The following is a 72,089-nucleotide window of genomic DNA, read 5'->3' on the forward strand; positions in this document are numbered from 1 at the left end:
GGAGAATGCCCGGAAGTGCAGAGCTCGGGCGGCGGCGTGGGCCGCTTCATTCCCCGGAAGGCCGGAGTGTCCGGGAGTCCAGACGATCGTAATGGTGGTCTCGTCAGGTAGACGCTGGAGGAGTGGAATGGCCTGGGGTGGGGCTAGACCTGCCTGGTAGAGGCGGCATGCCTGCTGTGAGTCGGAGACTACAGTGATGTGCGGATGCTTGGCGTGGGTGGTGGCTGCGAAGGCGATTGCCAGAGCTTCTGCCGTCTGTATTTTGTTGGTGTGCGTGGTGACAGCCGTGGAGATTCGGCCAGCGTGATTTAGGGTGACCAAAGTTGTGCGTCGAGCGCAGGAGTCATAGGCGACGTCAGTGTAACGGACCTGGGGGTCATCTGCTAGCTTCTTCATGAGATAGCGGACCCGCGTTTCCCGACGGCCTCTGTTGAAGGTGGGATGCATATGTCGTGGTATGGGGGAAACGTGGATACGGTGCTTGATGGTAGTTGGGAGGCGTTGTGGTCGGTCTTGATTTAGCGGTGCAGGGTAGCCGAGCGTGCGGAGAACGGAATGGCCAGTTGGCGTTAAGCTGAGGCGTTGAAGTTGGGAGTTTCGCTGAGCCTCCACAAGCTCGCCAAGCACGTTGTGTATGCCCAGCTTGAGCAGTTTGTCCGTAGAAGTGTAAATGGGGAGGCCAAGAGCCGTTTTGTATGCTTTACGAATGAGGGCTTCAATTTTAGCGGTTTCTTGTGGTCGAAGATTGAGGTACGGTGTGGCATAGGTGATTTTGCTGATCAGGAGAGCTTGGACCAGACGACAAATTTCCCATTCAGTGAGGCCGTGATGTCGGCTGCGGATTCTGCGGATAAGATGGGTTAGGCGAGTAATGGATGTCTGGAGTTGCGGAATGAGCGCTGTACCCGTGCCGTCCCGATGGAAGGGGACCCCGAGAACGCGGAGGGTGGTCACGGAGGGAATAAGGTCGCCTTGAATCGACACTTCAGGATCAGGTGTGGGAGGAGGAGGGCGGCCACGTGATCGGGCCCGCAGGATGAGAAGGGCTGATTTGGCAGGTTCACAGGTCAGGCCCCTGGGACGTAGGTAGTTGACGGTGGTGTCTACTGCTTTTTGGAGGGCGTCTTGCTGTTCTCCACTGGAACCAGAGGTAGTCCAGAAAGTAATGTCGTCGGCGTATATGGCATGTTGAAGGTTGGGTATTTTGTTCAGAAGAGTAGGTAGTTCAAGTAATGCGATATTGAAAAGTAGGGGGGATATTACAGATCCTTGCAGTGTCCCTTTAGGGGGTGTTCTGATGATGGCCGAGGTTAGACTTCCGAGCTTGATAGTAGCCGTGCGCTCTCGGAGAAACGCTGCATCGTAGTTGAAGGTGCGAGACCAGCAGTGGGTGGCGTTGAGGTTGTCTAGAATCGCTTGGTGAGTAACGTTGTCAAATGCGCCTTTTGCATCCAGCGCAAGGATTGTGCGAGGCGTGGTGCGACTGAGAAATGTACCAGAAAAGCCTCGCCAATAAAATGGCTGACGACAAATATGCTGCCTAACGCGAAATTTGAGCACAGGTTCACCGGATGCCTAGCTCACTGTTCAGACACAGACGGTTTATTTAGGTGACCGGTAAAAAGCGCAAAGGCTCATGGGTGCATTGTCTGCTCCCGGGTATAGTCCCGCCACTTCCGCTTCGAAAGCTCTCCTGGCCTCCCGTATGCCGGCGGCTTTCACTCGAGCGTGTGCTTGATGTTTATCTTTTTCCGTCGAAAACAAAAACACTCATGCATCGCGCATTCAATGAATAACAACGATGAATCCTATTAGGGGCTCCTCTGAAAGGTAAACACTCTGTGACGAATAAACAACACGCACACGCGCGCGTAAAAACCGTCGGAGTACGGGAGACCAGGCCAGATCTCGAACCCGAAGTGGCAAGAGCAGACGACGCACCCATGAGCCTTTGCGCTTTTTACCGGTCACCTATTAGACGGATGCGCTACGAATAGCGTGGCGGGAGCGGCGGAACATTGTACGTACAGCCGGTAAAAGGCTTGTCTATAACACAGATTTCGTACTTTCAGCCCTATCCTGCCCCACCGGAGCGGGATTTGAATACAACTACAGCGGAATTCTGAAGACTTGGCCCTTCGCTTTTGCCTCCGACATGTTTGGAATGAGTATGTTTCGGCAGTCTTCGGATGTAGCTGGTTGAAGTTGAAATCGCTGTTATAGACAAGCGTTTTACCGACTGTACATCATCCGCCGCAAACGGAGGGGAGCCCGCTGCGACTGCCACGCTTATCTCGGGATATCATGGGCGCCAGCGAGTGGGCGCGGCCCACCGCAGTGCTGCAGACATTCATCCTCTCATGCGGCGCCTGTTTCCATGTATGGAATTATGGCGGCGCTCGCTGCACTCCGACAATTTCGCAGTACTGGCGCACGGCCATGCGGTCGGCGATTACACGTTTGGCTCGGCTACCTTAGCGGTAATTTTAACCATCTGTACACTCCAGGTTGGCCGGCGAAGCAAAGCTTGTAGCTACCGCGCCCTCCGGCTGGCACAGGCACATAAGATTTTGCGATTAGGCGCACTATTATAGACTGCACAAATTCCCCAGAAAGTGGGCAATTTGCCGAAAGTCTTTTCTAATTTGCTTTCAATTTTGGTCACATGATTCCGGTTGGCAAAGCGGTTGTGTGTGCTGTCGTCATTTTGACGTTTTATAGACGTTTACGGGAACTAGTTCTGAAGTGGGAGTTCTTTCTCGTTACTGAAAGTGCATATTTCTTGGCAATCAATGACAAACTAGATTAAATGCAGCAGAGATGACAACGTAGGCCTGATTTGCTATTCAACAAAAATAATGCCTGTAATACACGCCCTCTCTGTGATTAGCTGAGAAGGCATGATGTAATTTAAATGGTTGGCGGGCATGATAACGTCAGGCATTTACAACTTCAGCCTGCGTAAAAGGACGTAATGTTACTTAACTGCTAGAAAATGGCGGCTGCTTTTGTCGCAAAATAGGGCAAAAAAAATTGCGCCTGCTTTCGGCGTCGCGGAATGTCCGCGAATTTGCAGCAGGCGCAGTTTCGCATGACGCGCGGTTTAAAGCATGTTTTTTACCGAAGCAAATAGTAGTGCCGACTCTTTCCAAGTCAGCTATCAGGGAGCATACAAATAACGTGCTGTAGTTTGCTTTCATGTTTGGCAATGACATGAAAATTAAAACAAAATTATTTGTTCGGTTTAACCGCAACATAAGAGGGCAGTACAAGTCTCTTCATGACAAAGAGAACCCAATGCATGGTATTTGTTCACGCTCCTCCCAGCCAGCTGCGGGGTCACATGATTGAACTCAATAGAAAAGTGACTCTTTTGTTCAATACAGCGCAGATTGAAGTCGAGCTTGTAGCGGTCGTGCAGTAAGCGTCCTCCAAATTTTCACAATATCTCACGTCTAGCAATTGCATTTCTTAGACGGAAAAACGTTTGCAGACACGTAGTCGTACTGCTGACCGCTGTGCTTGTTCATCCAGCCCAAAAAGTGTTTCCTGCGCCCTAGTTTTGCGCTGTATAGTAAAAGTTTCAGGTGATTTTATTTTCTTAGTACATCTATTGACTTCGCCCAGTCTTCACCCGCCTTCAAGTAGCTTTACATTTTCCTACTAGTGTACCAGTCAGCGTAGCGTCGCATGTGCGCTGGTGCAGCGTTTGTGTGGAGGGACCTGGACTTGGAGCTTGATACATTGTACAAACAAACTAAAGAAAGGCACATTCTTCTATTCACACATATGTCGTGGGTTAGTTTCAATTGAGCGAACGAATTGCGACGACCCGTCGGTGGCCGGCGGAATAAACGCTGGGCCGATTGACTCTGTGGGAAGGTTGGCGAGCCGTGCAATAGCGCAGTTAAGCCAAGTCATTTCCTCCTGACGACACACGAAAACGCCGCAGAAAATGGGCGAGGATGCAGAGAGGAGGACAGTATTGTCGAATAGATTTGTCTACTGAATACATGACTTCTAAACACACCCAGAGTGGTCGAGACATGGCCTTAGGACTCGGGACTACAATGTGCGCTAGTAATCCCGCAGTGTTTACAAATCACTTCAGTGTCCCTTTAAACCACAGAAGCGGCCGCTTCAGGTCTCTGCTCAAAATGAAGACAGCATTATCGAATTGATTTTTCTACTGAATAAATTCGCGTAAACACACTAAGAGTGGTCGAAACATGGCCTATATATGGACTCCGGACTACAATTTGCGTTAGTAATCCCGCAATTTTTACAAATCACTTCAGTGTCCTTTTAAACCACAGAAAGCGGCCGCTTCAGATCTGTGCTCAAAACGTGCACAGCAGCATTATATGTGGACTGGTGACTGCGCACAGACCGCTCCATTGCGAAATTGTAAGAAGGTATCGGCAAGAAAAACAGATCGCCCCTTGAAGGGTTGTTTGTTGGTTATCCTTTTCGCCCGGTCATCATTCGTGCAATTTCGGTGCAGCACTGTTGTTGCTGCGGTGTAGTCTTATGAAAACAGTGAAGAAGTGCGTGCTCCAACAATGGTAATATCTGGGATTCTCAGAATATTTACTATCTTACATTTTTGTGCTCGTATTAGCTCGAGCAGGGTGCGAAGTAAGGCAAACTTCGGAGAAAGGTTCTGGGAAAGAACTTCAGGATTCTTTTTTTAACGCAGTTCACTACAGTGTGCTGAGCAGAGAATCTCCTATACAAAGCTCTACGCTCTTGTAGGGTCCCTCAATTTTCAATGCACTGGAATATATCAACGGATTCACCAGCATACAAGTGAACGTTCTCGAGCTTGATAAGTTTGAATATGCGTAAAATTTTTGAAGTTCGAATTTGCCGCTACTGAAGGGGGCGTCAACCTTTTCACAGAAACTGCAAAAAACTCGCCGTTTCGCTTCAGAAGGATGCCAAGAATTATGTGCATAAGCGAAATGGCCAGAGAAGTGGTCGATAATCTTCCTCGCAAAGTGACCTTTGGTGCGGAGCAGTTGGTCGTCTAGGCTGCGGTGTCTTCTTTGATCTCTGAGCCCAAGATTAGGTAATTTGCAAGCCGGGGTTTTTCTATAGGAGAGTACTTAGTGCTCTTCGATGCGTGCATGTAATTCTGCGTTTACTGCAACACCATTTTCCGAAGCGTGCTATAGAGAAATACGGGAACCTGGAGCACGTTGCCTTATTTGAGCGTCCATCCCTACAGTTTTTTCCTTGGATACGGCTGAACAAGTCCACCACTGAATGAAATGTCACTTAAATGCCCGAAGTAAACTGTCTACCTTGCACCTTCGTTCCTCAGACGGGATCAATGTAACCTATAACCTAACAAGTTGTGACCGCTCGACAAATACTACAAGGCGTGAACATGTGTATTTTTTCTTGAGTAAAATAGATGATGTACACAATTGTCAGAACAGCTTTCTGATACCGTAAAATTTGCCCCCCTGATCAATCACAGAAACTCGTAAAATATTGATTGTTCACATCCCGTCTCAATCTTGTCAAACAGTGATGAAAGGCAGCACAAAATTCCGAGGACAAGTGTAATACGAAGCGCAGAATTTTAATATCAAAAATTGCGTGAGCTTACTTTTTATACTAATGTTCTAATTGTACGTAAGTTCCTGTGTTGCAAGGAGGCATGGTTCAAATGTAGTTCAAACCAAAAAAATATTTTATTCGGGCATAAAGGTACTGTGAATTTTAAAATAATACAAACAATATTAAAGAAACAAAATTTGCCTTACCTGATTACTTATTTACGCGGCAACACTCGAACTAAGTGAAATAAAACAACTAGGTCTGGTGTTAAACTAACAAACACACATTGGTTATTATTTTTTACCAAGGCGATATCCAGATGAACTCACCCTAGAACTATTTCATGTGTTAGACCTCCACCAATAACCAAAAGAATGCTTCAGTTCGCCAGCTGTGGATGTAAAGGAACAGCGTATTCGGTATTTTATTTTATATTCGCGTCCTCTTGCGTTCTTTGTATCTGTGGGACCAAGTGCACACAAAACAGCAGTGCGTGCTCTCTCCTTTTCCTTGGTGTTATTTGTGGCGCTGTTTTTTGCGTAAGCTAGATCCACCGACTAGTCCGGTAAAATTTCTCTTACAGTTCACAACTAATAGGTTTTGGTACATCAGTCATGTGAATAAATCAAGTGTTAAACAAAGTTAGTCCAGAATGCATGAATCCGCAATTCCGCCGTTGATTGAAAGTATACGACTTTAAATTGGCCACTACATTGACTGTCCTATACGTTAACTTCCAGTGCTGTGACTCTGGAATCATGTAGCCGCAATATAACGCTGAATGCTCCGTGTCTAAAATGTGCAGTTTTAGGGTGCGCGTCGAGCCTGAACCGAGATTTTTACTTCTTGTAAAAATGAGTTTCTTTATTACTTCGCTCCAATTTAAACTAAATCTGTTGCCGCAGCATAAACATTTAAAAGGTGAGGACATATATACGTTTACGAGTTAAGCAGTGGTCGCCTATTTTATTCACCGTCCCTTCGGCTGTGTAAATCCAAGGCATAGGCGATATTCAGATTTTCCTGACAATTTGTTGAAAATCGTTATGTCGCCAATTTTATAAAACTCCGCCATTTCTTAGCGAGTTATTTTAGTTTTATTTTTAATAATTTCCATAGGTTTACCTATAATTTTCTGTGTAACACGAGAACATGCGGGAGTGGCATGTGATCCCCTATTGTCACCAATTGAACCATCCGCATCCGCACCTTGCGAGGCTGATATGTCCGCATACCAACTGCACAACTGCACAACTGTGCAGTTGTGCAGTTCTGCACAACTGCACAATGCATACCAACTGCATAAGTTGAAACTTAGAAATATGTACTCAATGCCTCTTATGCATTTTAAAAGAGTACTGGCCAGCAATTTTAAATAAGCCCGTTACTTGAAGTGGAAATGCAGAGAAGACGGTTAGCGTCCATTTGGCCTAAATCTGACATGAGGTCAAAGACGCGCCGCGGGAGGCATCTCGGAGCTAACGGAAGCGCCACCGACCATGCTCGGTCGCTGGCCGAAGCAAAACTGAAGGATGTGCTCCGATCTAGGGTCTCAAGAGCGAGCCGGCCATGTATGCGACGCTCTTGGACACGAGCAGCGTGATTAGCACTACCACTAGAAGCGATAGTTGAAAAAAGGACAGCGGAAATGCGGGAGCAGGGCGTGTCATTCGTCGGCGCAGAGGAATTATTTTAAAAGCACTTTGTGCGCGGGGAATTCAGAACGTCATGAAATTGAAGCTTCTCTTCACATCGATTCCAACCTATGCATGGGATTCATCGATTTGTAGAGCTAAACGCACCATGCTTCAAGCCTAATCCGTCAAAATGGTTGATTACCATTGTTCATTCCTTCCAACGAGAGTTCACTTCACCACGGCAGGGCGCACGGGTCCGGTTCGGCACCTAAATTTCCAAGCGTCCCACGGAGACGTGGGTACAAGTCACTATTGTAATAACGAGTGCACCCGAAAAGTCACATCCGCCGCACATGTAGGGCTCGTGCACCAAGCACTCTTCTCTATACAAAACATAGATTCTGGAATTGTGGTTGATAGAACGTCAACGTCATATCAAATTGGCAGCGTCTCTTCGCCCAAAGGCCTTGTTCTTTCGCTGCCTCGACCCAACAGAAAACTGGAAAGAAAACCCTGCCTCGGAACACCCTTCCGCGCATCCCACCCACATCGGTTGCAATCGAAGTGTGCTTTATTCCATTCGAATTTTCCTGCCTACGCACTCCTTCCCGCCATCCCATGGGACATTTTCTTTCCGTTATTCTTTTACCCGCCGAAGAGGCACCTTTATTGCATGTTTATGCTTTCCGAGTGCTCTCTTCGCTGGTGTAATGCGCGTTTATGGAAGTAATACTGACTTCAGCGCCACAAGAACATACTAATTCATTTGCTTTGAACCGCGGAGCGCTCTTCTACGAGCGTAACGTAATGGCTGCATCGCTCTCTGAGTACATTGAGGAATACGCGTTCATGTGATTGGGCACTAGACGATGACCAATCGTGGTGGGGAAGTGAACCAGGAAAAGCTAGCGGGTGCGTGTTACCGCTTGGGAAAAAAAGGCGGTACATAAAAACCAAGGAGATGAGAGAGAGGATAGTCTTTAATGATACTGGTGAGGTTAGCCTGGCCAAGGTGCCTAGCTTGCTACACCAGATGTATGAAAAAATGAAAACAATGAACAGATGATCATAATGACTGTGATGATGATGACGCGCTCGTTAAGAGGTCCTGTTTAAAGAGTCTGATCAAGTCCTGTGCTTCGCAGGAAAGACAGTAGATGTTTTGTCGCTCGAGATGCACGTTTAGCGTTCGACGAAGGGCATAGCACGTGACTTAGAGTTAGTCCTCTAGAAAGCGGACGACCCAAGGACACTAAAAGGGGCGTAGAGCATTGAACACACTGAGGAGTACGGTCAACTAACGTTTAATTGGACGAACATTGTATATATAGTTATAAGGGAAGTAAAAGTTTGTTTCGGACACGAAAACATCGGACGTGCAGGAAAAAAATTTAATTTAAAGTATATGACCTCTCCCCAGACCTGAGTCACGAAGGTGGTGCTCCCGCACCACGCTCCTATTTCGTGACGTACAGAGACCTCAAGAGGTTTAATTGCACATTGCTTGCGGTAACGTGCGCTCCACCTAGAATAAAGTCGCAATAAGTTAAGTCAACGTGATTCTTACGTGGCGATCACCTGCGTGGTACCCCTGATATAAGAGTCTCAGACAACTCCACGCGGTGCTCAGAGTCGTTAATTAAACAAAGTGCTTAAAGGCTGGAACTGCGGCGGCGTTGTGCACGAAAACTGCATCTATTGTGTGGCAACGCCTACGGAATAATTTCGACCGCCTGCGGACGTAGGCCGACAGGCTCACTTCCGAGTGCACTCACTCCTCTGGCGCCCCCCCCCCCTTCACACACACACACCACTCATGAGGGTGGATTTGAGTGAGCCTCGCCAGCGTTTTGGACTGGCGTGTCTGAGAGCGAGTAAGTGCGAGCCCCACGCGTAGCGAGTCCCCCTCACCATTCGCGTGTACGAGCGCCGCTCGCAGTGAGCCGTGCTCACCCCTCGCGAGTGCGAGAGCAACTCATGGTGGAGCCCCGCTCATCACTCGCGAGTGCACTCGTGGTACTCGCGCCTTTTTGAGGCTTACCCCAGTGAGCGCCACTATTGCGCTTATACTCCCTGCTGGCTGTTGGTCGCAGGGGCCGCTCGCTGGGATGCTTGTTAATGGCGGGATTGCTTCTGTCATCGGAAATATGTCGTCACTGAGCTCCTGCTATAGGGAACCCTAGAATTAATTCCCTGGTGGCGTGTGTATTTAGGATTATGATATAAATGGCCTTCTGACACCGTAATGCACTAATAATGTTAGGTTTCATAACTCATGGAAGGTCTGCTTCACGCATTCCCGTGTGAGGGGAGACGATGAGTGGTGAGCGCGAGGATGTGTGAGTGCGGGGGGTGGCGGCAAATGGTGAACGTGAGTGAGCGCGAGTGCTCACGGCGAGTAGTGGGTGTGAGCGCGAGCGGGCGCGAGTGGTGGCGGGCGTGTAGTGAGCGTGAGTGCGAGTGAGTGCGTGTGGTGAGGTCGACTGGTGCGCGCGAGTGTGAGTGCGTGAGGAAAAATATATTTTTCTGTGTGAGTGTGACTGAGTGGTGCCCCGTTTTGCCGAGGTATGCCTACGGATCTCGAACACGCGCTGAAATTTCAACGCGGGCGCTCGGTTTTCGACTCCATCTGAAAAATTACGGCCGCAACTGGGACAGCACACAAGCCTTAGGGGTCAGCTGCGCAACGCTTTAGCCACAGACGTTCCCCGGCGGGTGAAACGAAATATTTCAAACCAGCCGGTAATTGCACACTTTTAGTAGTAATTTATGTGTGGTCCCACAATAATAACAAATAAAAGTTCAATAAGGAACGTATTATTCATTCGAAAATAAAAGTACGACGGTAGCTGATTCGCTTTTGCTACCAAATAAAAAAAGACGCTTAGTAATGCCTTCGGTTCTTAGCAAGATTCGGCAGCTAAAAAGTCGGAACTTGCTAGAGAAAGGCAAATTATTTTGCAGCAAAGAAACGCAGGTTCAACTTAATCAAGGAGTGTTTTAGCTAAAAGAACAGCATGCGCTACCTGGCCGACCTTTTCATTAAATAACATTTTACCCGGCCCGCTAAACAACTGCCTCGGTGCACCTAACATCTGGTAAAGTTCTGTGAAGGCAAAACCCTGAAGAAACCTATTATAAGTAGTTTTCTGTAAGAAACCATTAGCATTACTCTTTTGGAATCGATTTCTTTGAAGGCGTCAACTAATCCAACTGCCTTCATTTCTCCTGCACCGTGTATACGTCTCCTTCATCACTTTCGTTTGTTTGTCGTGCGTCGTGACTTAAGTGGCAAGCAGACGGGCACACACCCCAGCTTTCCTAAAATCGGTTTCCTGCGCTGCTTGTGCGAACCTGTTCTACTCGCGTGGCGTAACGTTGAGGTGTCACGCGGCACACAATATTCCCCAAGTTTTACGCTTCAACTTCGTAGTTTTGTGAATTTTGTAAAGCGGCCACTTCACCCCTCGAGGCTCCCGATTTATCTCCTATGTATACCAAGTGCATATGTGCAACGAATGAAGGGGAACAACAAAGACCACTTTTGTTCTAGATTGCAAGCACGAGTAAATGGTGTGTGAGTTTTGATAAATGTTTCCTTCAGCAAATGAAAAAGAGGTTGCCCAGCTGGGAAAGCACTGGGCTGGTACTAAGAAGACGTGCGTTCAAGCCAAATTCACATGTGTTTCTTATTACATTTGACTGTGACGGCCATTTTTCTTAGCTGACAACACAACAACAGCAGTGCTTTTAAGGGGAATCAACTTAGGGCATTCCCATCCATTCAAAACATGCAAAAGAACCCTGTCAGCCTACAGGAACACTTCCAATCGCGAACACTGTGTGTTCTTCGTCCTTAAAGGAGCCATGAACACAAAGCACAAGTTTAATTCATTCAAAAGATTGCCTCGTTAGAATCATACTGACACCACTTATAACGTAAACTTCGGTAAATATGCTATATAATCTAAAAAAAGGGAATGGCCCTACGACCCACTCACTAATTTCCTGCAACATAACCTTTGATGTCATACCAGCCAGCTCTGCGATTGGCGGAGGCCGGCAAAAGCAAACGCAAATTAGGCAGAGCTTGTAAGCTTGTCGAACGAGCTTTTTGCAGTTAAATTTAGGGCACATTCTTTTTAAAGCCGTAAGAATGGTGGGACAAACAGTCGAAGTTACGAAAGCACAAGTAAAAATTTTAAGTACCCATGCGTACTACTGTTGGAACTGCGCGCACTACGCTTGGTCGATTGACGCAAGCAACGGTGTCTTACGTTACACTGGCTGATTGACGTAAGCAACGGTGTCTTCCTTCACCAGTCGAACGAGCACTATGTTTCGTGAAACAGCTATTTTCTCCCTTTAAAAAATAGGCCAGGATCAAATACTTCATAAATAAACCAGAGGCAGAAAACAGCTTGCCACGGTATGGTGACGTCTTCTAGGTTCACTAACGGTGAACCAGGCTCCCCAATCGGCTGCAGAGCGGTAGGCTGCATTGCGCACCACGAAAATACACGATTTAGTGTGAAAATTAAAAGTTTAACTTAAAATCAATAATTTCTCAGTGAATACAACATCGTTTGCATTCGGACAAGCACTGCGGACACTAAGAAACAAGAAATCGTTAGAATAAAACAAAGTTGTATTTCGTCTTCATGCCTCCTTTAAGTCGGGCAAAACAGTCAGTTTGGGGCCACACTACCTGGCAATGAGTAAAGACCAAAGCTAGATCCTCTATGGAACCTGGGCCCCACACGGGGACTCTAACTTCACCCCCGTGGCGTCCAGCCATGCTCGGAACGAACAGATTTGAAGGACATTTCCGGTGAAAACTGGGGACGTGTGGGCCAAGGGCGGAAATATTGCAGACGGGGGCACCACCCTGGTTGTTTAAAGGGAGAGGATCTGCGCCAGGTCGTTTTGGGTTAGGTTGAAACGCGCCCCACACGTGGTTATGATATTTCTCATTGGCCATTGATTGCGCGGTTACCTCGAAACGTTACCCAGAGCCGGGGACGATAAATGGCTGAAAATCAGTTCTTAATGCAAAAGCCTTGAATTGCTCATTGTCCACAGCGCCGAACGATGCACGTCGCATTATGAAAGGCATCAAGATTCTTCTGGCGCATTAAAGGAAAGCTGGTACATTGGAGCTTGTATGGGTATTAAACCATGGTGCAAAAGCCGAGTGCATTGCCCCAAGCTACGTACTAACAAGCTTCAGGTGAATAGTCCTTATATGCGGTTCTAATTTAATCAATGTGAATTTTATTGTAAATAAATAAATAAATAAATAAATAAATACATAAAAAATAAAAAAATAAAAAATAATAATAAAAATGAATACATAAATAAACATATTAAACATTTGCTATGACAGGACAGAAAAAATGCTGACAGGATGGTTGGACTGAACGCCAGAGTTAGTTTCCGGTCTAATACGACACTGCTCGTTCAAGTGAACTACATGTATCCACCGAGGGCCAAAAATAAAGAAACACAAAAAGTAAAAAGACAAAGAAAACACAAAAAGAAACAAAAAATGAAAACTTTCAGAGCAACTTGCAGTGAAATATAGGCATTCGTGAGACTTAGAATGTAAAGTACCATATTTACTCGCGTAATGATTGCACTTTTTTTCCAGAAATATGATGCAAAGTTCGGGGTGCGATCATTGCGCGAGGTAAATTTGTCGGAAAAAGCTTCAGCGCAGAAAATGCAAGTTGCAGGTCACAATGTTTACGATAAGTCTCATGAACATAATAAACATAACAAATAAAACATAATAAAAGCTCCACTGACCACCGAATGACCACCGAGTGATGCAAAATGCCGTGTTTTCATTACGGAACGCGCCGGAAATACGTAATTACGGAACACGCCGTAATGAGTTTGGCGTGTGGTGACAAAAGGTCGACCAATAAGTGGCTGCTGCTGTCACAGTGTGATCAAGACACGGCTGCCGGCGCAGCAAGCCGAGCGCGTTTTTTATGTTTTGTGAGTACTGAAGTGCATTTAGTGAGAGTTTCTTCCGCACCAATAATGAACTCATGCTTGCCGATATCACTAATATCATCAAGTACGCGGCGTTCCCGCAGCCATGTCCGCTTTGAAAGATGAGGGAACTAACGTAAGCACGACCATCGCCGTCTAGACTTGGCACACAACGGCTTATGGCTGCGGCAAGTTCAGGGTGCGATCATTGCGCCGGAAATAAAAAAAAATCAATTTGACGACGAATTTCACGGGTGCCATCATTTCGCGAGTGCGATCATTATGCAAGTAAGTACGGTAATTAAGAAGAGCTACAGCGAATTAGGAAGAATCAAAATGACTAATGTGAATAAGCGAACTAACGTGGATGAGTACGCGAAAAAATGGATGGTTCCGTGATTTAAGAAGGATGAGTTAGAAAATATCCAGTATGAGTAAAATCAAGCCAGCTGTTTAAAGGGACACTGAAGTGATTTGTAAACATTGCGGGATTAGGAGCGCAAAATGTAGCCCGCAGTCCCTAGGCCCTGTTTCGACCACTCTGAGCGCGTTTACGCGAATTTATTTAGTAGAAAAATCAATTCGAAATTGCTGTACTTCTCTTTGCACCCTTGCCCATTTTCTGTGGCGTTTTCGTGTGACGTCAGGAGGAGATGACTTGGCTTGAATGCGCTACTGCACAGCTCGCCGACTTTCCAACAGAGTCAGTCAGCCCAGCGTTTCGTCCGCCGGATGTCGACGGGTCGGCGCAATTCGTTCGCTCAGTTGAAACGAAGCCAGGACACGTTTGTGAATGAAAGAATGTGCCTTTCTTTACTTTGTTAGTTTGTACACTGTATCAAGCTCCAAGTCAAGGTCGCTTCACGCAAGCGCACATGCGATGCTTCGCTGACTGGTACGCCAGTAGGAAAATCTAAGGCCACTTGAAGGTGGGCGAAGAGTCAGCGAGGTCAATATAGGTACTATGGAAACAAAATAAACTGATACTTTTACCGTACACCGTAAAACTAGGGTGCAGGAAGCACTTTTTTTGCGCTAGGCGAACAAGCACAGCGGTCAGGAGCACGACTACGCATCTGCGAACGCTTTTCCGTCTAAGAAATGCAGTTGCTAGACGTGAGATATTCTGGAAACTTGGGCGACGATTACTGCACGAGCGCAGCACAACCAATAGTCACCTAGGCTGCTGGAAATGATTAAACCAAATAAAAGTGTAAATTGGTTTACATTATATATTTTACATTTGCAAGGCCACCAGAGCTCGCCCTGTGGCCGAGTGGCCTGGAGCGCTAGGAATGTTTGCTGCAAGTGTTTTGCAAATCACGAGTTCGAATCCCTGAGGGTACTTTTTTTTAAGTTGACTTTTTCGTTTTCGGCCGCTGTATTCATTTCTGAGTTCACCTTTTTTGGGGGGGGGGCCGTAACGTTCACTGCTCCACGAACTAGTTCACAGAACACGCGCATTCTGACACTCACGAGCTAGCTAGTTGTCGTTGGCGTGCTGTTGTCATAAGCACCGACGGCGTGCGGGCAGTGGGCACAGGCCAGAATCAACACACCCTTGGCCTGGTGCGAACACTCTTTTTACGATGCGGGCATGAGTGAGGCAAGCTCCAAATATGGGGGAAAAGCGATTGACATTTGAGCGTCTGCGGGGACGCGGAGGGCGTTCATCCACTGCGTAGGCCCCGGCTAGTGATTTCTACAATTCGAAGCCGTCCTGGGAGGCTTATCTAATGCATTTTACAGCCGACATCATGGCAGAAGCGCGGTACGATAACTGAGATATCGAGAATGCCCTTCCAACGATGCCGTCGGATGTCAAGCTTCTTGTTTTATAGAACAGAAACCGAAACTTGTTTGAATGCTAACCTTGGACATCGTCCAATCACGCTGCCCCCTCCTCCCGACGTCAGAGCCTTTAGTTGGTGCAGCCGCCGCAAACCGTGCATTTTAGGGTTTCTTCTTTCGCGCTTTGTAAAATAATTACCGACTTGACAAACGGATAAACGGTGAAAAGGGTGCTAATTTGAGCCAGTCTACGCAGTGCAAGCAAAAACGGGAGCTTGACAAAATCACTTCAGTGTCCTTTTAAGGCGAAAAATTATAACATAATTACGGCGCCAACTTAGAATAATATTTATAGTTGAAAGGGAGGATGACAAAGCGAAGTTTTGTGGATGCCAATGTAAGGGTTGCTGGCAAAACAAACACTCCCGAAGAATGAGGTATGCCGACAATGGGTGTGAAAAGGGAAAAAGATAATATGAAGCAGTGAAATCACGTGTCGATCACTTGTGCATCACTAATTAGGCTTTCGAGCTCGAGTCATCTCATGAAAACAAACCCTGTGAGTTGTATCCCTCCAGCGGAGAAGAATGACATTTTCAGCTTGTATGTATGAAGCTATGCTGAACGATTGTCTTTTCTTTCGAACGTAGGGCGTCCCGTTCACTATTTTGCACAAAGAATGGACAAAACCTTGATAATACATGACATACACTTGGATACCCTTACTATAATACGCAAAACTCTTCTGTTATGTCCGATAATAAAGCGGAAGTTAGGGTACCTGCACTACGCCTATTTGAGAGTTAATCAAAATCATGTCGTGAATGTTGCTTTCAATCAAAAGTTTCTGATTATCTTGTGCTGCGATTTGCGAGACTGACCTTTCATCATTTTTTGTTCTTTTTATCTTCTGTAAGAAATCCGCAATATTGTGTCTTTGTGAAAATGGTAAATTTTTATTTCGCTTAATTTACAGGCGAATGTGCCTCGGTTATTTGTACGGAGGCTGATCAAAACAGAAAAAAAGTAAAGTAAATAAATTGCCAGCCAAACTAATCCTACTTAAAATCAATACCGCCATCTTGTAATTGATGTCTGGAAGAGCGGGGTAGGTTGTAGCATGAAATGATTTCGTTGTACGTAATTTGCTGTTTCATGCGAAATGGTTTCACGTTTTCAGGGGAAAGTTGTAGTAGATGTAGTGATAGTTGTCAGTCATTTTATCTCACAAAATAAGGCAGAATAAGGCATTATCATGATAGCCAAAATCATTTACACTGCAGACAAAGGACCCATTTCATTTTTTCTCCCTAGCACAAAATCTGAATGCCATCTACTCGAGCTCAGCGGAAGAATAATGACCGAAGGACAAGCAAAGCAGATGCATCTGTAGGGAAGGCCGATTGGAGACCATTGGCCTCATTTGCTTGGCCTGCTCTGTTGTTGGTTGGCACGCGTTGCTTCATTGCGGGACGAAGGAAGAAGAGTCTTCATCATTCCTTTGATTACACGCTCCATGGACTCACGCCAGCCACGGGTGCGAATGACCGGACAGAGAAAAGGCGGCACTCTAAAGCGACCCTCCCCGATGATTGAAGCCCTGTTACTTCCGCTTGGACTGGCTTCCTCCGAAGCCCTGCGTTTTCCTCTTTATACGCTGCATGCATTCCGCAAATCTCGTTTCGAGGCTCTCTTTCTACAGCGAGTTGGGGCTGCACTCAAAGAAGCCTTTTTTTGCACATAGCTTCGAAAGGCTTCCTGGTTTCTTTTTATGAAAGGTGCCATAAAGGTCCCCGAACAAGGGTATTACATAACACGGAAAACAAATTAAAAACATGAGTACAACAGTCGAAAAGGTAGTACGAAATGACAGATATAGTCAGAGCTCTCAGCAAGGCGCTCTAAAGTTGGTAGTATAAGTGAACATCTCAAGAACTTTATATATGAACGACCACCAAAAGAAAAGAACAAGATTATACAAATTGGAACAATCTAAACTGAGCGCGAAGTAAAACGAAATTTCGTAACAACTGTCACCCGCTATGCAAACTTTGTCGTAGGGAATAAAGCGGTGTAATAAGGCACGTGACTGAAGATTTTTATTTGGAATAAATGGTGATAATTTCATGCGTGCTACTCATGAAATTGATGAAATGAAATTCATGGAAAATACTACAGCGAGAGTTGTGGCTTTCCAGTGGTTCCAATGCCAAAAACTTAACACATCAAGAGCCGCAGCTGCCATCATATGAGATTTTACCAAACTTGTGTTTTTCGAGTACATTTGTTTTTCAGTGCTATTCAATGGCGTCGTCACTCTGGCCAGCTACAGCTGGAGCAGGCAGAAGTGTTCTTGTTCATTCGAAACCTAGTGACATTGTGTTGTCTTTTGTATTTGTTCTTATTTTTTGCTCCCCAAGCGTTCGCTTTTACTTCTGGATGTACTTTATACGCCAACCGAAATCCGCACTTGTTACTTGCAATTTGTCACAACAGTATGTGTTATGACCGGAAAAGGCCCGAACAACTTCACTCGTACAATCGAAATCGTTTTGTCTGTTTCTTACGCAGCAAAGGCAAAGCCTCGGGTAGGAGTTTGTGATGAGGCCTTTCGAAGATACTTTCGAAGATACTTTCGAATACACCTAAACCATCGCTTTGAGACCTAATCTAAAGACGTTGCATGCAATAATTCACAATGACAATGGAATACTTCGGAATTGTGAACGAAAAAAAGATATTTTTCTCGCAGTAGAAGCAGTCGTCTTGCAGTGAAAGCGGTAAAATTGACCAAGGCTGTTTTTTCACTTCATGGCTCTGTGTTTGCAAAAATAAAAAAAATTGTGCAGGAATTCAGGCAATTTATTAATGCGCAACCTTCTTATGATGATTGTCTAGAGTGTGAGTTCTTTACAGCCAAGTATGGCTATGAGTAGTGAAGCAAGGTAAACTATTTCATTTGTTCAAAGTTGCAAATGATGTAAATTTATACCAGTATAGCCATGAAGGGCTATATTATTCGATCATTATGTTTTTATTTCCTAAAATGCAAGGCGAACTGCAGAGTTTGTCCGTTGGCGCTATTTTTTAACCATATTTTGAACTTTGATGTCGGCGCAGGTTAAAGATCACCAGGTGGTTCAAATTATTCTTGAGTTTTCCACTACGGCGCGCCTCATCACCGGTGTAGTGTGGGGCGTTAAACCCGACAGTCCTTTTTTGGCGGACTATTTTCGTGTAGCTTCGGGAAGGTGTACATAATGGATATTTGTTATCTTGTCAGATATTTTTGTCTAAATTTTGTTGTTCCTATTTTTTTATTTTTTGGTTTTTCAGAATTCTGTCCTAGCAGTTATCTCCATTTACGCAATATAACGATCACAGGCGTTTCTTCCGCCAAATCTGCATTTTTATGAAAATGCAGGCGTTACATCTTTCGGCATTTTCGCTATTTTATCCGCCGTAAGGTGAACGTTGTCTGTGCGGACATTTTCGTTTATTCTTCGATTTTTAATCGATATATATATATATATATATATATATATATATATATATATATATATATATATATATATATATATATATATATATATATATATATATATATATATATATACAATAGTTTTCGTGAAAGGTTCAATGCTTCTGTTGTTTCCGCCTGATAAATTAACTTCATTTAGGATATTATAAAAGGTATTACTTCCGCCAAATACAGTAGACTCGCGATAATCCCAAATGGAATTATTGTTACTGAGGGCTTCATTGTTTCTTCAGTTCTTAGGACAGATTGTTCTATTCTTTTCTTGAATGTTCTTGAATTCTTGGAAGTTTTCATTATCTGAAGTTCTCATAAATTTAGCTCGGGGCAACATGTCGACTTATGTTGCAATGAAACATTCACACATATTTATTAATATATCACGAGACAATACTGAAGTTATATCTAAACTTGGAAAAAGAAACCACGAATGAATGACTGTTTTGTCGTTCCTTGGGAGCTTAAAGCAAATTTATCCATGCCAGTAAAAATAACCAGCTCATTTCGAGAGTTCTCGGCACAGGTCTAGAACTTCTGGATACCAAAATTGTGCTGAAAGGCCTGTGCAGCTGTCTTGGGGGCTCTTCCTGTATTGGCTCAGTCTCTTCTTCAGTGTCACGCCTGCACTGTGCTGGCCACACCTCCTTCCTAATATGCCCCACCTGCCGTCTGTTTTTTTTTTGTCTTCCTGAAGCCACACGCGGTTTCACTTTGACACCTGTATGCAAGCCACCGGCTTTGTTTGTGAGTGTTAGTGTTACAAGGATGAGAATGTTGTTCTGGATGCGGCCAAAGCATCGGATATTTTCCGGCCAGGACAAGCAAAAAGTACGAGTGAACCGAATTTACTCAATGGGGCAGTTGGAATTAAATGGTTTAAAATACATTGAAAACATAGCGGGCCAATCACAATTTTGAAATCTGTTTGAATTAACCGAACGTTTGGGTTATTCCGAGTCCACAGTATGCATTTTTGTGGAAATGCAATACGTTATGCGGTTCTGGCTGTGGGTGTACACGGCAAAGAATGCTACGCAATAAAAAGGTTAACCTTTGTGTTGCTAGAGCGGAACAGGCTGCAGCAGTATGCAAATGGGATCCGCAAAAGTCTACAGAAAAGTTGTGGAAGATGCCAGCAATCTTCCGGGATGGAAGAAATTTGAAATTTTCTGATATATAGGTGCACTGCAGGACGACGGCATAGCCCACTGACCTCCACCGTTCCTGTCCTGCGCTGCCCGAGTCCGCAGTGTACCCCCTAATTTCTTTATTTCATCCCTAATGGGCTTCTACTTCTTCTCGACCCATCTTTTGGTATCCACTCTGTTGCCCTAATTGTCCACTGCTTGTCGGTTCGTTTCAACCCGTGGCCAGCCCAAGTGTATTTGTTCTTCTTTATTTGAACTGTAGTATCTTTTACTGTAGTTTTTTTTCTCTGATCCAGGTAGCTCCTTTCCTGCACGTGAGTGTTATTCACAACGTTATTCGTTCCATCATCCGTTGAGCCGACCTAAGTTTGCTTTCTAGTTGTTTAGTGAGGTGCCAAGTTCCAGCTTCGTATGTCATCACTGGCAGTATGCACTGGTTGTAGTGTATTGTTTTCATCGACAGACGTAGCTTACTTTTCATTATTTCGAAGTGCTTGCCGAGTGTGTCCCAACCCATTACTATTCTGCCCCGGATTTCTTTCTATCCGGATTTCTTTCCAGTGGTTGGGGTCAGCACTGACCATTTTTCTGAGGTAGTTATAGTCTTTTACTTATTCTAGCGTTTCGCGTCCTAACCTGAAGAGGATGCTTTTGGTGTACTATTCGTCATTAGTTTATATTTTTTCATAGACGATTTTAGCCCCACGTCAGTGCTTTCTGCTGCTGCTGCCGCTGATGATAATATATAGGTTGACGAAGATGGATGAACGAAGAAAAAAAGAAAGAAAAAAACGTTTATCGATGCCAGTATCAAAATAAAAGAAGGGTGGGTCAGAAGGCCATGGGCTACAGCTGCTGCTTGAGCCCCACTTCCCAAGTACGGAACGTGGATTGTGGGCGCATTCGCATACGAGATCCCGGCACGTCGGAGGCAGGACAATTGTAGGGGAATGCTAATGGGTATGTAGTGAAGAAGAAGGGTATTGCAAAAAGGTACTGGTGCACACTCGTCGCCACATTCCTGCATCTAAAAGACAGGGATGCCGCTGGGGATCGCGTGCTGCATTCTAGACTGGCGCCGAGATGAAATGAAAATTTTTGATTTGGTGCAATATAAGGAGACGGTGAGAAAGGTTAAGTGCCCCTGCAAAGGGGGCCGGCACAAAAAGGGAACCGTAATATTTGGGCCAAGTGCACATTTCCTTGCGCTCGCTGCCGCTGCGAAAGTGTCGGTCTTGCCTTTACACTTCTAAAAAACGAAAAAAAAGCTTCACTTGTTTTCTTTCTGAATGATGCCGCGGACCATGCTGGGAGGACGTATTTACCGTGAATGCCCAAATAAACCACTTGCTCACCATGGTGCAAGACTTTCTTCGGTCCGCCGCGTCCTTAATAGAGTGACACACTTTCGAGGGGGTGTGGCATCAATTATTCTCTTATGGGGGACTAACCAGGGCCTACCCTGCTGATCCACTCATTAAAATTTTGTACGATAAAAATTCTTGACGAGCTTATCTTGTTATATAAAATGCACTCTAATTATTTTTCTAAGTGCAATGACGAGGGCAATTGGTGAAAAACCACCACCGTTGGACGCAGTCGCACGTTTCCTTATCCGAAACCTTATGCCAGAGGCAAAGCTTTGTGTGTCAAAGTCCGCTGTAGTTAGACAGCTATAACTGTTTTACCGTACGCACATTGTAAGTTTGTATAGTCAAAAGCAGCACAAAAACGACCAATGGCATGAACCTCTGGGAAATGGTTTGCTGAAGTCGAGCGTGATCTTCAGGAAGCACGTTACGACGCCGTACAGACCCGATTATTCTTTCGTAACGCCTCCTGGAGGTCCTATACGCCTCGAGCGCTGCCTGTAGGGGCTAAGGTCCCTGAAATTACTAAGGTAGCGCCATCTTTAGATCTCGCCGCCTTTCGCCCTCACCCGCGCTCCTTTCCTCCTTCGTTTTTTGCCATTTTCTTTTTCGCCGGCGAACGCCGCGCGCCATTGGCCAACGGCCAGTGACGTAGTACCTCGTCCCCGCGTTGTTTGTTTTTTCTTCTCTTCGCCGCCACTGTCCATTTAAATTCGCCATTTTAGGCTCAGCTGCCTCGGAGCAGGCCTTAGCTCCATTCGATTTAGAAGGCGTGCCCGGCAACGTTGCAGAGGAAGTTCTGTGGTGCCGGTGCAGTGCAGCAGCGTAGTTCCGCGGTGCCGTGCATCACGGTTGCACCGTCAGTAGCGCCCCTGCGTGTTTACAATCGAGCGAGGTGCAGGCGTAGTCGTCTGCTAATCATCCTCGCCTGTCGTCCTCTACAACTGTATGTTTACGGCCATCTGGGTTGCGTCATACGCATCAGCGGCGACGCAAAGTTTGTCCCACGCAGCTTCGAGCTCGACGGACATTTTCACGCTGTCGCCGCTACTGCCGGTAGCCGCCTGCCAACCCGCAACGCCCGAACGCTCACGGCACCGAATCGCTGCACCTCCTCCGTAGCAGGTGCAGCGGTTCTCTGCACCGCGGCGGCACCGCTGCAGCACCATAAGCAATCTAGCGACGCGGTGCGCGGCACCATTCCTACAGCGGCGAATCGAGCGCTTTGGTGCAGCGCACCGTGCAATGGTGCAGGCGTTGCAGGGAATCGCGTCTGAATCGAATGGAGCTCTTATCGAAGCCGCCAGCGTATAACGACCGATAACAACCGAAGAGTCAGCTGCTCATTTCAAACAAGTGTTGCATCGGCGTCACTTTATGTAGCTTAGCGATGCCGAGTTGTGCCTTCGGCTGCTCGAATAAGGTCAGTGCAGTCACGGCCAGCTCGGCTGTAGCAAGCTGTACTTTATCAAAGCCCACACATGAATCAATGTTAGTTGTACAGCATGAAAAGGATTCACAATTGCGCTTGTTAGCGCGCTTCTGGTCTTGGAATGCGGTAGTTATTATAGAATTGGGCGCTACAGCTAATTGTAAGGTGAGCGCATTCTTTAACTGCGCGTTCTTTGTGCCAGCCTTTTCCAGATATGCCCGACAGGGCCTTACTCGAAGTAATTTTGAACGCCAATCACACGAACATTGCTATGCCACGGACGCACTGCCAAAAGTACAGCCGTCATGGGTGAGGCCAACGAGGAGACGCGAGAACGTTGACCCTGACAGCAGCCTATAACGACGTGAAGGTGACATATATTTTGCAACAGCGTCAAAGCACCGTAAAGTGCACGGAATAAAGGTGGCATGAATGTCAGTAGCTAATGCGGGGCGCATACTGAACGCTGCCTAATGATCTACAACTAACGCGAAAAACGCGAACGCAAAAAAGCAAGCGCAGCGCTCGAACTGCCGCGAACCAAGGTCACCGCGAACCATGCGCAGGCCCTTTGTGCAGCGCTTGCACGACCACAACTAAATCACGCAAATGCAAGTACGGAATTGCTGTAACACAGCAATTTGAAACGTCCACGTTCGATCCTTTCGCGTTCACGAACTATCCTGAGCATGCCGCACACGTAAACAAACACCGCGCTGTCCATATGCGCCCGCGGCATGCACCCCGAATATCCCCTTCTACACGAAAATATACAACAAAACATCCTCACTTAATGCGTGTTGGTAAAACGGAAACGGGGCTCTAGAAATACTATTAATGCTACCAAAGAGCGATTGCGGCGCGAAAACAAGAGCAAACTGCACGAAAAACTGCAGCGAGCGGCCCGAAGCGTTGCGAGGGCGTCTGCTCTGAGGAGGCCAATAATAATGGCGGCCCCGCCGCGGAGTTAAAGGGAGCCCAGCGCCGCGGGTGAGGGGAGAGAAAAAAGAGGAGGGCGGCGGAGAAGGAGGGAGCAGTTGGCGCTACCTTAGTTATTTTAGGGACCTTAGTAGGGGCAACGCTGAAATCCCCCTAGCGGCCCATTTTGAAAGCAGCCGCCAAACTCTCCAGCATGGTCGCCACTGTCGACGCTTACTTTGCGGCACGTTCACGACTGAGTTTATTCGTTCGCATGCGTCGTAAATATATATTTATGCGAATCAGTCACTGTGTTCCTAAATGGAGGTATTTACGGGAGTGTGTTTTTCACAAGTTCTTAGTGTGGTACATTGGGCCTGTATAAGCGCCAGGTGTGTGTCAGAAACCAGCGTTGCGAAGCCGGCTTATGAATGGAGCGGATTATAATTACACCGCCCTGAAATTTTTAACAATGTCTGCGTAAGCAGCTTTTCCTCCGACGGACATGCTACGGCTTCAAACTATGATATAAACCGGTTCTGTATGCTTACATAACCTAGCGTAGCCCTCAAACTAACAGTGCGTTAGCTACGCTACGTCTGATATTGATTACTTCCTTAGACAAGCTGATGTGGCATAAATTTCATGAACAATCTAGGAAAGAATACGGTTGGATAATACAAAATTACACACGGGGATCAGCACACGACCAAAAATTTAATCCTCGGTCATCTTCTCATTAAATGAGCGCCCGCAAACCCTTTACGACCGCGCTTATAGGGTGGGCCGCGTCCGCGAAAGAACGCTTCTTTAACACGTCACTATATTGCACTGGGAGCCTGCAGAAACTAGCACCTTATCAGATACCAAATGCTTCCAACAACACATTTTATTGCTTGTGAGCTGCCTACCCTGAATTCCTAAAAAAATGCGTCCCTCGAGGAATCAGCCGTTCGTTGAAGGCCAAAAACAAAAGCAAAATTTACTCGCAGCCTGTGTGCCTCATTAATAAAACATCCACTACTTGATTTCGCTCCGAATTTGCACACGACGATAGTTAAGCGTCCCTCTTGCCTCCCACCCCTCCCCCCCCCCTTCCCCATGTCTTGCGAAATAGCAGGGCATTCCGCATTTTGTTCGGTCAGGTCTGTCAAACCTGGCTAAAGTTTAGACAAGCGTCTTTAGCATTTCCTAGGCTGCATTGGGCTTTTTTTTTTTCATTCCCGTATGAGCTGTTTCTTCCCGATTTGCAGGCCATTTATTATTCCATGGTTTTATTTGCTTTCTTGGTTTGCTACAAGGCTTGAATGGGCACATTTAATGACGAAGAGCATTGGAATATGCTTTACGTTTCGGCTTGACTTACATTACCACGCAAAAGGCACAAGTGTTCCTATGGTATTTTGCAATCGCATCCACGAAACGCATTTTCCTACGACCTATATATTCGAAACAAAGCCGCATTCCTTGTCGGCGCTGCAAAACAGAACTAGCCTTTCTCTGTGCCAGTATAAAGTCCAAACGAGACGAAATAGAATTCACTTGCGCCTGAAGTATTCAGATGTGACAGTAAGCTGCTGCCGTCGCCGACGCTGGCGCCGTAAGAGAAGTCAAGAAGTGAATAAAACAGTGTCTCGGGATACGATACCGTTTGTTGGCGTTCTAGAACTCTACCTAGCCGCAGCTATTATTTTTTGAAAGGCCCTAAGCGTATTATTTGCACTCAGCCGTGACCATAAGAAGTGATTTAGGGAGCGGAAAGGCAAAAAAAGGTGAAAGAGAATCAAAACTCTGCATTAGTTCGAAGGAAAACATGGCCATGATGAGAGTAACATACACGTTTTCAGAGGGACACCAATCGTTCGAAATAACGGCATAGTGAGGAGTCCTCTGGTGTGCTTCAAATATTTAATCAATTCATAAATAACCATGTAAGTTAAATCACTGATCCGGATCAACCAACCCTGCCAGCCTAAGAACGAGTCGCAAAAGAATTCTGAAAAGTACGTAACGCCGTTAACGTAATGTTTCAACCGGCGATTTATAAAGCAATCTAAAAAAACGCATTTTATATGTTTAATACACCAATCCGAGATTTCGCTCCCCTCTGGGTACAAGCATGGCACTTCCTGCGCATTTCCAGCGCCATCTATGAGTGGATCAGAACACTGCTTCACAATTTTTAAAATAAAAGGCCTGAAGAATGTCGGTGTTCGGTCTCAGTAGCTTAACGGTAAAGTCGTGATTTTTGGAGCGAACCCTCTGGGTTCGACCCATCCTTCATGAATTTTTTCCCAAAACTTTTGATTTCTCTACTGCAATTAGTTCTCTTAGCTCTATTCTGTGTAGCGTTCTTGTATATAAGGGCGGTTTGGTATTTCCATGTCTGCTTATGTGTGGGAGGCGGCATATCAATACTTTTTAGAAGCGCTCTGCATCACACCGGAACTTCTATGGGTTCTTCCCTATCTTCGAACCAATTATTTTTAAACTAATATCTCATGGCATCTCAATACAATGGCGCTTTTTTAAGGACGGATCAGCGCAAGGTTTGTTTTAAAGGAACCATAAAGAGAAAATACAACTTCGTGTAATTTGAAAGAACTAGGATTCAGTATCTCACTCAGCTCCATTACAGCTCCTAAAGATGTTTTTAAACGAAAAAAAGCAAGAAGTATTCAAAAACTTTCGAATTTTTTGCTATTGAAGGGTAGTGACTGCTTCACACGTTTTCTTTATTATCTCCGTTATTTGTTCGAAGATTGCGATGTTATTGGTATCATTGTTATCGGGACTAAGCAGCCTTTTTAATCAACCAAACTTGTATTTTGTCTCCATGGCTCCTTTAAGGATGATCATTTTCATAGGATGAACATTACTGTCCCTCATATTACCGACATTCTTTTTTTAAAAAAGTCCATGACTACGTAGCATACCCGTAACCTTTCTTAAGGCACACTTGAAAAAGGTGACACACACCAACATGAGCTGATGGAATCATTACCAATACAGAAATAAAAAACGTTAAAATAGATTAAAAGTTAACAGAAGAAAATAAACAGGTTATACAGAAAATAATTTAGCACTCAATTATCAAACTACTACAATAAGATAAGTGCATAGAAGGTAGGAGTTGAGATGTAAAAACGTGCGCTGACTTGTGAAAAACTACATAAACACGCGCAAAAAAAACAAAAGGCATGTAGTGAAAGTATCTTCGCAAAGGGGGAGCAACAAAATCAGATAGAAAACGTATGGTTACGTGGAGGCAGGAAACAGGGGAGAGAAACCATGGCAGGTGATGGATGATCTGTTTTTATTATGTACAAGCGGAGACGAGGCAGTCCGCGTAGGCTGTACACCACCAGTCCGTCGTCGTCATCGGCGTCGTATTTGTCGTGGATGGTGGGCCATTACCTCATGGACATTATCCGCCGTGTCCCGTGACATAGACCCCCGGTCGAGGACGACCGTCCCGGTTGACGCCGCCGTCAATGGGTGGGTGGTGGGATAAGGGGAATGAGAAAGCGGAGAATACGGGCCGAAAATTTCTTAACACCCCGGATGGCGATGGAGAGTTCGGTGAGCAGCATCCCCAAAACAGCGAGGCCAGCCGATGCAACGAGGAAGCGCCCCAAAGTCCTTGGAGTGATGCCGATGAACTGGGTAGGGGATTGGCGTCGGCTTGTTGGGTCACGGCGTGTCACATCGGCAGGTCTCGGCGGATCATTGGCTGGGGAAACGGGGCTGGGGATTATCACGTCCTTGGCTCACCGGGCTGGGGCGGGTCGACGTAAACCAAGAGGCTTCGGGTGTTCGCTGCAGGAGCCGAGGCCAGGCGAGTCTGGGGCCACGATGGGGATCGATAACCCGCACCTTTACCAAAATGTTACGTGGCGTCAGGACACAGGGGAGAGGAACCATGGCATATGATCTGTATGCATTAGGTACAAGCGGCGATGGCACAGCGCGCGTAGGCTGCACACCATCCACTCCTTCCTCATTATCGGCGTCATCGTTGTCGTCAGTGGTGGGCCTTGACCTCGTGGGCATTGTCAGCCGTGTCCCATGACAACATTTAAAAATGCCCTCCTGATAGAATCATGTGGGTATAAAAAAGGAGAAATATTACAGGAGCGGAGATTTTACGTTTAATGGAGGCGGCACAGAAGGCAACGTCGAACACACAACTTGCAAACAAGTACGGCTTATAAGCGACTTCTGGGTACGTTTACACAACTCTTAAAAGTTTACATTTGTAAGCAGGTCGTAACCACAAATAATACTTCGAAGTTTCTAAAAAATGAGGCAAACTACATTCCGTCGTCTTTTAAGCAATGGAGAAGATTATAAATAAAATACAACCGAAGATATCATTTCTTCGGAGAAACCGTGTTTATGGATATAAAGAAAACTATTTTGCATTGTGTCAGTCAAGATAATGTTTGACTGACGCGTGTAATTCACAGCACCAGCGGCGTATTCAAAACCGAGGTTGCAAATAGACCTAAACCTTTACCTTTCCGACAGGATAGCTGTAATATATAAACTCTACGGAAGACTTCCAAGCGTTGAAGGCTGAATTCAAAATGCATTTTACATCGCCAGAACGTCCAAAGAACCATCACAAACAACTCGAAGGGCATACATTCCTGAAAAACACGGTTGTTGTGCCCAATGCACAACATACGAATAACTAAATGGTTGCTCTTGACGAGTCTAGGACTGGACTTTCGTTTTAGTGTCCCTGAAAGGATGTGTTTGAGCCACAGTCCTTAAAAGCGTCGAAACCGTGCACCGTTGAACCCCGTTGCTTCCGTGAAGATTTTGATGTCATCAGCAGATAACAGAAAATAAGACTAATGTATATTTGCAAATACATTAAAAACAAACAAAAACAAAACAAAACGGGCATCTCTACATATACTTGAGGAACGCCACTTGTTTCACCGTACACGGGAGACATTTATCAGAAACAGTGACAAAAAATTAAGGTCACCGTTTAGTAACTCCAAAATAAAAAAAACGAGCAGGTTTGTCGTACGCAAGTGGGGGTTGTATGCAGACGGGACGAATGATCGACTACACCAAAATATTTTATAAATAAAGTTTCAAATACCTAGCTGAACCAATTCAAACATTGTTTCAAAGTCGGAGAACCTAAAGTACACATGATGCAGGTTTTTACACATTTCGAAAACGTTTTAATGGATATCGATTGGAGTAGATGAGCTACAAACGAGTTCACCTGTATTGTCATTCACTTGCTTCCGCATCACATTAGTATGCGGTAACGGTCCGCACGACATTCAAAAGACGGGGAAATGTTGCTGATTCGATACACTTTCCCATATATATCCGAGAATAGGAGCAAGTCGCACCCGGAAGCTTACAGCAGCAACGATTCTATCTCGACCTACGCAAAAAACGGCTTCAGCTGCTTAACTGCTTAAAGAACTTCGCGCTCCATTATAATGCTGATCAGAAATCTTAAAAAAAGGACTGCTGCTGCCACCATTTGAGGGTGCCGAGCCTAAAAAATGAACAAAATGTCTAAATAAAGCCATAGGCAACCGGTGCAAAATGTTTTTTGCTTTAACCAGAAGGCTGGTGTCTTTGCGGGCTTCGCTCGAGAGCAGGAACGAAAAAGTGCCAGAAACATTCGAAATTCCGCGTGTCAGGAAGTGGAACCTCAGAAGAGCGTCGTGACTGTTTGCATGAACATCTCTAATATACGCATTGCCGTTCCGTTGTCGTCACACTGCCTCCACGGCGTTGATATGAGCACCCTCCTTATGTTTTAAACACCGGGGTAACTCGAGAACAAAGCGGGAAGTTTCAAATTTCTTCGTTGCTGATGAGCTCAAAATCGTGTTTCCCTCATAAAATTTGTTACCAACATTGAATTCAATGTTTGTTGATAAAAGTTAACAAAAGCTACCAACATGGAGTAGATTGTCTACCGTAATTACCCGATTCTAACGCGCACTTTTTTCCGGAAAAACAGGCCGAAAAATCGCATGCGCGTTAGAATCGGATACGAAACCGAAACTGCCGAAACAGCTGAAGTTTCGTTTCACCCATCGCCATAGCCATCTCAAGATGGCGCGAAAGCTTTCAGCAACAATTTTTGGGATCTAGGCGCCTAGCACGCATAGGGTTTTCTATCAGCGTTCACACAAATCGTCAAATTATTCTACTTGCGCGCTTGATAGCAGCAATGGGAGCAGCGGCAACGAAGGTGCGCCGCTTCCACGGCTTACGAGCGGGTCCCACGCGTTCACAACTGGCGGTTCGCTGAAGCGTGCGCCTTTGGAGAAGCTGGCGGGATGGGCGTGCGAGGCGGGGGCCACGATCCCATCGACCATGGTTGAACATTCGTTCAGAAGTGGGGCATCGCGAACGCGCTTGATGGCGCCGAGTTCGAGATGTCGTGGTCAGCGAAAGGCGACAAGGAGCTCTCGGGGAGCGACGAGGAGTGAGATGCGCTAGATTACTTGGGGAAATAAATCGCCCGTTTCTTTCACTTTCGTTTTTCTTGCTCACAAAGTTCCATGCGCCTTACAATCGGAGGTGCAAATTTTTCATTTTATTTGCCTGGAAATTCGGGTGCGCGTTAGAATCGGGGGTGCGTTAGAATCGGGTAATTACGTACTTACTGTCTATAGACTTCCTAGCAACAGCCTACAAACTTTTTGTCAACCATTGGCCACCGTGTTTGAACTGAAACATTCCTCTCTAAATGATCGTGTAGTGGCAGCAAAAATGAAACAAAGGAAACAAACAGGTTAGGTTAGTTGGGTTCTTCAAGGGACAAGCGTTCACTTTTTGGAGGCACACATTCACACGTTCACTTCATGAAATGTAACATAACACATCCCCGCTTCAGAAACGTACTACCGCAGAACAAACACAAGCGCAAACAAGCACGACATCTGTTTTTTTTTCTTTTGTTTTCTTTATTACCAGTCTTCAACACACACTTAAACACAAAAATAACCACACTGCCTTTGGTACAACACACACCGACATTAACATACCAGCCGTACCTCCGGCTAGGCTTTGTTATTTATTCATCACTTTAGAGAAATTAACGGCTCTAGAAAATCCAACCAATCTGGTACTGGCTGCTGGAATCTCAGCCCCTCAACGAACTGCGTGACACTCTCCTGCCGAAACTGCCGGGCCGGTCGGGCATCCACGTCGCCATGGAGCCACGCCATGCACGCCCTCCATATGCTGTGAAGGCCCAGAAGCATTATTAAATCGTAAGGCAATCCTTCGTTATTCTCTCTGGGTAAATACCATATACCATGCGGGGTAAGTGGGAAGTCTTTGTGTAAAGTTCGCTGCATAATATCCCAAAAGTGAACCGCCATCCAACAGTATATAAAAACGTGGTCTATGTTATCTGGTTGTTCACAAATTGTACAGTCAGTATCCCACGGTGTATCTAACCCCTTTTCTTTTAACCATGTTTGCACAGCAAGTGTCCCCGAATGAAGTTTGAAAAAAAAAGGACTTCACCCCCCGTTTACAGCCATACGCTTAACTCTTTTCAGTACATCCTGCCCTGGGCCTTCTTTGTACAGTACAGTTCTCTATATCGCGGTATCGGCAACAGACTGTCGCAAACATCTTTATATAATTTTCTACGTGACACTACTCAAATATTCCATATAAAAAAAGAGTTGACAGAAACCTAGCTGAGTGACATGACAACTTCTTTAAAATATCCTGAAATCCTTCCCTGTATGTGCAAACTGGATACGACAGATTCCGGCAGTGCTTGAGACACCCGCACCTGGCAAACTGTTCGTAAAAAATAATTGCTTGTATCGCGAAGAAAAAGGAACCTATTCACCAACTGGCGGACAAACAGGTGCGACAACCCAAGACCGCCCTCCTCGACGCGTCGAAAAAGGTTATCTCTACTGCACCTTTCTCATGTAGACGACCAGATAAACACAGAAAATGCACGATGCGTTTTCTGTACATTCAAACGCGAGCAGTGCAACACTTGCATAACGTACCACACTTTGGCAATAAAAAATAAATTACAAACAGTCGCTCTACCAAACATTTAAAGAAAAACCCCTTTCCATTTTTCTGCCCTGGCGCGTATGTCCTGAGTTCGGGTACGCCAATACGATTCGCTGTCCTGGTAGCACTCCAGTGGCGTCCCTAGATACCTAACGGGACTGGTTTCCCAGCTCACGCTGGCAAAAAATCTCGGGGTCAAAGACCAGTCCCCATGCCAGAATCCCAAACATTTCCCCCACTTCACCCCACTACCTGTGATTGACCCAAAACGTTAAAGAGGACTGTGATTTGGGCGAGTTGGTGAATGGTGTGGGAGACTGATCTGTATATATGACCAATGTTTTTTTCAAAATAAATCAGTTGTTAGTGCAGCGCTGTCCTGTCTAACTCTCGTTCCTTTTTGTGCCGTGTTTTCGCGCGCTGGATTTTCAATCAAAACGTTAAACAATGTCCACCGCTTTTGTAACACTATCCTTGGTCGTACAGAAAAGACCAATGTCGTCTGCGTAGGCCAGAAGTTTTACCTCTGCTTCTCATAGCTTAAACCCGCGAATGTGTTCACTTCCAATTATATTTAAGCAGAGAATTTCGATATACAGGCAGAAAAGAAGTGGGCTCAGAGGGCAGCCCTGGCGCACCAACCGTTCCACGTTAATGGGGACATCGCCATCGCACATTTACTTGCAGTGCACTGAATGTATATATATAGCCGCCACCGGCGGGCCGCCGATGCCGCGGTGAGGCGTGCCTCTCATTGCATGTTTACAAAACTGCGCGTTATGATTTCCCAAATACAACACCGGTAAACACTGGGACTTAAACGATTGCACATATCTTCTTGTTTATTTTATAGTTGCGAGCTGTAACCAAACAAAACGGAAAACTGGAATGGGTTGGAAGAAGGCGTGAGCGCCGGCACGCGCGCCGCGTTTAGGCTGCCTCGGGTGATTGACGCGTATCTCCCGAAGGTACGCAAAGAGGGAGGGGCGCCGGTGGCGGTTGGTCGACAGCCGCCAAAGCATCTGCGCCGGCCGCATGTGGTAAGCACAGCGGGCGATTTTCGATTATCGCCGTTGTTATAAGCGCGTGCAGCAGTCTTTCGCAAAATATTTAAGCACATAATTTGTTCCTTTCAACCATGTAGCACTTAGCTCGCGTAAATCAAAACGTAGTAACGAGCGGTTGCGAGTGGTTGATGCCGCTGGCTGGCGCTTGTCCGGAACCGCTGATTAGCCATGTTTATCATCGTGAAGTGTGAAAGTGCATGAGCGGTTTGTGAAGGAGCAATCCGTGCGGCTGAGGGACGAAGTGGTTATTCCGAGGCTCGAGGTACAAAAAGTGAAAGTTGCTCCTTTTGCTACTCTTTTTTCCTGGAGTGCACAAGTGTGCAGATACGTTCAGAAACAGACGGAGAGAGAAAGGTACGTGTGTGTGTGTGTGTGTGTGTCTGCGTGTGTGCGTGTGTGTGTGCGCAAGTGCCTGCGGGCGGGCGGGTGGGCGTGCGTGCGTGTGTGTGCGTGTTTGTGCGTGCGTGCGTGCGTGCGGGCGTGCGTGCGCGCTTGCGTGTGTGTTTGTTTAAAACCTGATTTAAACAAAGTAACGTAATTTGGTTAAAGTCAAGTAAATAGATTGCCCCGAAATATTGTGAACCTGTCCAGGTATTTAGAAAAAAAAAACAATATGAATTAATTCAAATCGGACTCCAGGACGAAGGAATCAGATGTTTTCGTTCAAGTTGCGAGCGTCTGAAAACACTTTCAGTCGTCATGATACAGACGCTCGACAATAGACAACTGTCAATATAAATTGTATAGACTTTGTATATACAACCGTCAACAGACAAATGTCAACGTAATTTAAGTAGACTTTCTATATACAACAGTCAATAGACGAGTGTCAACAAACATTCAATAGACTTTTTACAGACAACTGTCAATAGAATGTAAGAGTGTGTAGGATAGCAATAAAGTTCGTAGGATGTGAACAGAACGTCTACAGAATGTAAAAAAAACATTTTTGTAAGGGTTACATCGTGTTCTGCCGACGTTATACAGGATAGTTCAAGAAAGACTGTAAGTAATTAAAAAAATAGGCTGTCGAAGGTAAATTTTTTTCTTGCACGAGGTGATCAGGGGTGGTGACGAGCGCTATCAAACGCATCGCAAGTGCTGTTCAGCAGAATAATTGATTGATGTGTTAACTATTTAAGGTTTGCAGTTAGGCATCTGATTGCAATGCGGAAATTGTAGGGGATCATCATTTAAACCGATGAACATCAAGATTTGCTAAATTGTAATTGTGTGCAGAGCTTCAGCGCTCAGAACCTACGCTCTGCAGATGCCGGGAACGGGCGCCGCAAAGCCACATTTACGCGCTGGTGTCACTCGGAGCTGTACACTTCGCACAGTCGCTCCGTTTTGTTTTCGCTTTATCGTCTCACGCAAACAGCAAAAACGACGAAACGCTTTGGCTCAAGCTAAAGTTAAGCGTAACATGCGTGTGACGTGTACAGCTCAGAGAGACACCAGCCTGTCGGTGTGTCTTTGCGGCGCTCAGCCCTGTAGCTGAGTTGCTGCAGAGAGTTCATTGCCATTATCTGAAGAGCTCAGGTTCTGAGGGCTGCTGCTCATCACGCAATTACAATTTCGCAAATATAACAACGGTGATCGGTTTGAATGATGATCATCTACAAGTTCCGCATTGCAATCACGTGTCTAAATGCAGTAATTACAAATGTACTCAACAAATTCTAGCTAATTTTGCCGCTATATACTACTTGCAACCGTTTTGTAGTGCCCGCCACGGCCATGATCACTTCACGCAATCAAAACAATTGTAACTATTGAAGCCTATTTCTTTTAAACTACTTAAGGTCTTCCCTGACACACCCTGTATATTGTGCTCTTGCTCTTATTCAGAACAGGCACATTTTGGCGCCTTGGTACAAAAACCTTCGCACTCATTTTATAGCACGTAAACAATATCGCTTCGCTGGGAGTGTAATTTAACCCTTTAGAGTAAATCTCATTCTTCAGAAATAGACAACCTAAATTGAAATAAATAAAAAAGACTCGGAAATAAACATGAAGAGAAATCGGAAAAGTCGCGCAGGGTGAACATTATGGTTAATAGTTTAATGACACAAGGCCAGATAAGGGGCAATATAGCCAAGAAAATGAATAGCAGTGTGAAGGTAGCTGCTAAGGTCAGTAAAAAAAAAAGAGGGAATAATTTACAACAAAATGAAGATGGCTGACTTATAGGGCCAGGTTGTGAGCATGCATGGCACAAAATGAGCTGTATATCCTTAACATGTGATAAATAGTTCCAAATACACCCAATGCCAAACCTGAAATTGTTGCTGAAACGGATGAGGGGTGCGATGAAGTATGTTGTCTCTTTAGTTTCTGGGGGTGTTTATGTCGTGTTATGTTGGGTGCCTTACATTTATTGGGGTGTGAAAAACAAATTGGTGTTTTGTCCAGCCACACAGGGGTATTTGAGATCCTGTGAGCAGATATCAGTGTTTTGCACATTTTGTTGTCAATCCGTAGGTTGATATGTGCCATCTGTTGCCGGTCTGTTCAATCCACTGTGCTTTTTATTTATTTCGGATACATCTCAATGACATAATGGGAAATGGCGAGCTTCTTTTTACGGGTGCGTTATACGGCTGCGAGATAGCGGAGGTTATTTATTTTTTCATTCTGAGGTATACTACGTGTAAGCCCCAACTGCGCAGAGCGAAAAAAGTGGCTCTAAGTACACCAGCAAAACGGAACTCTTGCATGAAAAACTCTTGCATTCAAAAGGGAAGCATTGTAAATAAATTTGCAAAGAGGGCACATAGTGCATAGATTTAGTACTGTATCCCATTTTTGCTTCTCTCAAGAAAGTAGCAATTGATATGGTACTGCCACAGACTATATCGTCATTTCTCCCAGTTTGTAATAAATGATGGGCTTGACCAATTTTTAAACTGATTATTCGTTAATTATAGGGGTAAGATAAGGCTCCAATTTCTATAATAATGTTCACCACCCTGTGAATGCCTTTTGTAGCGTAAGCTCCACTGGAAGAGGTTGAACAGTTTCGCGTGGACCTTGAAGGGCCGTGCAGCGCACGCGACAGGAGCATTGGATTATATTTTTGTTTGGGTTGGAATGGATTAAATTGGAATAAATTGGATTGTATTGTTGGGTACGGGTGTGTAGAGAATTGGTTCTGCACATTCGCCGGTCTGCGCATTGCAGAGGAGTGATGTCATAGCCGCTGACGACACACTGGCGCTGGCGCGTGCCCAGCTGTTCGCCTCCGTTGCGCAGTCGCCAAGTCGGACGGTGCGCCGGAGCCTCTTGATAGCCATTTCGCGTGCTTCCTGGAGAGCCGTGCTGAGCATGCGCGAGGTGCAGTGACTGGGCTGGACTGGACTGGACTGGACTGGACTGGACTGGACTGGACTGGACTGGACTGGACTGGAATGGATTGGGTTGGACTGGACTGGAATGGACTGGAGTGAACTGGACCGGATTGGATTGAATTTGATTGGGAATCGTCTTAGCTGAAGTAAGCATGATAATCAGCTAATCCTAGACAACCAGGAAAGCCGAGAACAACCAGCTGAACCTTAGCTCACCCTACGTATATCCTGGTGTAGCCAAGCTAAGCCACTGCTAATTATTTAAACGCGTTTACTGCTTTTTGTACAATAATGGTATACTATATAAAATATTTTTGTAAATCGTAGATGTAGATTTAAAATTTGTTTCTCGTGCACTAGATCCAGTCTATGCCGTCCATAATTTGGTAATTTTGCCGCGTGTGCATGATTGTAACTTTTGATGAAAATGAAAGTTTTATAAAAACCATTTCAAATCAAATACTTTTGAGTTCCTTTTACTCATGTCGCGATGAGTACCCAATGTCATAGACACTACTATTACCAGTAAAGTAGAATTCACTTCGATACAACAATTGACGATGGAAATTTTCAGTATTTTCATCATTAACAACAACAGCCTGCTCAAACTCACAGCTGGACGAAGGCCTCTCCCATGGACCTTCAACTGCTTCGGCCCAGCGCTGTTCCAGTCCACGCTTCGGCATTTTCCTATTTCGTCGCTCCAATGAGTTATGGGCCTTTTATTTCTTCCAGACCACATAACTAGGTATTCACTATGTTACCCTGGTTGTCGAACGGTTGTCATTTCTTTTCACTACATGGCCACAGCAAGCCCACTTTTTTCTTCCTTTGAACTATGATATCGTCTAGTCGAGCTAACGGGAAAGTAAACTTAGCTCGGCTTAACGGGCCGCGGAAAGAATAATGCCTGATTTAACACCTAGAGAAAGGTAACAAGTTTCCTGTAATAAGATTCTTGTGCTCTCAGTAACCTTTTATCCTACAGTCACTATTTGCGAACGGTTAAGAAAGTAATTTCTTAAAAGAGCATGACGTGGTCCTTTAAAACCCCGGTAGTATAATTTTTTACCCAGAAGGGTGTAAAATGCTTTGGATAATATACGCCTCGAGCGCTTCCTGTAGGGGCGCCACTGATATCCCCCTCGCGGTCCGTTTCGAAAGCAGTCGCGGGAGTTTCCGGCCCGATCACCACCGTCGCCGTTGCCTTTGCGGCACAATAGCGACTGATATTTTCCGTTTGTATTCGTTGGAAATACATATGCATGTGGAGAAGTCACTTTTTCCGCAAAAGTTGTGTATTTACGAGAGTGTAAATGCTTCTGACGCGATGTTAGTGTGGTGCATTCGGTCCGCATTAGCGCCAGGTGTGTCACAGGCCGGCCTCGCGAAACCCGCGTATGCATGGAGCTGACTGTAATTCCACGGCCCTGAAATCTACTAACATTACCTCCGTAAGCAGCATTCGTTCAGATGCTCATTCTACGTAAATGGGTTTCGTGTGCTTACATAATCCAGCGGAGCAGCGCTCGCCAGTTATAGGCTTCATATCTCAGATACTGATTACTACCCTCAACAAGCCAATGTGGCATTAATTTCATGGCCATTCTACAAAATGAGTACGACGGATAACGCAAAATTACATGCGGGAGTCAGCACACGACAAAAAATTTGCTGCTGGGGCGTCTTGTCGCGAGGTGATCACTCGCAAACATTTATCATCTGCTACATATATCCTCCGCTTATATATATCCGCGTCCGTGACTAAACGCTTCCTCGAAACATCTTCGTATGACATAGGCAGCCTGCACAATCTAGCAAAAAAGTGAAATCAGAGGGCCTTATGAGATACCACACTCTTCCAACGACACTTTTTATCGCTTGTGACTACGTATATGCTTACTGTATACTTCGAAAAATGCGTCCGCCGAGTGATCAGCTGTTCGTTAAAATCGAAAAACTAAATAAAAGTGATCGTTCAGCTTGTGTGTGTGTGATTACTAAAACGTCCACACCTTGATTTCACTCCGCGTTTGAACACTACGATCCTTATGCGTCACCCTCCGATGTCCCCCCCCCCCCCCCCATGTCTTGCGAAGTAGCAGTGCACTTCGCATCAAGCGGTCTGGTAAGTTCTACCTGGCTGAAGTTTAGACGAACTTCTTTAGCATTTTAGAAGCGACACTATTTTTAAAAAATTCCGAAGGAGCTACTTCGTTTCCCCTGGAGTTGCAGACCATTTACTTTTCCGTGGTTTCATTAAGCCACGTTGGTTCTTACTGTATGGCATTAATGGGCACATATTTCATGACGCAGAGCCTTCTAATATACGTAACATTTTCGCCTGGCCTCAATTCCCATAAAAGGCACAAGTTATTGTCCGGTAATAGGTAATCACATCCCCGAATCATATTTTTGTATGACGTATATATTCGAAACAAAGCCGCATTTGTTGTCCGCGCTGCTAAACGAAACCAACCTCTCACTGTGCCAGTGCCAGGTCTGAAGGAGGCGACAAAAGAATTCACTTCCGCCTGCCGTATTCGGAGGTGACAGTGGTGATATTCTGCTGCCGTCGCCGACCCGTAACAGCGGCGAAGAAGCGCGCACTCCGCGTCCCCGGATACCTCTAGTTGGCGTTGAAGGGCTCTATCAAGACGCATTTTTTTTTGACGTGCCCTAAGCGTACTATTTGTTTCAAGACGTCACCATAACAAGTTGTTCAGGCCGCCGAAAAGCAAAAGGAAGCGAAAGAGAACCAAAATACTGCATGAGCCGCTACCAGCTGCGTAGCGGCCATCCTGTAAGCGCCGCGGAGAAGCGCGGCAGGCGGAGCAGCGATCGCGAAGCTCGAGGTGTATACTACTACTACTACTACTACTACTACTACTACTACTACTAATCAATCAATCATTTATTTGCGTGCCCAGGAACAGCCGGGGTCGGCCTTTGTGCTGGCGCACGGAAACAGAAACACACAAAACACAATGTACACATCTTTCAAATACAAAATAAAATACAAAATACAAAAAAACGAAAGGATAGCTTATGTTGAAGTTACGGAATGAAAGTAATTTAAGTGCATGAACTCAAGGATAAAAGACAAATGCAGAATAAGAAAAGGTGGCAGTTACGCCAATGCAAACTCACAGAGATGTTTGCGAAACAGAGTAGGGCAATCATTAAATATATCTAGGTAATCCGAGTACCGATTGTACGTGCATTGCAGTCGGAACACAGGGCACAAGACACGCAGACAATTGGGGTTGCAAAAGGTATCATTATTCCTGGTCCACTTTTGCGGCACATAAAGACGAACATGCTGTAGCAGCTCACCACAAGACACTATGCCGTGCATAATTTTAAAGAGGAAGAGAATATCAGCCTTGTTCCGCCTGGAAGTTAAGCATGATAGCGTCAATGAAGATGGCGATCCAGGGTTATAATTACTACTATCGCCAAAGCGATGGTGGAAGATAGATATGAAGTTATTTTGGACCCTTTCTACAAGCTTACGGTTTGTTTTGCTCGTGGTATTCCAGACAACAGATGCATATTCAAGCTGAGGACGACATATAGTTGTGTAGAGCTTGAGAAGAGAAATCGGCTCCTTGAACTCCTTGGACACGCGACAGACAACGCCAAGCGATCGAAGAGCTCTATGAGTAATTACCTGAATATGTGGAGAGAAGCTCAGTTTACTGTCGAAAGTGACGCCTAGGTCATTAACCTCTACCACACGTGGGAGTAATTCACCGTTGATGTTATAGGGAAACAAGATGTTGTCAGTCTTTCTTGTGTATGTCATTACCTTAGTTTTAGATGTATTAATGAGGAGTTTGTTGCATGAGCACCAATGCGAGAAGGACGAGATTGCTCTCTGGAGAGCGGAACAGCTGGCAGAGTTGGAAACAGTTTTAAATATTTTTACATCATCGGCATATAAAAGAAAATTACAATCATTAAATATTGTCGCGACATCATTTATAAAGATTGATTAGAGAAGTGGCCCGAGAACTGAGCCCTGAGGGACACCACTGGTGACCTCATAGGAAAGAGAAGACTGTCCATTTACATGCACGAAACATGACCTATCACATAGATAATTGCACATAAGAGATATCAGGGATGGTTGTATATAAAGCTGAGATAGTTTTTTGGCTAAGAGCTTGTGGCAGACGACATCAAAAGCCTTGCTTAAATCAAAGTAGACTACATCAAGTTGACCTCTCCCTTGCACAGCTTCCGAAGCATGCAGCATGAAGTTGACGAGATTAGTGGTGGTCGATCTCCCAGCGAGAAAGCCGTGTTGCTGAGGTAATAATATAGTTTTTACGCTGAAAGGGAGTAGTGTATTTAGTACTGTCTCAAAGAGTTTTGAAGCGGCGCAGAGAATAGAAATCGGGCGGTAGTTTGTGGGGTCTAACTTTGACCCTGACTTAAATATAGGAACAACCCGCGAAGTCTTCCAACGAGTAGGGAACTTACCGGCATTGAGTGACGTTCGAAATATTCGCGCCAAGACCGGAACAAGAACATCCCCAAACGCCTTCAGTACTGCCGAAGGAATGCCATCAGGGCCGCAGGAAAATGAGGGCTTAACTCGCTTTAGAGCTCTTGATACAAGACTTTCCGAAATAAAACATTCTGAGCTCTTATCATACCCCGGAAACACTTGAGGGGGGCAGGCTGCACTTTTCTTGCCGAATACTGAACTGAATTATTGAGCAAAAGCATTAGCAACGTCAGGAATGCTGTCACCCCTCTTGTCAGTGAGGTTAATATCTCCAGGATTGTTTTTGGAAGTTTGTGCACGGACATGACCCCAGAAAGCTTTAGCATTGCGCGGCGCATCCGCTTCAACCGCGTCAATATAACTGGACCTATCGCGCTGAAGCAGATTTTTACAATGCGACCTGAGTTGACGAAACTTGCTCTGCCACCTCTCTTGGCCAGTTTTTTTTTTTTGCTTGTTTGTGAGCTCGATTCTTTCTACCAAGGGCCTTTCTTAGTTCAGATGAAAACCAGTACGGATAATTGCTACTTTTTTTAGTTTTTTTGGGTACAAATCTGCTTAAGCCATCGTGAAGTACTTCGGTGAAAAAATCAGTCATTTCGTCTGCGTCATTGAGAGTGTCCAATGGTGACCAATCCGTCTCAGCAAGGAAGTGAAACAAGCCAATATAGTCCCCACGAGCGAAGTTGTAACCACGGACGCCTGGTGGGTTGACGGGAGGACTGTGGTGGGCAAGGGATACGTTATAAATTGAAATGAGTAAGGGGGGGTGAAACCTGTCTGGTTTTACGAGGTCCATATAACTACGCGACACCTCAACGTGTTCCATGTTAGTAAAAGACAAGTCCAAAACGTTTCCACACCGATTCCTAATGAAGTTGCATTGCTGTAACGAAGTGAAAGAAATAAAATCTAGCAAAATTTCACACTTATGTGATATCGGATGGGACGCCCGATCAACCAACTGAGTTTCCCATGCAATGCCTGGTGCGTTAAAGTCACCAGTTATTAGAAAATCGTGATCACTGTGAGAGGATACAACATTTTCTATTGAATTTAGGGTATGTTTGAAGTCAGTGGCATTTGTCTCGGGTGGTAAGTAGTAAGTACATAGTAAGAGGCGTTTGCCCCGAGAGCAAAGCACCTCTAACCAGATAGACTCAGTTTCCAATTCAAGGTCCAGGCGCCGTTTACATTTAATCGAATCGTGTAGGGCAACCAAAACGCCACCTCCCCGTTGTTTGCCGCACTAAGGGTCACGGTCATGCCGAAAGACTTGGTAGTTTGGGGGAAAGAAGGAATTAGAGCTAATTTCCGGGCACAGCCAGGTTTCTGTAAGAATTATTACTGGAAAGCAAGAAGAAACCACATTAGAAAAAAATTCGGTAGATTTAGTACGTAGCCCACGGACATTTTGGTAGAAAAAATCAAAACTGCAGTTACTCGCCATCGAAACGGTGTTCCCCGACATAGATCATTTGTTCACACAACTCACCGCGGAAGGGTTTAAACAGGCAGTGCCGCGGCCAAAGCGCATGGTCTCTCAGTTTCTCGAAACACACGTCGTCCACGGCGACGTAGAAGGAAGCGTACGAGTCATGCCTCGTTTTCAGTCGCTTGCACATGATCGGCACAGCACCCACAGAGCACAAGTGCTTGGCTACTTGCGCCGATGTTGTAGAAGGACGCAGCTTCGTGAGAAACATATCTTTAGGGGGCCTGGGACGGCCGACCGCTGCAAGTACAGTCCCGTCAGAAACGCCAACTGCCCGCGGACGCGGGTTATGCCTTGCGCGGCGTTGCTGCTGCTGCGTCGGTGGTGACACGTTCTGGAGAGGCCGAGAAGCCGAATTCCCCGGCGTCGGGCTTGGAGGGGCAGAGGCAGGCAGCACGGGATTCTGCGAAGAGCCGGGCGTCCGCGGGGTAGGGGGTTTTGTTTCCGCGACCGTCCTGGTTGGCAGCGGCGGGAAATCGGCCAGCCGGGGCGCACCCCTCAGCCGGGCCAAATCGCTGCGCAGGGAATGCACTTCTTGGCGCAGCAATCTCACGGCATTGGCGTGAGCCTCAGCCTTTGTTGCGCCCTCACGGCGGAGCTGCTCGTTGTCCTCCCCCAGCTTTACAACCTGGTCGGAGAGAAAAGAGATTCCCTCCAGGGCGTCCTCGAGAAGGGCACGGAGGGAAACCAGCTCGGCGGCGAGCTCAACGGGGTGCGTGGTGGCGGCTGCGAGGGAAGGGCTGGACGAAAGAGCCGGCAACGCTGCCGCTTGCGAAGAAATGCCGTGGTCGATGTTAAGCCCGTTTTCTTTTGAGTCCGACAAGTCGGATCCAACATGTCGGGTCCGACTTGTCGGTCCGACACGCGAGTCTGTGTCGGGCGGCCGTTTTCTTTTGCATTCGGGAGCCGGACGCCGCCAGCAGTGTCGGGCCAAACACGTCACTTGAATAGAATATTGTGATTGGTTCGTCCGACCTTATAGTACTTTTTGTTTACGCTCAAACAGCTATTGTGGTAATTTGAGAAAATTTGAGTTTATTTCCCTCAGCATGGCGCATATGTTGATCTCGCTAGACTTAATCAGCCAGCAGCCGTAACGTTTATGTAGACGCAAGCGCAATGGAGAGCTTCCTATAAACCGTGCATGCCCGGCGATGCTGCAGCTTGGCTCGGGTTATGAAGCGGCGACGGCGCAAAATATATTCTTCCCGTTTTTCCGAATATCATGCGGCAAGACTGTTCTTTGAAGCATAACCGCTCTCCCAGCGATGTAACATTCGTCCACGTACGTAGCAGCGCTCTATGATTACGCAGAAACAAGCTCTCGATAGTTCAGCGCATGCATCGCATTCTGATACGGTGCGCACGGGCTGTCTATTTGCGTCGTTGCGGCAAATGTTAGCGCTTCTTTCGTCAACTGCAATGAGTGCTGGTATTTTAAATTCTGTGACGCAGGGTACAAAATTTTGGTATGGGAATATCGGCAGCATAGTTGTTACCTTAACATCATGTCCGCATCTCTTAAACACATATTTACGTACTCAGTTTGCGATTACTCGCCTGTGGAACTACGGCAGCCAGCGATCGCATTTAGTCACTCGCAAAAACCGGAATAGTTCCACCGACCGGCGCCGCGGTGTTTTCTTTTCTTAGTTTTTTTTTTTTAATGGCGATGCCGGCTTTGATCTTTGTGTTCTACAACGAGATTACCTTTTCTGGACGACTGTACGAAGGCTCCCATCCAGGTCAACAGTTTTACTTAGTAAATAACTTCCACAGAAAACACAGCTAGGCACATTTAAGGCTTTGCTGCATGTTTCAAGTACATTTGTTTACAGTTAATTATGCTGATTCCGACACTACAGATTTTGTTTGCAAATTAGCACAGGGTTAGAACCTGGTCCGGGGTTTGTAAAAACAGGCGTCCATACACGTCTGCATATGCTGGCCATATACCAGAACGCATGAGCGATTCATACAGCAGAATAGAAGTTTTTTTTTTTTATCCCTCACTGGAGCAGGCCAGTCCCACCACCTGCACTTACTGGGGGGTAACAGCCGTCTGGCCAAATTAATTTCAAAAAATTAATTCACTTACTGCCTCCCACCCTCCCCGCTCCTTTCTTGCAGCCTGGGTTACTGCTTGTTCATCGGATTGGAGTGACTAGCTGACATTTTCCTCCTACTTCTAATGGTCCCCATGGTAGTGCCCTTGGTCTTTCCTTTAAATTTTCTGTAATGAATTATTTCCATTGTAAATGAGCCTAGACAGATTTCGCTATATATTGGCAATTTCACTATTTCTTATAATATCCCCTCCTGGAGTCATGTGTGGGCTACGGGGTTAAAACCGGATGACTGCAGTCTCCCTTCATATCGTCAACAAAAAGAATCCACTCACACTTTTTTACCCTTTTTCAGGAAAACTTGCCCGAAGCTCAGAAATGTACTCGTCTAGCTATTGTATAAACTAGCAACTTGAGCTGAAGTCATATAAAAAACAATCTTTCCTCATCTTGTCGTGAAGTCGGTTTAATAACGCATAAACTCACCAATACTCCAGCAAAAGTTAGATTATTTTTGTACCCTACTTTAATTTGATAGAAACTTCAGTATGCCTGCACAGTCTCAGACCCCTATAGAGGAAATAATATCGAATTGGTTGAAAAGGCTCTAAGAAAGGCTGTTGACTTTATTTATTCTAAATATAATCGCACAAATTCTCTTTGTGAGATCATGTAAGCTTATGGGATTCGAACATTAGTCAAAGAGAAAGTTTTTGCATCTTACGTTTCTTCACTGTTCAGAATTATAACTATGGTCGCACGGATTCTCTTAATGAGCTCATGCAAACTGGTGCGATTGAAGCACTAGGGAAAAAAGAAGTCTCAATGCCTTAAATTTTTTGTTGTTGTTTTGCTACAAACTTGGCCTAGATACAAGACCACGACATACTTCAAAATAATATTCATCATTACCATTTTCATTCTTTCACCCGTTATACACACCGGTCGAAATTTTTTTTTTCCCACATGTATTATCGACTGGAAAAATACACCTGAACATATGTCTTGATTAATTTGAATAAATAGAAGCAAATGTTTAGTTTATTTTAACCTTTTGTTCTTTCTCATTGCTGCCACGTGTAGTATCCTGAACTGCTGGTATCTCTGATCTTGTTCACACCTTTATGCCCCTCCTTCTTGGGCCTCTGGTTCGCAGTATGCACTTCAATAAAAATTTAAAAAATTAGTGACAAGGGCAGCTCGAGGTGCTGAAGAAAAATTGGCCCCACACTAATTGCAGAAGACTCACGGCAGAACACGACGTGTATACCCCACACAAAATAAAACTCGCCGATCAAATTTTATTTCAAAACAAGACAGCTATGCACAAAAACAGATAGGCCCCAGAGATTTATAGATACATGAATTAATAAGCCTTAGTTATAAACAAAGCTGGCTACGTTTTGTTAAGAGCAGTGATGCCTCAATGAGTTACCAAGATCTATTTCATTTCCGTAATTTCCACTTATAACGCGGTCTTCTGTTTTGAAATGAAGCCTTTTTCGGCCAAAGTTAGGCAAGTAAAGGCACAGCAAAAAGAGTTCCTTTGTTTAATGCTACCAAATGTACTAAGTATTACAGACTTGAAACACACAAGGTTAAGTGAACAACACTACATACAACAATAAGTTAAGTTTATGCAGACTTGGAAAAAAAAAAGATCAGCACTAGATGACGCTAAACTGCAGCACGGTTTATTGACATTTCATCGATAGGCACACAACTCGTAATGATCAAGTAGTCCCATGCATGTTGAACCCTTTCATTTTGCACCATTCATATTTTTCTTCTCCTGGGTTCCTTAAATATAAATTGATACTTGAGCATCATCACATACACTATGTTCTTGCAATCAGTAAAAAATCTATGCACTCAACACCAATACAATGGCTTAGAGAGAGAGAGAATAACTTAAATGGAGACCAGCGATGTTAGCCGAGCCGTCGGGCTGGCTTGCTACACTAAATGAGACAAGAAAAACAAAAAGAAAAAAAAAACGTGAAGACGAAAAGATGTCATTTGATGCGGCCAAAATTTTCAATCACAAAACTCCAAAAAAGCTTTGATTGCACGTGCAGCCTGACTGGGACCCAACCATAAAGGCAAAAAGCAAAAATGCTCATGTCGAGATTTTGGCATATTTTAAAAATCTTCAGGAGGTCAAAATTAATCCAGAGTACTTTAATACGGCGCGCCTCATAGTCCAATTGTAGCTTTGGTGCATTAAACCCCATAATCAATCAAATCAATGTAACCAGTTGAGAGGTAGAAAACACAGTTCATTTGCAGCGCCTTGCTTTATCTTTTTGCAAAAACACGTGCCCGCTGCCAATAAAGCTGCAAGTTACTATAATGCCAATACCATCAAAGTACTCCTCATAAAATCAAACGCTCTTACAATCACAGCTAAAACAGTCAGCTTCCGACCGTTATAGTGCCCTTTTCCACTTCTCCCTACGCTTGGCGCCAGACAGAAGACAAAAGTGCTACACCCGTTCATTTGTGCTTCTGCACCTGGAATGGCAGGTCGACACACAGCCCAATCTAGGCATTCTCGAGCTCAGGACACCTGTCGGTTACTTTATGCACAAAGCGCAAACACATGAGTTAGTGCAACAGGGATGGTGTAGTGGAAGAACCACGCAAGGCAGACCGAGGCCATTGCTGCATGAAATGGGGCTGAAAGCTGTAATTGTGCGGGAGCCTTCCAGATGATGATAGTGATGTTAGATAAATGATTTGGGAAATGAATACTGAAGACATTAGCTCCAAAAATGGCGTTGCTTGCTGCGTCAGATAGGGTGAACACAGTAAATGAAAAAAAAAAATGTGGAAAGAGTACGTAGAAACAATGAATAAGAGGGAGAATGAAATAAATCAGGAACATTTGAAAAAATGGCAGTAGTTGGATAACAGATCTCAGGATCTTAAGTTATAGAACGTCGACCAATCTAGAGCCTCTGTCCTAGCGCAGTGTCAGCATGACTGCTACAGTTCACAAAAGTGATTCAGTTCTGAAAAGTTTTTTCGTAGCAATCGCACAAGAGTTCTTTTCGCTGTTTCGTGTTGGGTTGCATGCTGCGTGCAGTAGCACAAGAGATGACACATGTTCTCTTTCATAGAGTAAGGGCGTTCTGCATTATGCAGCCCGTCCAGCCTCTGCATAAGCGTTTTGGAAGAGGGTGTTCACTTTGTGGAGTGATTTTTTTAGTTTATTTTCTGATCTTCTGCTGTTGAATGAAGCTAGACCCTCAGGCAAGTGGACAAAAGGCTGAAAGTTGGTACACATAAAAACTGAGTGGAAGAAAAATTAGAAGTGAGCAAATGGTGTGTTAAAGCCAAGAAAACCTCGATGTCATTAGCAATGGTCTTGACCGCCACCGCCTTTGACACTTCTGAAACCTCTACCAGTTGGTATACAGTTGTTCATTTATTTTTAAGTGTGATAGTATGACCGCGTGTTAAGCTTTTTTGCGCAACTTCAGCGCCATGCAAAAAGTCAACGAAAGAGGGCATGCCATGCAGTGAAGCTAGAAAATTTGAATGCCATGCGGCAAAGCCAACTTTTACTGCTCAATTATTCCCAAATTTTCAATACTCGAAAACATTCAGCACTTTGAATGATAAAAGTGCACTGCAAATCGAATAGCAAACAGCATTCGCAAAGTGTTTGAAATTTCAGAAATTTCCACGCCTCTATTGTATTTTTCTGTGTTTGGAGGGACCATCAAATAAATGGATGGACATTAGAAGAAGGAGCTTCCTTGGAAGCCAATGTCACTATACCACTTGATAAGGCACTTTCTAAACTTCCCAGAATTGTGTCAGGACTACCGACGCTGTGATCAGAAACTACGACCAGCTAGGGATAGCAAAACTTACGGAAAGTACGAGTGAAGCTGATGCCGTTTACTACATGCTGCACTAGGCTGTTGCACGTTACTCTCCCAAGCTTCAGATGGTTTTTGACGTTTCATCGCACAGTAACTCACCGAAATATTTCAACAACTTTGAAAGTGGACTGAACCTGACCTCCGATTTAGTCAGTCTATCGGTGTATGCAATGGGCTTTCGAATGCGGGGTGGTGCTATTTGCTTAGCTGCACCGATGCCATCTGCACGGTTGCATTTTGCCGCATGGGCCGCGGCGTTCCTGATGTGAAATGTGGTTCACAGTGTGGTGTTGGCAAGAACGTTCATGTGGACAGCGTTTTTTCTTTCGAGCGATTTGTGGATTTGCGAATGCCTTGTTACAAGTAGTAGTCAGCATTGTTTTTGCGTCGAAATTCCAGACTGTGCTGTGCACGCTTGCTACAACCGAAGATCTGAAGCAGGCCGCATGGCAAAAGCAAGCATGTCGCTCTTTTTTTTTTTTTTTTTTTTGCTGCTTCGGAGCCAAGGATAGAGCAACGCTTAACGACAGTCCGCCTTCATGCTACGAATTTACAATGAAGTTATCGATAATGGGACTAATCAGTACTGAATCTGTTGCACCTGTTTCGTTCCAAGTGGAAACGACGGGCCTTGAAGCTTTCACCTCACACTTTGTCACATGCTTGATACATTGCGCAGTGCTCTCTGCACCGCTGTCCGCACCTGTCTAACCGTTGGACAGGCGCTGATAACGTAGTCCACTTTGCACTATCTCCGTGTGATCCCCATGCATTGATTTTCTTATTTTTGGGTTGCTTCAAAGGACCGTGTCTCGAGTTAGGAAAATTTTCACCCAAAGCTGCAACAATATTTGATATGGTGGCGCCGTGCGGGACGAGGCACTGGCTTTACCGAGCCACCCAGGCATGCTGCGCGCTTCTTGGGGAGTGCGAGATACGGTGAGGTGCTCTGGCAACAGTGTTCTGGTGTGTTGAACGTATGACTGACGTCTACCTAAGCTCCCAATGATGGTGAGCAATTACGCAGAGGTTCTGGGTGGAAGCAATCGCGACATATGTATATAAAATTAGGTGCAGCCACGTCGACAAAGGTTCGACCGATAGTTTTCAAGTGCTTTTTTTTACTTGAGCATGTGCAAGGTATGAGGTGAAAGCTTTGATGGCCGTCGTCTCCACCTCAAATAAAATGGGCACGCCTGATTCGGTACTGATTAAACCCATCATCGATAGCTTCTTTGCGAATTCGTTGCCTGAAGTCAGATCGTCTTCAAGCACTGCTCTAGCTACTGCTTCAAAACCGAAAAAAAAAGCGAAACGCTTGCTTTTGTTGTGCAGCCTGCTTTCGGATCTGCGGTTGCAGAAGTGTGCACAGCACCGTCCGAAATTTCGAAAAAAAAACAATGCTGACTACTCCTTGTGACAAGGCATTCGCAAACCCACGCGAACGTTCTTACCAACACCACGCCGCAAACCCCGTTTTGCATCGGGAAACATGCTGCCTGCACGGCAGAATGCAACTGTGGATATGGTGTCGGGGCTGTTGTGTAGGTAGCATTGCTGCACGGCCAAAAGCCCAGTGCATACACCCTATTGCTGAACTCCCGAAGACACCAAGTGGCGCAAGGGTTGGATATCAAACAAACATTATTAAAGGTTGGCATAAAACCGGTGGACAAAGGTGCATTGCGTTTCCTGTGGTTTCAAGCAATACCAAAACCGGGTGTACCACTTTCACCAGTTTTGACTTGCTGTATGACCCGCATCCCTTTCAGAGTGATGGCTAACCCATTTCTACTTCCCGAAATGCTTCAACACCACTTAAACAAACAGCAGTACCCTCAAACTATGAGACATACACGGATGACGTGCTCACAGGAGCTGGAAGCGAGAAAGCTGCCGTGAAGCTGTACAAAAATGCCACTGAAATGTTTGAAGCAGTAAAATGCTATTCCAGTGATTTCAACGTGACTCCCGGGCTACCATGCATCTCGGTTATTTGTCGGGTGTGCTGAAGGTTTTGCGACGTACGTGGGACCCGTGTGCCGACCACTTAACATTCTCTCTATGTGTGGATTGTATTCATGGCATAGAACCATTCACAAATTGGCCCATGCTACAAACAACGGCGTGGATATGTGACCCACTAGGGCGCAACGTGAAAACTTGGAAGTGTTGGTAAGCATGTTGAACCCTAGCGTAAACGACATGACAAAGCAGCGCTTCGTGTGTCCTGTTGCTATCGTACTGCGTCTTGTCATTTGCGCTGAGGTTCAACATGAACCACTGGGAAGGGAGGGGGAGGGGGGGCTTTCTTTTTTCATTGTCCATGCCAAGGTCCTGTTCCACGAAGTGTGGCGTAAAAACATCGACTTCAACACGCTACCTACCAACAGCACGGCGGCCTGGAAGGTAGCTAGACGGACTCCCTATCTCCCTGAGGTTCAAGTACCCCGGGACTACAGGTCGCAAACAAATGGAGGGAGGACGGACTGCTTTCACATTTCTGCTGATACCCGTCCAATGCCATATGAGGCAGTTGCCTACCTCACCCTGGAGGGGAAAACGGTACAAGATCGACAACTCTGGTAAGCAAACAAAGGGTTGCACCAGGCAAGGAAATTACACTGGCGAGACTGGAACTGATGGCATGCCTGCTCGCTGGTCGATTGTGTGGCTATATTTTGGAAGCCCTCAAGCAACAGCCATCAAACATCTACCTACGGACAGATTCAACAACAGCACTCTATTGGATTCATGAAGATGTTGGCCGCTGGAAGCAGTTCACACGCAACTGAGTCACTAAAATTCAACGCCTCGCGAACAAGTGCGTATGTAGACATTATCCGGGAAGAGAAAATCTAGCTCGCGACATCCCAGCCATGCAGCTGGCCAAAAACGCACAGTAGCGGAGCAAAGCACTGTGGATTTGTCCCGCATGCATATTGGGAATGAGTGGTTCCGAAAGCGATATACGATGAAATCGAACTAGGGGAAAGGAAGAAAACAAGATCATTGCCAGCGGCAACATCGCCACCTACTGAGTCGGGCGTGATCGATCTGGAACACTACGGCAAAATCTTAAAGCTAATCAGAGTCACAGCTCGGGTTTTTCAGTTCATCGCCAGAACCAAACAACAAAGCAGCAAATTGGGACCCCTCATATCCGACGAGCTTAATCAAGCTGAACGATACTGGATATGTTGGGAGCAAAAAGGGATTCTCAAAAGAAGTCACGTGTGCCGCCCACGGAACCCGAATTACCCCCAACTCCGCTTTCAGAATGTTCACTGATGATTGACAGTGCTGGCATTTTAATAAAGAGTTCAGGGAAGACCACAACACAGCCAACTTTGGTGTGGCTTAAAGCAAACAACTATAACAAAAGCGTAAATGGGCATTTGAAAAGGTTTATGATAGAAACCATTTTGTGAACCCGGTGTGTAAACACTACTCACAGGAATATGTCATGACTGCATGATTACATTACAATAACCATGTGCTTCATTAGTAAAGGCACTTTTTCGGATAGTGGCGCATGGAAGCTTTACCTAGCGCATATATGCGGCATACGTAAACAAGCAACAGCTGCAAGTGAAATGACCACGAAAACTAGTCCCAAACGGAAGCAGCATCTCGCATGAAGCACACATCACGTAACCAGGCAGTGCTGAACGCGAAAAAAAAAGCACAGCCTGGACACACACTGCAGTTGCTGCACAAAGCACACTTGCCACCACATCACGCGGCCACTAGAATAGGCGAACTAGCGGAGCACTCACGACGCTGGTTTGGGAACGCTGCAGTCCACCAGCGGCACTAAAGCACTGGGAACACCCTCACATTTCAAAACGCACAAACACCGCCACACATCGCTACCAACTGCGCAGATATACAACGGGAAAGTTATGTAAAAGGTGCACCCCTCGGTTGCGATGTGTTTCTTGCAGTATCGGAGCTAGCGGCGCCGCAGCTTCACAGACACACATTCAACTCCGGGAGAACTGCGACGCACCACACACGGCTGATCGCGAGAGCCGAACTTCGACACATCAAACAGATAACAGCACGGCGTACACACTTTATATGAAAAACTTGCACTGTACACAAGCGCTGACCACCACTGCGCGTTGCTTTCACTCACAGTGACCATATTTTGAACGTTATCGATGATCCAAGCGCGGAGACAGACCTTGACAGCTTGGAGCGCGCGAGAGCGGGGCCACGATGAATTTGGACTTATCAATCGTCTCGCGCTAGCGATGAGCGCGACGAGCGTATCTCTACACACTTGATAGAGAACGAAAACACGGCGCACCACTCTGCAGACGCTGGTACTGGTGCCTTTTCTGCCTCGGCTCCACACAAAGCGCGACCATTTGAAGTAGACGAACGATAAACGCGTATCGCAGTACCGACTCAGGACCGGGGTGGTCTGTCATAACTTCTGCAAGTCGTTGTCGTTTTTGATATCACAATCAAGTTGTGCGACGTACACCGTCCCCGCAGCTCGCCGCCGCCATGTTGCCGAAGGCCGATGGGCGGAGCCAACTCCAGCCGGACGGCCCAGCCGGACGGCTCCAGCCGGACAATTCGCTCGCCGAGCGAATTCGACCTCGGCGTCCAACTTGGCCCGACAGGGCCCCCCCGACAGAGCACGACAGGCCCAGCCGGACCATGTTGTGCTCTGTCGGACTCAAAAGAAAACGGGCTTTAGGGCTAACCGGCGGCGAAGCAGTCTTGCACGGATTGCAGACGAAGCGCCTCGCACCTGACTTAAGTAACTCGAGGTCGTCGTCCGGCAACGTGATACATTTCGCGTGAGCGCGTTTGTTGCACACGCCGCAACGCAGGAATATCTGTTTTCCGAAGAAAACACAGGAACAGAGTAGGCAAGCGTCCCTGCTTGGCGCCATCTTGGAATAATAATAATAATAATAATAATAATAATAATAATAATAATAATAATAATAATAATAATAATAATAATAATAATAATAATAATAATAATAATAATAACAATAATAATAATAATAATAATAATCAATCAATCAATCAATCAGCCTTTATTAAAGTGCCCAGGAACAGCCGAAGCCTTCGTGCTGGCGCACTGAGAGGGAAGAATAAAAAGAAATAGGCCGCATTAAAATACATCAGCAGCTGACAGATAAACAGCCAGGAAAGAATGTGGGTGAGTGAAAAACAATAAAGTGGAATACTACCGACAATAAAATTAAAAGTGGTATCCAACCCACATTACATGACTAACAGACACTGTAAATTATGGTACATTGCAAAAACACATCGTACAATGACCATAGCAATCGGATGAAGCATCAATTACACAAAAATATATGAAACAATGTACAGGAAATATTTGTAACTGCTATTCACAGAAAGTGATGTTATAGAAAAATTGGTTACTGCGCCTTGCCGGGGCCACTAACAAATACGTATGAAGAGTTGACTACAGAAGTGTATCATAGTACATACAACGATTACGCCCGCAGCACCAACAACATATACGAACAAATGAGAACTAACTCTGTGAAAACAACACACACATGAGGAAAATAACTGAAGAACACGAGTACTGTCGAAATGAAGTTAGCGCGCCACGGCTAACAGCGCAGCCAAAAACCCTCCAAGGGGACGGCAAAATAAAATTACGCCCATCTTCCCGCGAGGGAACCCTGATGTGATACGACGCATCGGGGGGTTCAATTGGCGTATCCGTTGGGTTGATTCTCTAAATCGCGTGAAACGTTCAGCGTCACGTGCCCGTCGCTTCGCAGCCTTGTCTTCAGTTGAAGTAACGCTGCCATCAGCGTTTGGATTGATGCTGGTACTCGATCGTGTCAAACCACTCACTGACGGGACTGTTGCTTCCATCGCACTACATCGGAAGAAGCAACGGAGTCGTCGTCGTCAAGCGAAGCACAAGCAAAGTCAAGCGCAGTCAAGCGAACGCACTTGACTGAACCGGCGCAACGCGCTCACCACTTTATATACAGCACTCGAAGGAGAGGAGACGAACGGAGGAGAGTTGCGCATGCGCAGCGAGAGCAAATGCGAGAGGGAAGCGTCAACGAAGCGCGCGCATCTGTTATGATAATGAGACACAGAGAGCGTGTTGCACACAGCTGTTGGCGAGAAGAACGGAGGAGAGTTTGCGCATGAGCAGGTGGTGTGCGGACGCCGCGACAACAACAACGGAGGTACATACCCAGGAGCAAGAGATGCATCGCATCTAATATCAAGTTCCCCGGAGTGAAGGTTGTATAGGCGTTGCAGTCTATCAAGAGGAGAACATCTGCTAAGTTGTGCAGCTGCGTGGAAAGGGTGGTTAAGCGTTGTTGTTTTTTCGGAACACGAAAACCGATTGTTGAAAGCAGTTACGGGCATGAAATTGTACCATGAAGCAGTTTGTATAAGAAAAGAAGGTCTGAGCGGGTTCGCCGGTAACTTAAAGGGACAGTTATCGGGAGAGGCTCAGAGGGAATGGATGGGATGAAAATGACTTTATGGAGTAAATCGTGCAGTAGGTAAAGCCCGGCTGACAGGCCGACCTCAACGTGGCCGTGAGTTGCATACTCTTGGGCACCCCTACTCGACAGGGACCCCTTTGCGGAGTACGTGCCTTTCGAGCGCCTTGAGCACCTGCTGGATGGCCCACTCTTGATCCGACTTGTTGGTTGAGGCGATTGCGATTTGGAGATCTGCGGGGTATTCTGTGAAGCTGACGCCGTCTTGTATGGCTGCACAGTCCCATAGGATGTGCCAGCGATTGGCCTTACCTTGTTTGCAGATGTCGCACTGTGCGCTGGGATAATCGTCGGGGTACATGTGATGGAGGAGCGCCGGTGTGAGTACTGACGCAGTTTGGAGGCGTCGTAGATGTACCGCTTCTTCCCTGCTTAGAGATTTGTGGTGTGAGGGGTATAGCTGGCGAGCAGCCCTGAGGTTCTTGAGGATTTCTCCGTATACACTCGGTGAGTCTTCAGTCGCCGTCCACCATTCCCACTCCGGACGGGCACTTGCGGTGGGGGCGTGGTGGGTGAGAGCGCGAGCTTCCCTGTGGGGCGTCTCATTGTGGTTCGGTGCATACGGTGAACAACCTCCCGCACGGGCGGGGATCCATCTTAATTCCGTGCGTAGGCCTGGCGAGATTGCTGTTCGCTCTATAATGCGGGCGGCTTGGGGGTTGATGCGTCCTCTTGCGAAGTTGTGGAGGGCTTGTTGAGAATCACTGAGGATAGTTTCGCAGTCCGGTTGGGTCATGCCGAGGGCGATAGCCAACTCTTCGGCTGCAGTGGCGTTGTTGCAGCATGCGCTGGCGGCTTGGGTAGCTTGTCCCGTGCAGGCGTTGATCGCAACCATCACGGCCGTTGCCGTACTTGGCCGCATTTACGTAGCGGGCGCGGGAGTCGTCCCCATATTGCTCCACGAGAAACTTGGCCCGGGCTTGACGGAGTTCTTGGTTGTGGTCAGGGTGCATAATATTAGGTATAGGACTGACGTGAATATTGGCCTGGATCGTGTCGGGGAGGTTGGAAAGGTGTCTTCCCATGACTTGGGGACCAAATTAAGTCGCCTTAGTTCGAAGACCTCGCACATTCTGATGAAAAACATCTAAACTAGTCATGGTTGTTTTTCTTACGTGATGCGCTCAGAGCTGTGAAGCATGCCTTCGCGAAACATGCCTCGAAACTCCTTAAAGAGGGGCTGGCCTTCGCGGCAGGCGCTGCGAATGCGGCGACTAATATTAAACAGGTGATCTTCTGCCTGCTACGCGAAGTAAAAACCAAAATAATTTTCGGTGGTTTGCAATGTCCAACAAGGAGCGGCTACATTCTGGAGGGAGCAAAGAAAGTTTTTAGCCTCCCACAGTGTGCATTACGCGGTGCAGGATTGATTCGTCGTAGTTGAAATTTATTTCCAGACGGGGAAAGCAGGTTTCCCCACAGAAGTACAACGTCAGGGACTCGGACACCGGCCCGGTGGCAGCGGCTCCATAAGCGTCAGATATATCACGTCGATATCTCATCGTGGGAGGGTTACAATCAATCCGCATGGTAACTTTAAAAGATGTGAGGAAAGAAAATTGTTCTATGAACTGAAATCACTGTCCACAGAAGATCGTGGTCGTGTGCAGAAGACGGTGTGCAGAGCGGACAGTGCAAAGAAGCAGCGCATGGATCGCTTCGCCGTGCGAAGCGATGATGTGATGCTTAGCCAGCGTGGTACAACACCGTGTATCACGGAAATAGCGTGCTTACGGGGCGCCTCTGTATAAAAAATGGCGACAATCCGCGTGGGACTTTTACACGACCCCGCTCCACTGTGGACAGTGATTTGAGTTCATCGAACAGGTTTCTTACCTTATATATTTTAAAGTTACCATGCGGATTGGTTGTAGCCCTCGCAGGATGTGATGTCGACGGGATATATCTGACGCTTACGGAGCCGCTGCCCATGGGCCGGCGTCCGAGTCCCCATGCGCAGTGCGGACAGTGCAAAGGAGCAGCGCATGGAAGCGTTTACCTTCTTCGCTGCGCGCAATAATAAACTTTACTCGTGTATCGTCACTGCGGGCGTTTGTACAAATTGGCTTGTCGAATCACATATTTCAAATTGCAGTATAACCAGGGGGATGCCGCTTTGCCGTTTTTCTCTCCCGTGACCGCAGCGATACTAACGTTTGGGGGCTGTACTACATTCGAGCCTAAATGAACGTTGTTGTTGCATTTTATATTTATTAGCAGGTTATTATTAACTCCGCTGTTTTAGTAGGCTAATGAGCTTAAAAGTTGCAGTTCAAAATTCCGAAATTACGAGCGCCACCCCAATTCGAAAACGGGAACCATGCCTTCCCACATCGCACCGTTGAAAAGGGGCGTTTCTTGTCGCGCGCACAGGCATGCTACGGTCTACGGTGTTCTAAAGGCCGCTTTTACCACCGCAAAGATTGTTTCATCGAAACAGACGCATGAATGGATTAGCGCCGTCATCGTAAATTGTACTGTGCTGAGGGGTTCATGCCACGCCAACATAAAGTTCTTTCGGATTCCGGCGAACGAAGAGTATACAATCTCCATGCTGGTCATTTTGTTTTTCTACGCTTGCACGCGGTAGCGGGATTCGGTTGCAGCTGTAGCTTTATAATTTTATTAAGCATGAACGTGCCTAATTTATTTATTACTTTCCCATTGTCGACTTTGTGCCTTGAATTGTACATGGAATGCACGGCAGAGCCTAATTATTCAAATGACTACCTTATATACACACGTTTGTTAATACGTGCGCTTTGAATTTATTGCGTTTTGATCGTGGGTGTCGCATTTTGGCTAAGGTGAATGCATGGTATGCAGCAAAATATATTTGTAGCAACATACGCAAGAATAGAACAGTGTGAGCTTATCCGCACTTTTCTATTACCTTCTGAGTGCCCGCGTTTAAGTTGTAGTACGATGCGTTGTTGTTGTTGTTGTTGTTGTTAATATTAATAATATTATTGTAACATTAGCAGCAATAATAATATCGTTATTAGTATCAGCCTATTATGTCCACAGCTGGAAGAAGGCATCTCCCATAGACATTTGGCTGAGTGGTTACATTTCAGGACATTACGCAGTACTATCGACTAGACAGACAACAATTCCTTTAACCTCATGTGCACTCCAATCTGTCCAAATCAGAAGAAACGACTCTTCGTCGCATCCAAACGAATATCTTCGTCCATCCAATTCGCTTACACCACAAGTTTTCCACTCAATTTCCCACCCAATGCACTTTTTGCACACTGGTCCACATTTTATTAGAGTGTGCGCACAACCCTGACCTCCCAACATTCCTTTCCTCTTCCCCCTCCATGAGCTGTGGGAGAACATGATTACCAGCGACCACCTGGACGCCCAGCAACTGGGCCCGAGAAATACCAGAGGAATACGCAGTGAGCGAGTGTTTATATGCATGAAGAATTGTTTAGAGATCCTGGTGTGGGATGGCTGCTTTTGTCTGCAAAAATATATTTCGGATTAGGACAAAAGTGGGTCGTTGCCACCAATCATTATGATCGCACCAATAGAAGCATGTAGCCTCGTCTGTTATTATTGAAGGTATATTTTAATTGGGGTTGTCACAAGTAGTCTTTGTAGCAAAAATGAAATTAAGAAAGAAGGATTTTTAGTATATCAGATAACGCTTGTTTCGAATACCGATGCCTGTTTTCACTCAAAACTATCCTATGTGCGCCTGAAAGCAGCAATAAAGCTGGTATTCATTCTAACCCAAATACTACACATGTGCACGTGGATGTTCCAGATCTTGGGTTTGGCTCCAGTATGCGAGAAAGCAGGAGCTGGCTCATTTAGCACCTGGTCACATCTAAAGCAGCTACCGGCTGTGCTCTGCCCATTTCACAAGGAGAAACTACGCGGACCTTGGACAGACAAGGCACTGGAGAGATATGCGCTGGCCCGATACCTATAGTGATTAGCATGCTGCCATGTGCCCTACTCTTCTGTATGCGACTAAAAGCGTAGAATACCGAAGTTCTGTTTTAGATGCGAAGCAACTCATATGCGGGGCTTTGTCCCTCCCTTGTCGTTGTTGCGCCGTCCACACCCCCACTGCGCTTGCTCGGTTTGCTGAATGCCCCGTCCTTTCTATGGCTCCTGGAGCGACAGATTTGCCGGTGTCTTCCTGGTCCGGCACAAGACGATCACGCTGCCCCTTTAAGTGCTTTTGGAGCGACAGTGTTGCCGGTGTCTTCCTGGGCCGGCACGAGACGATCACGCTTCCCCTTTAAGTGCTTTTGGAGCGACATTGTTGCCGGTGTCTTTCTGGGCCGGCACGAGACGAGCACGCTTCACGCGCCTTCTACGTTTCGTCGTCGTCGGCAGCGGCGTGCGTCGGCGAGTCTCGGCGGGCCGTGATTTCAAGCAGCCCACACTTTAGAGTTCATCCACTACAACAGCCCTCGACTACATTATACAGACCATAAGGCGGTCATAATCAAAGCGGAACGCATACCACAGCTCGACGTCACCTATGTTGAACACGGTGATGATAATGCTTAAATAAACACGAGGATGGCCGCTAGGGGGCCATGGAGTGCGGACGCACCTCACGTCGGCTCCGTGTTTAATCAACCGCTAGCGGTAATTATCGGACTGCATCAGGCGAAAGACCGCACTGGATTTTTCCCAACGTCGCCCGATACCTCTAGAGGTATTTTTGTACCTTGTGTTGCGCTTACTTCGCCCGAAGTAAGAGCTGCGGTGCGCCGTCAACTAGGCCTACCTCAGAGACCGACCGCCGCCGACGGAGCCCGGCGCGGCGGCCTGCCCAGCCGCCACGTCCCCCCCCCCCCCCCCCCCCCGCCGCGGCACCCCACCGGTCTCTACAGCATCTCTCCGTGATCGAGTATGCACGCCGTGGAAGTGGAAGGTGAGTCAATCTCACCGGAAGAGTTTTCTCAAGATGCTGGGTGGATGGAAAGCCACCGCCGGAAGGGCGCCCGAACCCTCGCCAAGCTAGGCCTCACCACTGAAGAGGGCACACCGCCGCACAGCGACGGAGGTTGCGCCGCCGCCTCAACGGGATACCGCGGCCGCTCTCACGTGTCACGTTACGGATCGCAAAAGAAGCCTCGAGTTCCTGCCCTTCCGAGAGAGGATGTGAAAATAATTCTGCGGCCGCGAGACGGCCTGGACTTAAAGCGCTGCAGCCAGGCGCTCATAAAAGACTGCGTGCTCCGCGCCGCACAGCTCAAGTCGGAAGAAGTCGAAGACGACACGCTTCGAGTCAATACCTTACGTAACCTGTTGGTGGTCAGCACGCCAAGCCTGCAGAGAGCTGCCTGCTACAGCAAGGTGGAAGCACTAACGCTCGGCAACAAATCCCACGGGATAAGCGCATACGCCACGCCACCCGAAGACAGCGCAAAGGGAGTCATCCACAACATCCCGGACACAGACAGCGCGGACGATATCACCAGAAGCCTCGTTAACCGAAGAAACCCCACGATCCTCCAAGCGAGAAGACTGGGCTCATCCAACACTGCCATCATAGTGTTCGAAGGAGTCCGAGTCCCGCATTATGTCTATTACCGCGGCGCGGAATACCGTTGTTTCCTCCACCGGAAGAAACACGAGGTGTGTGATCGCTGCGGACGCTTCGGACATAGAACCGACGTGTGCCCAACATCGCCCACTACACCCCCGAAGATATGCTCCACGTGCGGAACCCGGGATCCGCAGGACAATCACCCATGTGAACCTCAGTGCGCAGTGTGCGGCAAGGGCCACAAAACTGGCGACAAACGCTGCAAGCAACGTTACCGCGTTCCATACCTGCTAAAGAAGCGGCACTGGGACAGAGAGCGCAGGAAGGAGCTCAACGCCACGAACGAAAGCAAAGATGGACAAGAGAAAGGAATCCTCAAGAACATTAGGGACAGATCCGAATCCTTCCCTCGACTGGCGCTCCACGCGGATGGCGATCCCAGTGGCCACGCATCTCGGAGCCGGACGCCCAGCCGCTCAGCCTCGAGTCAGGCGAACAGCGCCGGGGGCCGTGCTTCCTCCCGCTCTCCCAGCCACCACCGCGGACAACGTCGGCGCTCGCGGTCAGCATCACGGCAGGCGCGCCATTGCAGCACAGTTACAAATGAGGGGCAAAGGAGAGGCACCAGCAGCAGCCGGGACCACAAGAGCAAGAAACAGCAACAGCACGAGGCCAAAGCGGAGACTTCTACGGGTTCCAAGGGTCGGCACCAATCGCGGTCGGCTTCACGCGGGAGCCAACATCGTTCGAGCTCGCCTCCCCGGCTCACTGAGCATCGAACCTCCGGAGGCAGCAAACAAAACAAGGTGAGCTGGGCTGACGCGGTCTCGCACACTGCTCCACTCGCGGCTGGCAGGAAAGACTCCCCACCCCTTTCGAACCAGGAAGTCCATCAGGCAGAAATTACTAAAATAAAACAGATGCTAGAAATAGTAATTGCGGAAAACAAGGCTCTGAAGGCAGAAATTACTAAGCTCAAAAGTCCACAAGTGGGCACGGCGACCTCACAGCAGCGCAGCTCCGAACAGGGCTCAGTTTATGCGGAGACCGTCCCTCCCAAAAACACCACTAACGACGATATGGAAGTTGAATCCCAGTCTGTTAAACGTAAGGCAGAGGATGCGACCGTGACCCCTATGCGACCACCCAAAAAGGCAGGGGGCCCCTCACTCGTAACGATGGAACAACTAGAAGAGAAGTTAAGCCATTTGAACGAAACTCTCGCCGATACACTCACTGGGAAGTTTGAAGCCCTGCTCACGAAATTCACAGAAAATGTAGGCAAGCAGGTCACTGCCCTTACTGCAAGAACAAGTGAGCTGGAGGCCGCACTGCCACGCTACCCAGGCGGTGGAGGGTGCGCTGGACCCATAAAATCCACTAAACCCTATGCCAGACCGGCCTCCCAGGACAGAACTAGAACTAGCTTCGACAACGCCCCAGTCAAAAGCCATGGACCGGAATAACGCAAAATACGTAATCTGGCAGTGGAATTGCCGCGGGTATCGCCGCAAACGGGGCCACCTTGAGCAGTTCATAAGTAATAAGATCACGGAGGAGGCACCCGACGTTATATGTTTGCAGGAAACCGGATGTCTGGCGAAACTTGCAGGATACAAACCTTACTATGAGGCCTGCGAGCCGGCTTCGGGCGACAGAAGTGCTTCAGTAGCAACTCTCGTTAAACGTAACATACCTGTCATTCGTCACGACACCGGCGTTACGACTGTAGATCACGTCCTCGTGGAACTCATAGCGAGTAAAAAAAGAACTCGGGGGAGCCTATTCGTTCTAAACCTGTACAGCTCTCCGAGAAAACAACACAGATTCGCGAACCTTTTCCGCAAAGCATTAGACATTGCCAAGCATCAAACACTAGTGATAGCGGGCGACTTCAACGCCCACCACCCTGCCTGGGGGTACAGGCGGGAAACGACCAAGGGGCGGAGTCTCTGGCTGGATGCCCAGCGGGAGGGCCTGTCCCTGGTCAACGACCCGACGTACCCCACTAGGACGGGCAACAGCGTAAGCGTGGATACCTCACCAGACCTAACTTTCACAAAAAACACCCGACATGACAGCAAATGGGTAAACACACAAGAAAATCTGGGAAGTGACCACTATATAGTCGCCACAAACCTCGAAGCAAGCCCTCAAAAACCCAAGGGAGGTGCGAAGATCAAGATCACAGACTGGGACCAGTTCAGGAAGCTTAGAGCAGCTGAAAGGGATTCGCACGAAGATAGAGCGGAGACGCACGAAATTGAGGACATTAAATCTTGGGTCGAACAGCTTCACACCTGTGTGGAGAAAGCCACAAAAACTATCCCAGAGGAAGCCGGAATGCAACAGGCAGACTCGAAACTCCTACACATGTGGGAAGCGAAGCGCGGCTTGGAGAAACGGCTCGGCAAACAAAAACTCAACCGTCCACTCCGTAGGCGGCTCGCGGTTCTCAATAAGCAAATCGAAGATTACACCACTCAGCTGTCGCGCCAAAACTGGCACAACACCTGCGATGGCATGGAACGACAGATAGGCCTGGCGAAAACGTGGAATATCCTTCGATATCTCATTGACCCAACCAGCAGTAAGACTGAACAAAGGCAAAACCTAAGCAAAATTTTACACACTTACAAGGGAACGGACGATGCCCTAATCAAAGAAATCCGGGACCGATATATCGGGACAAATCCTAAAGAAAATCTTAGACCGTACGCGGGAGCTGCAAACCCAACTCTAGACCGCCCGTTCACGACGGCGGAGGTGCGGGGGGCCATACACGATCTCCGTACCAGGTCTGCCCCGGGACCGGACGGTGTTACTAATAAAATGTTGAGAAACTTAGACGAGGACTCTATCGAGGCTCTCACCAAATACATAAATCTATGCTGGAGCGTAAGCGCGATCCCCAGACAATGGAAGACTGCTAAGATCGTTATGATCCCGAAACCAGGGAAAAAACTACAGCTAGAGAGCCTAAGACCAATCTCGCTTACCTCTTGTCTGGGGAAGTTAATGGAGCATGTAGTCCTGAACAGACTCAACGGGTACATGGATGAGAAGGGGCTTTTCCCTCACACCATGACAGGATTTCGACCCAAGCTATCAACTCAAGACGTTATGTTGAGGCTTAAACATGTGATTATCGAAGGGGATGGCTGCTCTCCTCTAGACACCAGGGCAATACTGGGGTTGGATTTGACTAAGGCTTTTGACAACGTTAGGCATGACGCGGTGCTAGAAAACTTGGCAAAGCTAGGCGTGGGCCCCCGAACCTACGACTACGTGAAAGACTTTCTAACGGACCGGACAGCCACCCTAACGATCGGGGGCATCGAATCTGGCGAGCTGGAGTTGGGAAGCAGGGGCACACCGCAAGGTTCGGTCCTCTCGCCATTCCTCTTCAACGTCGCAATGATCGGCCTCCCAGATACGCTAGAAAAGATAGAGGGACTACAGCACAACATCTATGCAGACGATGTAACCCTTTGGGCGGCGGGAAACAGCGACGGACAGATACAAGACGTCCTGCAGCGGGCCATAGATGCAGTCGAAGCGTACGTTAAGCCGAGAGGCTTGGATTGTTCCCCACAAAAGTCAGAGCTCCTGCTCTACCAACCGGCCCTGAGGGGACGCAAATCGACAACCACGTCACCAATCCAACTCTATGCCAACGGGGGGCAGCTCATCCCAACGGTAAACAGCATCAGGGTGCTTGGCCTCCGAATTCAGGCTAACGGACATAATATCGAAACCATAAGGGCACTCGAATCTAGCCTCTCTCAAACAAGCCGACTCGTCTCGCGAATTGCCAGCCGGCACCACGGGATGAAGGAAAGTAACCTCATCCGATTAGTTCAGGCATTCGTTGTAAGCCGCGTGGTCTACGTCGCCCCGTACCTGAAGCTCAGAATGGACGAAAAGAACAAAATAGATGCCATGATCAGGAAGGCCTTCAAACAGGCACTAGGCATACCCGTCACTACCTCGAATGAACGGTTCGAGGCACTGGGCCTGCACAATACCCTGGACGAGCTGATCGAAGCTCAGAGGATCGCACAACTGGAAAGGCTCTCCAAGAGCCCGACTGGGCGACACATTTTAAGCTCCCTTAGCATCAACTATGAATCTCGAGCTGGAGCTAAATTGGACATCCCAACTGAGATCAGGGCGAGCATATACGTCCCGCCACTGCCCAAAAACATGCATCCCGTACACAACGCAGAACGCAGACGCGCGAGAGCACAGGCACTGCAAAAAAGATTTGAGAGGTCTGAGGACGTGGTTTACGTGGACGCCGCTGACTATGACGATCGTGACGCCATGGCCGTAGCCATGGTAAATCGACAGGGCGATTCAGTCGCTTCCGGCACGATCGTCACGACGTCGCCTGAAGTCGGGGAGGAGGCGGCCATTGCCCTGGCAGTGACTGCATCCAGCAAATACAAATTTATAGTGAGCGACTCGAAGTCGGCCATCCTCAATTTCTCGAGAGGGCGCGTGTCATCGGAAGCGCTTAAAATCATGTTGGCCGGTTTCTGTGGCGATCGGGTCAGAGAGGTCCAAATAGTCTGGGCGCCGGCCCACTGCGGTCTCCCGGGGAACGAGAACGCGCACGCCGCGGCTCGAGGTCTAACCAACCGAGCCGACGCCGACGATTCCACCGTCGACGCGCACTCGTTTCGCCGGTCGGGGCGGGACAGGCTGGTATCTTATCGGGAAATACTAGATCATTACAGCCTTGAAAGAGCGAGATACCCTGCGCCACACAGAACTTTAACTAAGTGGCAATCGGTGGCTTGGCGTTTGCTCCAGACCAACACGTTCCCCAACCCTGTAGCCTACAGCCGCTGTTACCCGGGGCTGTACACAGCTGAATGCAAAATTTGTAAAGGCAGAGCGGACCTCCAGCACATGGTTTGGTCGTGTCCCATCAAGAGTCAACAGGTACAGCAGAAAGGACGCCCTTTCTTAGAAATTAGAACCGTGGAGCAGTGGGAGACCGCGCTGCTCAGCTCCGATCCCGAAGTTCAAGTCGAACTCGTCCGGATGGCTGAAGACGCCGCCGGGGTCCAAGGACTCCTGGCTGCCGCCTAAAAAGGGGAAGAGGACCGAGGAGGATCTCCAACCTCTTCCTTTTCCCACCGGGCACACAATAAAGTTATTCTCTCTCTCTCTTAAATAAACACACTCATACCACGTACAACGTCTCTCTCTCTCCCTCTCTCTTTATTGCCTCACCACTCTAACACCCCCCCTCCAAAAAAATTACACCATCTTCCCCTAGGGGAACCCGCAGTAGGATGCGAAACAGCCACGGGGTCAACACAATTTCCCATTCCGTAGTTAGGGTAAGTGAAAAGTGTGTAGTTACCAAGGAAAGCAAGCCGTAAATATAACGGTAGCAACGTACCTCAACCTCACGGAAACGACCAATTGCAAACTAATCAGCACTTGAATCGACCCCACGCCTGCTTCGCATACTACTCAGGGTTCCCCTATGGGAAGATGGTGTAAATTTTTTACTGTCCAAATGGTACATTTAGGCAAAAAACAATAAAAAACACTGCCCGTTATTCTTTATACTTTGTGCCCACTAGTAAACCAAAACAACGCCGTACTGATAATAAGTGGTGCAAAAATAGGTGGATGTGCAAAGCTTTTTTAATCAGAGCGCTATAATTGCCCTTTTGATCATGTGGCCAGTTGCGCAACAGCAAGTAGGTCACGCGCTCGCCATCTGAATATCTTCCACTCACTCAATTTACCTTGCTTGTGCATTCAAATTCAACGTCGCGTAACCGCCCCCCCCCCCCCCCCACACACACACACGCTTGGCTTTTCAGTCCTCATCAAAATGGAGTCTACCAATGCGTGTCTGCAACACGCCGCCATATTTTTAGTACCGCCCCCAGACACCAGGGGTTTGTCCGGCGCCGCGAGCGAATATTGCGTCCCATGCATGGTATAGGAAGTTTCACTCTCCTGGTATAACTGCGCGCAATTTCCGCTCCTAAATCATAGACAGCTTTGCTCGCCGCGTACTCGGTCAAAGGTGGTCACCTGGGCCTTTCGCAAGCATGGTTGACCCGTTTTCAAACACAATTTTAAAGAGTCCAGAATTTTCAAACACTTGAACTTGATTAACTGCACCTCCGTGAACTTGTTCTTGTTCCTGAGCTGATGTGGTATCGTCAGCTGCCACCGGTGTTTTTTTTTTTTAGCTTTAATTTATCTGTGGCGACCGTCAGTGGCTAAAATAATAAATGTCGGTTGCAGCAGTCTAAGATGTGGTGTAACTACTGTTTTTTCGTGAGAAATTATGTTAACACTTTCTAAAACCTAATAGCCGTTGCAAACACCCAACTAGGCTGATTTGGCGGCGTCGCTCCTTCAAAACGAAATTCCTAGCGCTTCTCTCACACCTTGAAATAGAAAAAAAATATTCCTAAAATCGCACGAGAAATTTGATTAAGAAGGCTGTCGTTTCAAAGAAAGACGTTTCGCTTGGGTGCGGCTGAAAGGCACCATTACCTAACGGCTTTTTAGTATAGCTCTAATACCTTCTTTCATGCCGAATTTCTTAAGCCCTTGTGCATAAGAATCACGGGAAGTTTTGTATAATGTGCAGTGCGCGTAATAGGTTCTCAAGCAACTTCACGCATCGCAGGTGCAAAAACTACCAGCTTAATTTTTTGCAAAATTGCTCACATATGAAAGACAGTTAGATAAGTGTCATTACCAAAATTTTAAATTGTGTTTAACGCACTGAAGCTACACCTGAGCTTCGAAAAGCCGTAATAGACGGATCCCGATAAATTTAAAAATTACTGCCCGGAGATCTTTATAATTCACCAAACTCTCGACACACGGGAATGCTGTTTCCTCTCTCATTTGCAAAGTTGCCAACGCTGCCAGGATTGAGCCACGTCCTTTGCTCAGCATGACAGCGCCTTAGCTAGCCACTCAGCCACTGCGGCTGGTAAAGAAACGTATTTTTATTATCTAAACACGTGAAGACTTCCAGACCGTGTAAATTTTTTAGGACTTTCCAAGTTTGTATATTTTTACCAATACTTGTATTCGGACAGGTAAGCCAGAAATTATGTTTTGCACGTCGCACAAACCCTACTGAATAATTATTTTTATTCTTCACTTCCTCACAAATACGGTATTTTCTTGAGATCACAGTAAAATGCACCTATAATAAAACAAGGCTTTCTAAAAAATGTGTTAATGAAAAATGCAACAAAACAGCAACAGGTTAAATCCACTAGTATAAGTGCCAAGTCTTTCATGTAATAGGTCTATTCCTGCAACCTATCATTAACAAATAATATACCAACCGTACGGTTTAAATATTATGACGGAAGGCTGCAAAGACAGTTGCAATACTAAATACAAAAAAGAAAACTACACGCGCCGCATCTCAGAGGACCATTTTCATTTCAATTTGAGGGTACTGACTGGAAATATGAACATACATCTTGAGTAAACTAAATAACCTCAAGGTATGCTTCTCAGCGTCCGAGCACCTTTTTCCGTTATTTCCTTATTATAACTCATTGCAAGTTATACGCGAACTAGAAGTGTAATGTTAGGACTTTCAACGAGCAGATATCAAAGGAAGATGCAGTTTTAACTGTTTTGCGATATACTTCGATCAAAGAGTTCTCCTCGGCAATCATAAAAATGCCCCTTATTTCGGCTGGTATTGTGAATGGGAGTTCATGTTTACATTAGTAGTTCAGTGATAAACAATAGGAACCGTGAAAAGGAAACCTGCGCAGGATAAGGATGGGCTAGAGGACGCCCAGAAAGAACTCTCGCATAAGAAATAATACACCTTTGGGGCAGAAACTCGCTGTCTTGGCACGACAAAGACTCCAGACAGACCGACAAGCAGGCAGACCGAAAATCTTCCTGTTTAAGTAGTCCGAAAAAAGACTATCGTCTTTAAAAGCGGAAATCTCTTTCTGAATGCGTGCCTGCAGTTGTACACGATTGCAGGAATTACTGTCCGTCGCGGCATGTCCGCCTGTGTGCATGTGTCTTTTTTCATGCGTTTCACCGTACGTGTGTGCGTGTGTGTGCGCGCGTGTGACTAGAAGCTATAGTGTGTGTACATGTCTGCGTTTGTCTCCTACCGTATGTGTGCTGCGGTGTGTCTGTGTGTCTTTCTTTTTCTTTGGGCGACAGTATGCCTGTGTGCGTGTCGACGTGTGTGCGTCCGTCGCATCCTGTATTTGGCTTTCCGCGACTATGTTTGCCTCTCCGTAACAAGGACTTCCGCGTCCGTCTATGGGCATGTTTTCATTAATGTCTGCGTTTGTCTTTCTGTGCGTGTTGTCTGTGACTGTGTCCTTGTGTTTGAGTGTATGGGCGTGTATTTGTGAGTGCCACAGCATGCAGCACAGTGTGGCTGAGATATTTTTTTGCTTATGTGTTCCGAGTTATGCACCTATCAGTTTACGCGTGTAAGTGGCTTTGTACTCTGTTTGCGCGTCCTATTTCGTCCTTTCGGTGTATTTTGTTTGTGTGTGCATAGGTGTGTGTACGTGAGTGTGTTTCTGCGTGTCTGGGTACACGAGGCTGTTGTTAGGTAGGTACACACGTTCTGAAATTGCTAAGAGAGCAAACATGGCCTTTCATGGCGTCCCTATTCTTTTGGCTACGTACGATTGCCGAAAATATCATGCAGTCTCTTATTGGGTATTTACCATTGCTACTCTCTGCAACACTATTACGTTATTTTCTCAACTATGTAGCATGAAATCCACCGAACAAACTCTACAGCAACTACAGCATATTGAAGTCACGTTTGCGAACATCAGAAACTTGTCAACGAACAAAGTTCTCAAGGGTCGAATATGAATTCACTTAATGTATTTTATATGTTTATATTTTTTTAGGAATCATTTTTATTTTACCAAGTTCAAAAGAACTGCAAATACTTTTCACGGGCAAAAGCAAAACAAAATATGGGCGAATATTCCACACGATTCCCGTATTTGCGTTTTCAAAGCTGCGGTCCCGTTCTCTGAGGAATTACAAATTTATTAGTGCGAATAGGTGTGGCTTGAATTCTTACCTTTACTGCTTACTCACTTATGGGCAAGACCTCCCCTGCTTAACTATTGGCCGGTTTTGAGGTGCTTCTTACCGTATCCAGGGTGTCCAAACTGTCACGCACCAAGAGTTAAAATAGTAATTGCCGTCACACAAAGAAAACCTAGTGCACGATGTTTACAGCACAGTGAAGTAGTGGCCAGTTGCCTTTTGTTCATAAAACTTAATTAAGTAATTGTCAATAAATAACTCAAAAATTCCTGTTCCAATCATTATTGTGTCAATGAGGCCCTTGTAGGTACCACGAGGGGCATCTAACTGCGGCATTTTTACCGACATACTAATTGCATGCTAATTTTCTTCTTACTGATCAAAAACACCAAAACAAAAAAACTGCCACGTGACGGCCCTCCAGCGCCAGTCATAAAACCAGGCCTTCGAACAGATTCCGCCTAAGCTATATGCAAGGAAATAAAAGAAAAGAAAAGAAATCGCCACCAACTTTGGGCTTTACATGCAACGCGCGCCCCGTGAAAGTTGCTGTCGCTGCTCCTTCCATGCCATTATCACGGTGATGTGCTGTCTCTTCGGGTGTGTGACAGGCAGGGCAGCTGGATTCAATCAGGTTATTTGAAGGCACGGTCATGTGGCTTTTTATATATTTCGCGGGCAGTATTTATCAGTTAGACTAAATGAGTACGCAATTATTACGCCGCTGAAAATACCACCGTTAGATGACCCTCGTGGGTAATAAAGGGGCGTCATTGACAATTTAATGATTGGGGCCGTATTTCTCTAAAAAGATAAATTACTTTGTAAAATCGTATTATCAAAAAATACTCGCGGGTCGACTACTGTTTTGCTAATATTAGACACTCGGTTTTCTTCGAGTAATGCCGGTGCTCCTATTTAAAACCTTGGTGAATGGTAGTTGGGCCACCATCTATATATTTCTGCGTACTGGGGTCAGGGGCAATACACATGTTACCCGCTGTGAGTAGTGACACCCACCGCTGCGCCGTCATCTCACTACGAGCACCGAAGGGCCGTTTTATCCTGTTTAATTCACAAGTCTTGTTTCAGCGTGGAGCTTGTTCCGCATCTCGCAAATAGTGTACTTTCGATTCATTGTCAGATGTCTCAGGTAAGGAGTGAACCAAGGATCTGCCCTTCACAGTTACTTTGTCGTCCTCCCCACGTTCTTCATGCTAAAACCACAGTCAGCAGGGATTCAGACTAGCGGTCTGCCGGTGCGGCCGATCATCAGTTGTGCCGCCAGTGGCGAGTGTCGAGGAGGCCGAAGTGTTAGTTTCTTAAGGGTCAATATAAATGAACCTATATGCGGAACTCAATCATCCAATTAATTGCACATTGTACATAAAATAGGTTACTTCTTCCAAATTCTTTGCTACAGCCGAGGGCTCGTATAACCTGACCTAATCAGAATGGACTCAAGTCGTGCCTAGTAGCTGAAGGTATTCGACAGGGTCGACGGTGCACAGCACCCGACAAAAACAAGAACCCGACCCCGACTATACGGGTTTTCGTTTTATTTTTTAAGCCTCTGAAGAGCGTCCCCTACTCACGACGCACGTCAAGTTGATGTCACGGTGATGTCAGGTCCTGGAGGTATGATTAGCTGAATTTTGGCACACGTCACCTCAGTGCGCTCAAGAAACACCGTCTTTACGGATGAAAAACGTAGAAGTAACATAACAACAAACCCCAACGCAAAAACAAGTTAAACCAGATTGCGGATAGCGCTCGCAGCACGCAAAAGCTCATCGTCTTGTCGGACCCCTCGTGGTAAATGCTACGTTCGTACAAATTCTGGACGTCACGGTTCTGTTCTCTTTGTAGGAAACGCGCTGCCGTACGGAAGCGTGAAAGCGTTGAGAGGAAATGCGCAGAAGAAGGGGTGCCGTATATAATTACTCTCCCGTCAGACTTTCAGCGTCGGTCGACAGAACGGCGATCATCCTCAGCGCCACCAACTGCTCCCCATCTGGCAGCTTCCCACCCCCTACCAAGGGGAAATAAGAAGACGCCAAAAGAACACATAGGCTTTAAATCACGATTACGCAAAATGTCGCACCATGAGCGTACGTTTGTGTGTTAACTTCTATATCGGGCAACAAAATAAGAGAGCGGAATTTTTATTTAAAAAACCTCCTGGAATAACAAATAGAGCAGGTAGCTGCTGTGGGAAAAATTCCCGGATGAACATTGGCAAAAAATGGCAGCATCTCCACTCCGTGGAATATGGCGAGGGTGCGGAGTACGGGGACTAAAAATGATATCCAAGTTGCGGCCCGATTGACATCTGATTTGCGCACCGTCCGTCATTCGATTTGAGCCATGAGTAGTACCTTGATTATTCCCTAAATGAAAGTGCAACTCAAGGATCAAATTGAACTTCGCTTGATTTTGGCTTAATGGTGGTGTGCGCACGCCGTGACATCAACTTGACGTGCGTCGTGAGTAGGGGACGCTCTTCAGAGGCTTAAAAAATAAAACGAAAACCCGTATTGTCGGGGTCGGGTTCTTGTTTTTGTCGGGTGCTGTGCACCGTCGACCCTGTCGAATACCTTCAGCTACTAAGAGGCACGACTTGAGTCCATTCTGATTAGATCAGGTTATACGAGCCCTCGGCTGTAGCAAAGAATTTGGAAGAAGTAACCTATTTTATGTACAATGTGCAATTAATTGGATGATTGAGTTCCGCATATAGGTTTATTTATATTGACCCTTAAGAAACTAACACTTCGGCCTCCTCGACACTCGCCACTGGCGGCACAACTGATGATCGGCCGCACCGGCAGACCGCTAGTCTGAATCCCTGCTGACTGCGGTTTTAGCATGAAGAACGTGGGGAGGAGGACGAAGTAACTGTGATGGGCAGTTCCTTGGTTCGCTCCTTACCTGAGACATCTGACAATGAATCGAAAGTACACTATTTGCGAGATGCGGAACAAGCTCCACGCTGAAACAAGACTTGTGAATTACACAGGATAAAACGGCCCTGTTACAGGCGATTGAGTAAGCCGTTTGACTCTCGGGCACTAACTGACGGTCGTAGCCCCATGAGTAAGTCGACCTACACTAATAACTCTGCC

The sequence above is a fragment of the Haemaphysalis longicornis genome, unplaced genomic scaffold (assembly GCF_048455015.1).
Source record: "Haemaphysalis longicornis isolate Haplotype H1 unplaced genomic scaffold, Haemaphysalis longicornis Haplotype H1 scaffold_5, whole genome shotgun sequence".
In the NCBI taxonomy this organism is placed as follows: Eukaryota; Metazoa; Arthropoda; class Arachnida; order Ixodida; family Ixodidae; genus Haemaphysalis; species Haemaphysalis longicornis.